The 72,089-nt window shown below is 38.6% G+C and overlaps 2 protein-coding genes across 3 annotated transcripts; one reads left to right on the top strand and one right to left on the bottom strand.

The window, feature by feature from the left end:
• The first annotated feature begins 36,462 nt into the window (after positions 1-36,462).
• Positions 36,463-37,961, top strand: LOC110608003. Of its 2 annotated transcripts, XM_021747198.2 has the most exons (2): positions 36,464-36,980; positions 37,162-37,961. In XM_021747198.2, exon 2 carries the CDS (start codon positions 37,219-37,221, stop codon positions 37,801-37,803), a length of 585 nt encoding a protein of 194 aa, XP_021602890.1. In that variant the 5' UTR covers positions 36,464-36,980; positions 37,162-37,218; the 3' UTR covers positions 37,804-37,961. The 2 variants fall into 2 exon arrangements, with proteins under 2 accessions (XP_021602889.1, XP_021602890.1); XM_021747197.2 differs by having other exon boundaries at positions 36,463-37,961.
• Positions 37,962-67,436: 29,475 nt separating this feature from the next.
• On the bottom strand, positions 67,437-70,518 carry LOC110608095 (protein CLMP1). The gene has a single exon (XM_021747304.2). It carries the CDS (start codon positions 70,120-70,122, stop codon positions 67,795-67,797), a length of 2,328 nt encoding a protein of 775 aa, XP_021602996.1. The 5' UTR covers positions 70,123-70,518; the 3' UTR covers positions 67,437-67,794.
• Between the last annotated feature and the right edge of the window lie 1,571 nt (positions 70,519-72,089).

Here is a 72,089-nt window from a genome sequence, read left to right as displayed (position 1 = left end):
TGGAGTTCTACTAGGAACTAAGCTTTTATTCTCTACTACTTGTCATCCACAAACAGATGGGCAAACTGAAGTTGTGAATCGTACTCTTGGTACGTTATTGCGATCTATAGTGGGTAAGAATTTGGCTACTTGGGAAGATTGTTTACCTTTTATTGAATTTGCTTATAATCGTTCTATTCATTCTTCTACAGGTTATTCGCCATTTGAGCTAGTTTATGGCTTTAATCCACTAACTGTTCTTGATCTTTTGCCATTACCTTCTAATGAACTTGTAAGTTTAGATGGAGAGAAGAAAGCTGACTTGGTGAAAGCTTTGCATGAGAAAGCACGAGCTAACATGGAGAAAAAGACCAAGACGTATGCTGATATTGCGAATAGGGGTCGCAAGAAGATGGTGTTTGCTCCTGGAGAGTGGGTTTGGGTGCATTTTCGCAAGGAGAGGTTTCCAAATCAAAGGAAGAATAAGCTGGATGCGCGTGGTGATGGTCCATTTCAAGTTTTGGAGAAGATCAATGACAATGCTTATAAGATTGACTTGCCTGGTGAGTATGGTGTTAGTGCCACTTTTAATGTTTCTGATTTGTCTCCTTATGACGATGCAGATTTGAGGACAAATCTTTTTAAAGAAGGGGAGAATGATGTGAACCAGCATGGGAAGCAAGACAAGGATCCCTTGGAGCTACAACAAGGACCATTGACAAGGAATAAAGCAAGGAAGTACGGCGTTACTCTTGGATTGCATATTCAAGAATTTATTACAAGAGAGATGACTGAAATTGCTAGGGATAAGTGCGAGAAGGAACTTGAAGGTCATTCGAAGCTGATTACGTTGCTGGGTGTATGCATGGATGAAGCAGAAGCAAATTGAAGATTTGTAGCGCTCGCTACCATTATCAAAGTCGCGCTCGCGACATTCAGTTAGCCGAAGATACTTTTGTGTTTTGTGGAAGTTAATTTTGGAGCACATCATGGAGGAAGATAGTGGAGAATCAGCCCGAACCATAAGCAGGTTGTGGTTTCGTCCCTGAGGTTGTGGTTTCTGCTGGAACTATTGAGGCATACGAGAATGTGGTTGGTTTTTAAAGACTTGGCAGTTATTTTTGTTATTTTAGCTTGTTTCCCTGTTGGGATAGGAATTCTGACTTAGTATTTGTTTTCCTTTTCCAACTAGGTTTAGGTTTTTGCCTTACACTATAAATAAGGCCTTAAATTCTTATAGCAGGGACTTTTTTTTGTTTTTGACAAATTTAATTCAGATTTGCTTTATGCAAATTTCGGCCTTCTTTGAGAGAGTGAGAGTTTGCTTCTTTCATTGATTGCATCACGAATCAGACCAACTTATCAATTTCGATTGTGGCGTTCTTCTGATCCGTTCTACAAAATCCTTCCGTTATTAGTGTTCTAGCTTCGCTAAGCTTAGGGTGCTATAGAGGGTGGTTTATCCACGTTCTTGGAATCTATATCAGAGGTGCGACGGGGTTTGAGGACTAAGTGCCATAGGGTTCCGCGTCAAACAAGGTGTATGCTGACAGGGCAAATAGGAGACGGAAGAAAGTGGTGTTTGTTCCTGGTGATTGGGTTTGGGTGCACTTCCGAAAGGAACGATTTCCAAATCAGAGGAAGAATAAGCTGGATGCTCGTGGTGATGGTCCATTTCAAGTCTTAGAGCGAATCAATGACAACGCTTATAAAATAGACTTGCCAGGTGAGTATGGGGTTAGTGCTACCTTTAATGTGTCTGACTTGTCTCCTTTTGACCATGTTCCAGATTTGAGGACAAATCTTTTCCAGGAAGGAGGGAATGATACGAACCAGCAAGCACAATCACATGAGAATCAAGGAAGCAAGGATCCATTGGTGCTCCCTAGCGGACCAGTGACAAGGAGCAAAGCTAAGAAGCTTAAAGCAGCTATGAACTTACACATTCAAGAACAAGTAACACAAGAATTGACTGAGCTTGCCTTTGGCAAATGTCTCGTGAAGCTTGAAGACACACCTAAGCTACTCACCTTGCTTAAGGTGTGTAATGGAAATAGCGCTGTCTAATTTATTCAGCATTGATAGGATGGGCTTGCTACATTTTTATTATTTAGCACTTGTTTTATTTTAACTTTGTTTGGGCTTGTATTCTGGCCATATTTTAACGTTTAAGTTTTAGAGTGTTGGACCATGTTTTTGGGCTTATGTTTTAATACTAATGTGTTATTTTAGTGTGTGATTAGGTTTAGGCCTTATGTGTTTAAGTCAGGCCCAAGAAGAGTATCTTAGGGTTTTAATTGTTTTTCTCCTTACTATATAAGGATAAGAAACAATTGTAAGAGACAGCTTTGAATCAAATTATCAGAATTATTTTCATGCCTTTGGCGTGTATTGCTTTGAGTGAGAGTGAGGATTTGCTTTCATCAATTGCACCAGGAATCTCGATTAACTTATCAACTATTTGTTGTGGCGTTTGTCAGATTCTCATCTAAATCCTTCGATCATTGGTGTTTCAGCTTCTCTAAGTGTGGGGTGCCATAGGAGGTGGGTTTATCAGAGCTTTGGATTCCATATCTACTTGTGCGTGTGGGTTTGAGGCTTGTGCCATAGGATTCCGCGTCACGTTAGCCATATTCGATTCACTTCCATCAGTACGATCCACCACATTCTTGTATTTACTCATCCTACCATTCTTTTGCTGATTCTTCAATTGCACTTCAGAAACTAAGGTCAACCAACTAACCACAAGGTGTGTTTAATGAAACAAAGAAGAAATCCTAAAGAAAGAAGGAAACGCGTAAAAACTAGAAAGAAGACACTGACAATTTGGAAAGTAACACATGAACTAGGTTTTGTGCTACTTGAAAAATATCACCTAGAGTATAGACACAAGCAAACAATACTCCAGCAATGTAAAGGAAGCAAAAGCAAGCTTAAACCAAAAAAGAAACTTAGAAATCAAATAAAAACGAACCTGGACAAAAATATTGCATTTAATTCACTTCAACGCAAATTAAATATGGATCTACTTAAATCTACCCAAAAAGGAAAGTATCAAAACCCCACAAATAGAATCATTAAAGAAAAATGTAAATTTCTCTCAGATCAGAAACATGGACGAAAATTCTGGTGTTAAAAGAAGGATTTGACATCAAATCAATTTTGATGCAATTGCCTTAAATGTGCACTTTAGGAAATAGGGAGAATTTCTTTTATCTCCTAATCACAATTTCCCATAAATTACTGCAATTAATTGAGATAGGTAAGGCAATATAGATGAAAAAGGAATCATATCACAATTTCGGCCAGATCAAGGTAAATAAGGCAAAGGCGATTTTTTTTTTTTTTGAATTTCGAATTTGTTTTTTTTTTTTATGATTAATAATCAAGAAGGTGCAGCCATGGACACACAAGCTTTCACCGAAAACAACAAGAAAGAAAATGAAAACTCAAAAACCCTAGATCCTAAGATAAATAAGAATTTACCTCACTTTGGCTCTGATACCAACTGACGCGGAACCCTATGGCACAAGCCTCAAACCCACACGCACAAGTAGATATGGAATCCAAAGATTTGATAAACCCACCTCCTATGGCACCCCAAACTTAGAGAAGCTGAAACACCAATGATCGAAGGATTTAGATGAGAATCTGACAAACGCCACAACGAATAGTTGATAAGTAAGCTAAGATTCCTGGTGCAATTGATGAAAGCAAATCCTCACTCTCACTCAAAGCAATACACGCCAAAGGCATGAGAAGAATTCTGAAATTTTGATTAAAAGCTACCTCTTACAATTGTTTCTTATCCTTATATAGTAAGGAGAAAAACAAATAAAACCCTAAGACACTCTTCTTGGGCCTGACTTAAACACATAAGGCCCAAGCCCAATCACACACTAAAATAACACATAAGTATTAAAACATAAGCCCAAAACATGGCCCAACACTCTAAAACTTAAAAGATAAAATATGGCCAGAATACAAGCCCAAACAAAGCTAAAATAAAATAAGTGTTCAAATAATAAAACATAGCAAGCCCATCATAACAAAGCTGAATCTTCACAAAAACCTTACTTGATCTTCACTTTAGGCTTCCCTTTGTGTAGTTTTAGCCCATAGGTTTGATTAGGCTCTCTAAGCCTATGATTGCAAGTGTTGCACCAAATCTGTCCCATATGACTTGAAGCACGCCCCAAATATATGTGGATCATATCAATATGATTTTGAACTCCTTTTAGATCCATTTGAATGACATAAGTTTGCTCCACACCATTGTTAGAAATTTGCCCTATTGGATCCGTATCAGGAAGGCCAACCCATAGCATATTTCAGTGAGAAACTAGGTGGCGCACATTTGAACTAGTCCACCTATGACAAAGAGTTCTATGCACTGATTAGGGCTCTTGAAGTTTGGGAGCACTACTTGCTGCCTAATGAGTTTGTGATTCATACCGACCATCAATCTCTCAAACACTTGAAGGGTCAAGGTAAGTTGAACAAGCGGCATGGTAAGTGGGTTGAGTATCTCGAAATCTTTCCTTATGTGATTAAATAGAAGCAAGGTAAAGAGAATGTGGTATCTTATGCATTATCTAGACGTTATGCATTGACTTCCATGCTTAGTTCTAATTTGTTAGGGTTTGAGCATTTGAAAGATATGTATGAGAATGATACTGATTTTTCTGATGTATTTAAGGCATGTGAACGTGGGGTGTTTAACAAGTTTTATTTGCATGATGGGTTTCTTTTTAGAGGGAAACAAATATGCATACCCAATTATTCAGTGCATGAGTTGCTTGTTAGAGAATCGCATTCAGGAGGGTTAATGGGACATTTTTGTGTGCAAAAGACTTTAGACATGTTGAATGAACACTTTTATTGGCTTAACATGCGAAAATATGTAGAGAAAATTTGTGCTCAATGCTTTGCATGTAAACAAGCTAAATCTAAGTCCTTGCCACATGGGTTGTATACTCCTTTGCCTGTACCTACTGAACCTTGGACTGATATTTCTATGGATTTTGTGATAAGTTTACCTAGGACAAAACGAGGTAGATATTCAGTATTTGTTGTTGTAGATCGCTTTAGTAAGATGGCACATTTTATTCCATGCCATAAAACTGATGATGCAACAAACATAGCTGATTTGTTTTTCAGGGAAGTAGTCCGTTTGCATGGTATACCTAGGACTATTGTTTCTGATAGAGATTCTAAGTTCCTTAGTCATTTCTGACGTGTTTTGTGGGGGAAATTGGGTACTAAGATTTTATTTTCTACTACTTGTCATCCACAGACAGATGGCCAAACTAAAGTTGTTAATAGGACTTTAGGAACTATGGTTCGTGCTATTGTGGGAAAAAACTTAAAAACTTGGGAATAATGTTTGCCATATGTTGAATTTGCTTATAATCGCGCTATCCATTCTTCTACTGGTTATTCACCTTTTGAGATTGTGTATGGTTTTAATCCATTAATTGTATTAGATTTAATGCCTTTACCTTTGAACGAGTTGTCTAATTTAGATGGAAAAGCGAAGGCTGAAATGGTTAAATCAATACACATGAAAGCGCGTGAGCATATTGAGAAGCGTAACAAAATGTATGAGAAACAGGCCAATAAGGGTCGCAAGAAAGTTGTATTTAGACCAGGTGATTGGGTTTGGATCCATATGCGAAAGGAGAGGTTTCCTAATCTAAGGAAATCAAAAATGGATGCACAAGGGGATGGACCATATCAAGTGCTGAAACGGATCAATGACAACGCATATGTAATTGATCTGCCAGGTGAGTTTGGTGTAAGTGCTACCTTTAATGTTTTTGATTTGTCTCCTTTTGATTTTGGTACATATTCGAAGACGAATCCTTTTCAAGAGGGAGGGGATGATGTAAGCACAACCAACAACACTGATGAGCTAGCATTGCCTCAATGAACAATTACAAGGTTGAGATCCAAGAGGTTGAAGGAAGTACTTCAAGGATTTATAAAGGAATATGTTGAAGCTTTGCAAGTTCATTTTGAAGTTGAAGAACAATCTGGCCATTCCAAGTCAATTAGGCCGAATGTGTTCTTATTGACAATTCAAACTTTGTATTTATAGTGGGTAGTTATTTAATAGTGGGTAGTTATTTAGTAGTGGATAGTTATTTAGCAGTTGGTAATTAACCAGTAGTGGGTAGTTAACCAGTAGTGGGTAGTTATCCAGTAGTGGATAGTTAACCAGTAGTGGGTAGTTATCCAGTAGTGGATAGTGGCATAGATCATGGGTCCATGCATAGTAGTGGGAAGTGGCAAAGATCATGGGTCTTTATTTAGGTTATATAAAGCATCTCTTTTTCCATATTGTGGACAGATTATCAATTATTCAATACAATTGCTTTATGCGATTCTTCTTTGAGAGCTTAAGAGAGATCTTGGTTTTTGACACTGCATCACGAATAAGGTTCGATACTAACTTGTATGTTTCTTATTCTTGCTGTTTTTAAAATCAATCAGTTATAAGTGTTCTTAATTGCATGTTAATTAAGGGTGCTTTAGATTGGGGAATTATTTTCTGAACTAAGTTCTTTTTACTAGGGTTTGTGTAGTTTCAGTCTCTAATAGGCTGGGGTTCCGCGTCACGTTCCTCACACTCCAGCTGAACCCTATCTTCAGCTAGCTTAGCGTCCTCAAGCAGGGCTGAGCACCTCTTCTTTAGAGCTTCGACCTCTTGGCTGAGATATTGATTTTGGAGTTTTGTTGTGATGTGAACCAGCATGGGAAGCAATGACGCGGAACCCTATGGCACTTAGTCCTCAAACCCCGTCGCACCTCTGATATAGATTCCAAGAACGTGGATAAACCACCCTCTATAGCACCCTAAGCTTAGCGAAGCTAGAACACTAATAACGGAAGGATTTTGTAGAACGGATCAGAAGAACGCCACAATCGAAATTGATAAGTTGGTCTGATTCGTGATGCAATCAATGAAAGAAGCAAACTCTCACTCTCTCAAAGAAGGCCGAAATTTGCATAAAGCAAATCTGAATTAAATTTGTCAAAAACAAAAAAAAGTCCCTGCTATAAGAATTTAAGGCCTTATTTATAGTGTAAGGCAAAAACCTAAACCTAGTTGGAAAAGGAAAACAAATACTAAGTCAGAATTCCTATCCCAACAGGGAAACAAGCTAAAATAACAAAAATAACTGCCAAGTCTTTAAAAACCAACCACATTCTCGTATGCCTCAATAGTTCCAGCAGAAACCACAACCTCAGGGACGAAACCACAACCTGCTTATGGTTCGGGCTGATTCTCCACTATCTTCCTCCATGATGTGCTCCAAAATTAACTTCCACAAAACACAAAAGTATCTTCGGCTAACTGACTGTCGCGAGCGCGACTTTGATAATGGTAGCGAGCGCTACAAATCTTCAATTTGCTTCTGCTTCATCCATGCATACACCCAGCAACGTAATCAGCTTCGAATGACCTTCAAGTTCCTTCTCGCACTTATCCCTAGCAATTTCAGTCATCTCTCTTGTAATAAATTCTTGAATATGCAATCCAAGAGTAACGCCGTACTTCCTTGCTTTATTCCTTGTCAATGGTCCTTGTTGTAGCTCCAAGGGATCCTTGCCTTGCTTCCCATGCTGGTTCACATCATTCTCCCCTTCTTTAAAAAGATTTGTCCTCAAATCTGCATCGTCATAAGGAGACAAATCAGAAACATTAAAAGTGGCACTAACACCATACTCACCAGGCAAGTCAATCTTATAAGCATTGTCATTGATCTTCTCCAAGACTTGAAATGGACCATCACCACGCGCATCCAGCTTATTCTTCCTTTGATGTGGGAACCTCTCCTTGCGAAAATGCACCCAAACCCACTCTCCAGGAGCAAACACCATCTTCTTGCGACCCCTATTCGCAATATCAGCATACGTCTTGTTTTTTTTCTCCATGTTAGCTCGTGCTTTCTCATGCAAAGCTTTCACCAAGTCAGCTTTCTTCTCTCCATCTAAACTTACAAGTTCATTAGAAGGTAATGGCAAAAGATCAAGAACAGTTAGTGGATTAAAGCCATAAACTAGCTCAAATGGCGAATAACCTGTAGAAGAATGAATAGAACGATTATAAGCAAATTCAATAAAAGGTAAACAATCTTCCCAAGTAGCCAAATTCTTACCCACTATAGATCGCAATAACGTACCAAGAGTACGATTCACAACTTCAGTTTGCCCATCTGTTTGTGGATGACAAGTAGTAGAGAATAAAAGCTTAGTTCCTAGTCTACTCCACAAAACACGCCAAAAATGGGACAAGAACTTTGTATCCCTATCAGAAACAATAGTCCGAGGCACTCCATGTAAGCGCACAACATTGCGAAAGAACAAATCAGCAACAACTTTCGCATCATCAGCTTTATGACATGCAATGAAATGTGCCATCTTACTAAACCTATCAACCACCACAAAAATACTATCTCTACCTCTCTTAGTTCTAGGCAAACCAAGCACAAAATCCATGCTAATATCAATCCAAGGAGAACTAGGTACAGGCAATGGCATATAAAGACCATGAGGCATAGACTTAGATTTCGCCTGTCTACATGCAATACAAGCAGAACATAACTTCCCAACATCCTTACGCATAGATGGCCAATAAAAATGCTCAAACAGAATATCATAAGTCTTAGACACACCAAAATGCCCCATTAAACCACCACAATGAGATTCCAAAACAAGCAATTCACGCATGGAACATCTGGGCACACATAATTTATTTCCCTTAAATAAATATCCCTCATGCCTATAAAATGAATTAAAAGCTCCTTGTTCACATGCGACATAAACATTGCCAAAATCAACATCACCAACATACAAGTTCTTAATATACTCAAATCCAAGCAACTTAGAACTCAAAACAGAAAGTAATGTATATCTCCTAGACAACGCATCAGCAACAACGTTATCTTTACCTTGCTTGTACTTAATCACATATGGAAATCTCTCAATTCGTTCGATCCACTTACCATGCCGTTTGTTCAACTTACCTTGGCCCTTCAAATGCTTGAGGGATTCATGGTCAGTATAAATCACGAACTCCTTTGGCAGCAAGTAATGCTCCCACACGTCCAACGCCCTCACCAAAGCATGTAACTCCTTGTCATATGTAGAATAACTCAGTTGTGCACCATTGAGTTTTTCACTAAAATATGCTATTGGCTTCTTCTCTTGCATCAGCACAGCCCCAATACCTACACCAGAAGCATCACATTCAATCTCAAAAATTGAATCAAAATTAGGCAAAGCTAAGACAGGTGCAGATGTCAACTTCCCTTTCAAATTCTCAAACGCCTTTTGCTGCTCTTCTCCCCACTGAAATCCAACCTCCTTTTTGATAATGCTAGTGAGTGGTGCTGCAATGGTAGAAAAATCCTTCACGAATCTTCTATAGAAACTTGCTAGCCCATGGAAGCTCCTCACTTCAGTCACATTCTTAGGAACAGGCCATTCCTGTATAGCTTTCACTTTCTCTTCATCAACTTCTAATCCCTGTGCACTCACAACAAAGCCAAGAAAAACAAGCCTATCCATGCAAAATGTGCATTTCTTAAGCTTGGCATATAAGTTTTCTGTTCTCAAAGCTTCCAACACTATCCTAACATGCTCTAAATGCTCATCTAATGTCTTACTATAGATCAGAATGTCATCAAAATAAACAACAACAAATCTGCCCAAATAAGCTCTCAAAACATGGTTCATTAATCTCATAAATGTACTCGGTGCATTAGACAACCCAAAAGGCATTACTAACCACTCATATAGGCCATATTTTGTTTTAAAAGCTGTTTTCCACTCATCCCCAGGTTTCATACGAATTTGATGATATCCACTCATAAGATCAATTTTAGTAAAATACCTTGCACCATGTAACTCGTCCAACATGTCGTCAAGTCGTGGAATGGGATGTCGATACTTCACCGTGATCTTATTTACAGCCCTACAATCGACACACATCCTCCACGTGCCATCTTTCTTAGGTACCAGCAAAACAGGAACGGCACAAGGGCTTAAGCTCTCTCTAATCAAGCCTTTCTCCAACAGCTCCTCCACTTGTCGTTGCATCTCCTTGGTCTCCATTGGGTTACTTCGATATGCTGGTCTATTTGGAATCGTCGAACCAGGTATGAAGTCGATTTGGTGTTCAACTCCCCTAATGGCGGTAAACCACTAGGCAGCTCCTCTGGAAACACATCTTGAAAATCCTGCAACATAGACACAAAACTAGAAGGCAAATGGTCAAGTGAAACATCAACATTAGTAAACAAAGTTTCTTTATATCTAATGAGCAATAACGGCTGCTCGTTAGATATTGCAAATTTAAGCTCTCTTGGTTTCGCATAAAAAGTTTGTTTCACCTTTCCTTGGTTTTCTCTCACCAATGGGCCATTTATTTGATTATTTTCTTTTCTGGCCTCCTTTCCCAATTTCTTCTCACATTCACTCTCCTTATCATGTTCTCTCGCACTTCCCTTAATTTTTAAAGTAGCACCCCTTTTGGTCGAATCTTGCTTTGCTTTTTCATGCATCTTCCGATGATCTTCATACACCTCCAACGGTGATAATGGTACAAGAGTAACCAGCTTTCCTTCATAGGTAAATGTGTACCTATTTGAATACCCATCATGCTGCGCCTTCCTATCAAATTGCCATGGTCTTCCTAACAACATATGGCCAGCTTGCATAGGAACTACATCACACAACACTCCATCTTTATACCAGCCTATAGAGAATGGTATCTTCACTTGTTTAGTAACCTTCACCTCTCCACTATCATTAAACCATTGTAGTCTATATGGATGTGGATGTTTTAAACAAGTCAATTTCAGCTTCTCCACCATTGTCTCACTTGCAGCATTGGTGCAACTACCACTGTCAATGATGAGCATACAAACTTTACCCTCAACTAAACATCTAGTATAAAATATGTTATCTCGTTGCTCTAGACCTTCTTCTTTCACTTGCATATTCAAAGCACGCCTAGCAACTAACATATCACCACGTTCAGCAACCAACGCATTCTCAACTTCTTCTTCACACTCATCAACATCATCAAGCATATCATTCATATCATTATTATCACCATCACTATGGTCAGAATCAGAAACTAAACCCCCATCATCAGTAGCAATCATAACTCTCCTATTTGGACATTGAGATGCAATATGCCCATTTCCTAAACATTTGAAACACTTAATATTTCTACTAGGAGTAGTATTAGGAATACCTGACTGCTGCTTATTTGAACCTCCATTCATCCCTTTTCCACTTGTAGGTGGAGGATTGCTCCTTCGGAAGGAATTCTTGAAATCTCCACCTTTTGAGGGCAAATCATTTGAAGACCCCTTAAAGGTTGAACTACTTCCTCCCACATTCTGGAACTTCCCATATTTGGTGGAGCTCTTGTTCTTGATTTTCCTTTCAATCTTCATGGCCTTCTCAACTAACTCTTCCATGGAATTGTAATCATACATTTCCAGCTCACTTGCAATGTTGGGATTTAGACCTCCCAGAAATCTGGACATTAGCCTGTGTTCATCCTCCTCAATGTCAGCCCTGGCCATGGTCATCTCCATCTCCTTGTGGTATTCTTCAACACTCTTACCACCTTGGACCAGTCTTGCCAACCTATTATACAAATCCCTATAGTAATGAGAAGGAACAAACCTTATTCTCATTAAGTCTTTCAAGGCCTCCCACTCCGGCACGGGTCGCAATCCTTTTCCTCTTCTACTAGACTTGAGTTGATCCCACCAGAATGTAGCATATCCCCTAAATTCCACGGCTGCGATATGGGACTTCTTTTCTTCTGAGTAATTATGACACTCAAAGATTTGTTCCACCTTTCGCTCCCATTCAATGTATTCTTCCGCATTGTTATTCCCTTTAAATTCGGGTACCTTCATCTTGATGGAACTAAGGTCATTGTCAGTCACAATTTGGTAGTTTTCAGCCACCTCTTCCTGATCACCTCGACCTCCTCTTGCTGCTCTCCTAATGACCTCCTCTTCGCCTCCCCTTGGTAAGATTCGTTGTGGTAATCTCACTGGAGGTGCGGGCTGTTGTACCCTCTCCCTCATCATTAGATTCATGTTCTCTTGTAGGGTGGCCATCATTCTTGCCATCTCTTCCATCTTCTCATTACTTTGCTGCATATATGTCTCAAAATTGCTAGAAATTGAAGCAACATCTTTACCATTCCCACTAGTCATGACCACAACAGAGAAACTCACAAGAAACAATTAGTAACTGAAAGAAAGAATTCACAAGTGTTTCGCTCTTACCTCACTATTGCTGATTCTTCGATTGCACTTCAGAACCAAGGTTCACTCACCAATCTGCCAAGTACGTTCAAAAAGGTAGGATCCTAATCCCTAGACACCTAGAAGACAACTTGACAAGTATCCGGAGGCAGCACAAGAACGTTTGCACTACACGATTGAAAACTAAGTATCGAAACAAACAAATGATACTCAGCAATGTAATGGAATTTCAACGCTAGCTCAAAAACAAAATAGAAACAAGAGGGCAATAAAATAGACAATTCTAGTCAGAATGTATCAAAACCAACTCGCTCTTGGTAAGCTGACGAGCAGCCGTTATTGCTCATTAGATATAAAGAAACTTTGTTTACTAATGTTGATGTTTCACTTGACCATTTGCCTTCTAGTTTTGTGTCTATGTTGCAAGATTTTCAAGATGTGTTTCCAGAGGAGCTGCCTAGTGGTTTACCGCCATTAAGGGGAGTTGAACACCAAATCGACTTCATACCTGGTTCGACGATTCCAAATAGACCAGCATATCGAAGTAACCCAATGGAGACCAAGGAGATGCAACGACAAATGGAGGAGCTGTTGGAGAAAGGCTTGATTAGAGAGAGCTTAAGCCCTTGTGCCGTTCCTGTTTTGCTGGTACCAAAGAAAGATGGCACGTGGAGGATGTGTGTCGATTGTAGGGCTGTAAATAAGATCACGGTGAAGTATCGACATCCCATTCCACGACTTGACGACATGTTGGACGAGTTACATGGTGCAAGGTATTTTACTAAAATTGATCTTATGAGTGGATATCATCAAATTCGTATGAAACCTGGGGATGAGTGGAAAACAGCTTTTAAAACAAAATATGGCCTATATGAGTGGTTAGTAATGCCTTTTGGGTTGTCTAATGCACCGAGTACATTTATGAGATTAATGAACCATGTTTTGAGAGCTTATTTGGGCAGATTTGTTGTTGTTTATTTTGATGACATTCTGATCTATAGTAAGACATTAGATGAGCATTTAGAGCATGTTAGGATAGTGTTGGAAGCTTTGAGAACAGAAAACTTATATGCCAAGCTTAAGAAATGCACATTTTGCATGGATAGGCTTGTTTTTCTTGGCTTTGTTGTGAGTGCACAGGGATTAGAAGTTGATGAAGAGAAAGTGAAAGCTATAAAGGAATGGCCTGTTCCTAAGAACGTGACTGAAGTGAGGAGCTTCCATGGGCTAGCAAGTTTCTATAGAAGATTCGTGAAGGATTTTTCTACCATTGCAGCACCACTCACTAGCATTATCAAAAAGGAGGTTGGATTTCAGTGGGGAGAAGAGCAGCAAAAGGCGTTTGAGAATTTGAAAGGGAAGTTGACATCTGCACCTGTCTTAGCTTTGCCTAATTTTGATTCAATTTTTGAGATTGAATGTGATGCTTCTGGTGTAGGTATTGGGGCTGTGCTGATGCAAGAGAAGAAGCCAATAGCATATTTTAGTGAAAAACTCAATCGTGCACAACTGAGTTATTCTACATATGACAAGGAGTTACATGCTTTGGTGAGGGCGTTGGACGTGTGGGAGCATTACTTGCTGCCAAAGGAGTTCGTGATTTATACTGACCATGAATCCCTCAAGCATTTGAAGGGCCAAGGTAAGTTGAACAAACGGCATGGTAAGTGGATCGAACGAATTGAGAGATTTCCATATGTGATTAAGTACAAGCAAGGTAAAGATAACGTTGTTGCTGATGCGTTGTCTAGGAGATATACATTACTTTCTGTTTTGAGTTCTAAGTTGCTTGGATTTGAGTATATTAAGAACTTGTATGTTGGTGATGTTGATTTTGGCAATGTTTATGTTGCATGTGAACAAGGAGCTTTTAATTCATTTTATAGGCATGAGGGATATTTATTTAAGGGAAATAAATTATGTGTGCCCAGATGTTCCATGCGTGAATTGCTTGTTTTGGAATCTCATTGTGGTGGTTTAATGGGGCATTTTGGTGTGTCTAAGACTTATGATATTCTGCTTGAGCATTTTTATTGGCCATCTATGCGTAAGGATGTTGGGAAGTTATGTTCTGCTTGTATTGCATGTAGACAGGCGAAATCTAAGTCTATGCCTCATGGTCTTTATATGCCATTGCCTGTACCTAGTTCTCCTTGGATTGATATTAGCATGGATTTTGTGCTTGGTTTGCCTAGAACTAAGAGAGGTAGAGATAGTATTTTTGTGGTGGTTGATAGGTTTAGTAAGATGGCACATTTCATTGCATGTCATAAAGCTGATGATGCGAAAGTTGTTGCTGATTTGTTCTTTCGCAATGTTGTGCGCTTACATGGAGTGCCTCGGACTATTGTTTCTGATAGGGATACAAAGTTCTTGTCCCATTTTTGGCGTGTTTTGTGGAGTAGACTAGGAACTAAGCTTTTATTCTCTACTACTTGTCATCCACAAACAGATGGGCAAACTGAAGTTGTGAATCGTACTCTTGGTACGTTATTGCGATCTATAGTGGGTAAGAATTTGGCTACTTGGGAAGATTGTTTACCTTTTATTGAATTTGCTTATAATCGTTCTATTCATTCTTCTACAGGTTATTCGCCATTTGAGCTAGTTTATGGCTTTAATCCACTAACTGTTCTTGATCTTTTGCCATTACCTTCTAATGAACTTGTAAGTTTAGATGGAGAGAAGAAAGCTGACTTGGTGAAAGCTTTGCATGAGAAAGCACGAGCTAACATGGAGAAAAAGACCAAGACGTATGCTGATATTGCGAATAGGGGTCGCAAGAAGATGGTGTTTGCTCCTGGAGAGTGGGTTTGGGTGCATTTTTCGCAAGGAGAGGTTTCCAAATCAAAGGAAGAATAAGCTGGATGCGCGTGGTGATGGTCCATTTCAAGTCTTGGAGAAGATCAATGACAATGCTTATAAGATTGACTTGCCTGGTGAGTATGGTGTTAGTGCCACTTTTAATGTTTCTGATTTGTCTCCTTATGACGATGCAGATTTGAGGACAAATCTTTTTAAAGAAGGGGAGAATGATGTGAACCAGCATGGGAAGCAAGGCAAGGATCCCTTGGAGCTACAACAAGGACCATTGACAAGGAATAAAGCAAGGAAGTACGGCGTTACTCTTGGATTGCATATTCAAGAATTTATTACAAGAGAGATGACTGAAATTGCTAGGGATAAGTGCGAGAAGGAACTTGAAGGTCATTCGAAGCTGATTACGTTGCTGGGTGTATGCATGGATGAAGCAGAAGCAAATTGAAGATTTGTAGCGCTCGCTACCATTATCAAAGTCGCGCTCGCGACATTCAGTTAGCCGAAGATACTTTTGTGTTTTGTGGAAGTTAATTTTGGAGCACATCATGGAGGAAGATAGTGGAGAATCAGCCCGAACCATAAGCAGGTTGTGGTTTCGTCCCTGAGGTTGTGGTTTCTGCTGGAACTATTGAGGCATACGAGAATGTGGTTGGTTTTTAAAGACTTGGCAGTTATTTTTGTTATTTTAGCTTGTTTCCCTGTTGGGATAGGAATTCTGACTTAGTATTTGTTTTCCTTTTCCAACTAGGTTTAGGTTTTTGCCTTACACTATAAATAAGGCCTTAAATTCTTATAGCAGGGACTTTTTTTGTTTTTGACAAATTTAATTCAGATTTGCTTTATGCAAATTTCGGCCTTCTTTGAGAGAGTGAGAGTTTGCTTCTTTCATTGATTGCATCACGAATCAGACCAACTTATCAATTTCGATTGTGGCGTTCTTCTGATCCGTTCTACAAAATCCTTCCGTTATTAGTGTTCTAGCTTCGCTAAGCTTAGGGTGCTATAGAGGGTGGTTTATCCACGTTCTTGGAATCTATATCAGAGGTGCGACGGGGTTTGAGGACTAAGTGCCATAGGGTTCCGCGTCAAGCTGTCTTCTCTGGAAGAGGTCCAGAGGGAAAGGGATGAGGCCCGGAGCCAAAGGGAGGAGGTCCAGCTTCAGTGTGAAGCCTTGAAGGCCGATTCTGAGGCAGTCCAGTCTCAACATAAGGCCGTGATGGCTCAGAAAGAGGAAGCCCTGGCTCGGATAGCGGTCCTCGAGCAGGAGTTGGCCAAGCAGGCTGGAAATTTCAAAGTCTGTCCTTGGAGGCTGAGACAACATGACGCGGAACCCTATGGCACAAGCCTCAAACCCACACGCACAAGTAGATATGGAATCCAAAGATTTGATAAACTCACCTCCTATGGCACCCCAAACTTAGAGACGCTGAAACACCAATGATAGAAGGATTTAGATGAGAATCCGACAAACGCCACAACGGATAGTTGATAAGTTAGCCAAGATTCTTGGTGCAATTGATGAAAGCAAATCCTCACTCTCACTCAAAGCAATACACGCTAAAGGCATGAAAGAAATTCTGACAAGTTTGATTAAAAGCTGCCTCTTACAATTGTTTCTTATCCTTATATAGTAAGGAGAAAAACAGATAAAACCCTAAGACACTCTTCTTGGGCCTGACTTAAACACATAAGGCCCAAGCCCAATCACACACTAAAATAAAAACGTAAGTATTAAAACATAAGCCCAAAACATGGCCCAACACTCTAAAACTTAAAAGATAAAATATGGCCAGAATACAAGCCCAAAGAAAGCTAAAATAAAATAAGTGTTCAAATAATAAAACATAGCAAGTCCATCATAACAAAGTTGAATCTTCACAAAAGCCTTGCTTGATCTTCACTTTAGGCTTTCCTTTATGTAGTTTTAGCCCATAGGTTTGATTAGACTCCCTCAGCCTATGATTGCAAGTGTTGCACCACATCTGTCCCATATGAGTTAAAGCACGCCCCAAATATATATGGATTATATGAATATGATTTTGAACTACTTCTGGATCCATTGGAATGATATAAGTTTGCTCCACACCATTGTTAGAAATTTGTCCTATTGGATCCGTATCATTCCCTCTTTCTTTAGAAAAGATTCGTCCTCGAATCTTGCTGATATTTATGTCAAGAAGGAAAGCTTTAGGCACCCATGTATCTTCAAAGACCTCCTTTTGAATAGGTGGAAATAGTATAAAACTTTCATCCTGGATGTTTTCATCAACAACCTGCACATCAAGAACAAATGAACTAGACATAAAAATATTAGTCATAGAAAGATCCTGTGGATGTGACCCATTCTCCTCTACAACTTCCAAAACAGTCTCATTCGCCTCCTCCACCTCATCAATCACGTGCTCCCCATGTCCCTCATCATTCACAATCTCTTCTATAAGTTCATTGATGGAATTTTCAATTTCAATCTCTATGGAAGTTGACATTGGAACTTTAGCCTCTTCTTTCTCCTTTTCTTTCTCCATCTTCCCTCCTTGAAGTAGTCTTGATTCTTTTCCAGCCTCGTTACCCTCAAACTCACTCTTTTCTCTCATTTTTCCCACAGAACTCAAGCTCTCACTCTCCTTTGTAGCCAAGGCCGAAGCCTCCCTCTCCCTCTCCAGCATTTTTATGTGATCGGCATATACCTCTTGAGGTGATAAAGGAGCGAGTATAAGCTTCTGTCCTTCATGAGTGAAGGAGTACTTGTTATTGAGCCCATCATGTTGCACCTTTCTATCATATTGCCACGGCCTACCCAACAATATATGGCTTGCCTGCATAGGTACCACATCGCACAAGATCTCATCCTTATACCTACCAATAGAAAATGGTATAACCACCTGGTGTGTAACTCTGACCTCACCACAATCGTTCAACCATTGCAATCTGTATGGCTTAGGGTGTTTAATAGAAGCCAAGCCCAATTTCTCCACCATATACACACTAGCCACATTTGCACAACTACCTCCATCAATAATGACAGTACACACTTTTCCATTAACCAAACACCTAGTGTGAAATATGTTTTCCCGTTGTTCCAGGCTTTCTTCCTTAACCTGCATATTCAGAGCACGCCTAGCAACAAGCATCTCACAATGTGCAGCAAGCAACACATTATTAACAAACACATCCGAATCATCACAGTCATTATTGCAATTATGAGTTCTTTCAAGTATTATTGTAGAAGTGGACGCTGGTGAGACATTCTGATCTTTATTCATCCTACCTTAAATCAACAAAGAACAAAGAGAACTAGCAAATATTGTGTTAGAAAAGAAAGAACTCAAGTGTTTGCACACTTACCACTCTTTTGCTGATTCTTCAATTGCACTTCAGAAACTAAGGTCAACCAACCAACCACAAGGTGCGTTTAATGAAACAAAAAAAAAACCTAAAGAAAGAACGAAGCGCGCAAAAACTAGAAAGAAGACACTGACAATTTGGAAAGTAACACATGAACTAGGTTTTGTGCTACTTGAAAAATATTACCTAGAGTATAGACATAAGCAAACAATACTCCAGCAATGTCAAGGAAGTAAAAGCAAGCTTAAACCAAAAAGAAACTTTGAATTGAAATAAAGACGAATCTGGACAAAAGTTTGAATTTAATTCACTTCAACGCAAATTAAATATGGATCTGCTTAAATCTACCCAAAAAGGCAAGTATCAAAACACCACAAATAAAATCAGAAAAAAAAATATAAATTTCTCTCAGATCAGAAACATGGACGAAAATTCTGGTGTTAAAAGAAGGATTTGACATCAAATCAATTTAGATGCAATTTCCTTAAATGTACACTTTAGGAAATAGGCAGAAATTCTTTTATCTCCTAATCTGGATTCAACCAAATTCAAAATTCAAAATTGATTCCCATAAACTACAGCAATCAATTGAGATAGGCAAGGAAATATGGATGAAAAAGGAAGCATATTACAATTTCGGCCAGATCAAGATAAATATGGCAAAGGCGAATTTTTTTTTTCGTTTTTTTTTTTTTTTTTTTGGATTTCGAATTTTTTTTTTCAAAAGAGATTATGTGATAATTTATCAAGAAGGTGCAGTCATGGATACAGAAGCTTTCAATGAAATCAACAAGAAAGACAATGAAAACTCAAAAAAGAACTCTAGATCCTGAGATAAATAAGAATTTACCTCACTTTGGCTCTGATACCAACTGACGCGGAACCCTATGGCACAAGCCTCAAACCCACACGCACAAGTAGATATGAAATCCAAAGATTTGATAAACTCACCTCCTATGGCACCCCAAACTTAGAGACGCTGAAACACCAATGATAGAAGGATTTAGATGAGAATCCGACAAACGCCACAACGGATAGTTGATAAGTTAGCCAAGATTCTTGGTGCAATTGATGAAAGCAAATCCTCACTCTCACTCAAAGCAATACACGCCAAAGGCATGAAAGAAATTCTGACAAGTTTGATTAAAAGCTGCCTCTTACAATTGTTTCTTATCCTTATATAGTAAGGAGAAAAACAGATAAAACCCTAAGACACTCTTCTTGGGCCTGACTTAAACACATAAGGCCCAAGCCCAATCACACACTAAAATAAAAACGTAAGTATTAAAACATAAGCCCAAAACATGGCCCAACACTCTAAAACTTAAAAGATAAAATATGGCCAGAATACAAGCCCAAAGAAAGCTAAAATAAAATAAGTGTTCAAATAATAAAACATAGCAAGTCCATCATAACAAAGTTGAATCTTCACAAAAGCCTTGCTTGATCTTCACTTTAGGCTTTCCTTTATGTAGTTTTAGCCCATAGGTTTGATTAGACTCCCTCAGCCTATGATTGCAAGTGTTGCACCACATCTGTCCCATATGAGTTAAAGCACGCCCCAAATATATATGGATTATATGAATATGATTTTGAACTACTTCTGGATCCATTGGAATGATATAAGTTTGCTCCACACCATTGTTAGAAATTTGTCCTATTGGATCCGTATCACAGCTGCTTCAGGGCTTCTTTACAACGGGTATCTGCTTTAGATGCCTTCTCGTCCACTCTTTTGAGAGCATTCAGGGCATATGTCAGCTCTGCTTGTAAGGACTTCGAATGCTCCTGAGCAGCGGCAAGATTGCTTCGAGCGTCACTGGTGGCAAACAGGTTTTCCTCTAAACGTGCCTCCTCGACCCAACGATCCACTGACTCCTGGAGAGCATGATCGCGAGCATCCACCTCCATGAAGAGACCCGTCACCTAGCAAAAAGAGAAAACTTTCATAACAAAGAAACAAAGAAAACCAAAATATGAGTAGGATTCGGAAGAGACAACTTACCATGAGGAGCATCTCCCTGATGATGTTCCCCAACTCTCCCTGAGGACGAGATGTAAACGCTGCCTGCTCCCGAGTAGAGCTGGCCAAAAGGCCAGAGAGAGCAAGCAAGCGGGGGTCTAAAGCTTCTGTGACCCCGCCGAACATCCTCTCCTGCAGTATCTCCTCAACCACGCTCGCCGGAGATTGGTGAGTGATGTCCTCTGCATTCAAAATGTCATTGTCCGGGGCAGATAGCAGAGGCACCATGGGAGTCTGTTTCTTTTTCGCGAGGGGAGGCAGGGCTGGAGCTGGCCTCTTTGAAGCACGAGACCTCTTAGGAACGGGGGCAAACGCTTCAGAAGGAGGAGGACGTTTACTCCTGACCTCCTCCGCTATGGCCTCGTCATCAACCGGATTGGGCCCTACTCCCTCAATCGCAGGGGCAACTTCAGTAACGGCCCCCTGAATATCTCCCCCTGCCGGGCTGGTCTCCTTCTCGTCCCCGGGGGCGCTGACATCGGCAGGGTGTGTCCTAGGCACCTCCTTAGAAATACCTCCAGAAGGCACAACCAAATCCTTCCTCACCGGCTTGACGTCCTCAGCCGACCCGACGGCGATCTGGGGAGTCCCCTCCGTCCTCGGAACCGCAACTTGCCGAGATTCTGGAGCCTGTGAAGATTGAATGGCCGAGCTCGATCTGCTACGGTCGGATGGCCTGGAAGATCTGGTACTTCGGGAGCTCGGCTTAGGAGCTCGGGAAGAAGCTGGGGCAGGAGGTCGGCTAACCGTCCTGGAAGAAATAACCCAAGCCACCTCTTCAGTAGCCTCTGAGACACGTCTCCCAGCTCGGAGGGCGTCCAGCGCAGCGTTCATGCTCTCCCTAGACAGAACTAAGTTCTTCGGAGGCTTAATTTGGTCCATCTTGGAGTCAGAAGCTGCAAAAAATACAAAATTAGAACAAGTTACCATAATCCCCAGTAGAAATCACAAAGAAAAGGCAAAACGGCTGGACAAGGCACAATACCCGCATCTTGGATATCCCTAAGATTACAGTCAAACATACACTTCTCGACGTCGTACTTCTTGTCAACAGAAGTCAGTCGAAGGAACCCGATTTGTTCGGTAAGTGACGCGGAACCCTATGGCACAAGCCTCAAACTCACACGCACAAGTAGATACGGAATCCAAAGATCTGATAAACCCACCTCCTATGGCACCCCAAACTTAGAGAAGCTGAAACACCAATGATCGAAGGATTTAGATGAGAATCCGACAAACGCCACAACGAATAGTTGATAAGTTAGCCAAGATTCCTGGTGCAATTGATGAAAGCAAATCCTCACTCTCACTCAAAGCAATACACGCCAAAGGCATGAAAGAAATTCTGAAAAGTTTGTTTAAAAGCTGCCTCTTACAATTGTTTCTTATCCTTATATAGTAAGGAGAAAAACAAATAAAACCCTAAACACTCTTCTTGGGTCTGACTTAAACACCTAAGGCCCAAGCCCAATCACACACTAAAATAACGCATAAGTATTAAAACATAAGCCCAAAACATGGCCCAACACTCTAAAACTTAAAAGATAAAATATGGCCAGAATACAAGCCCAAACAAAGCTAAAATAAAACAAGTGTTAAATCATAAAAATATAGCAAGCACATCATATCAATGCTGAATAAATTAGACAGCGCTATCTCCATTACACACCTTAAGCAAGGTGAGTAGCTTAGGTGTGTCTTCAAGCTTCACGAGACATTTGCCAAAGGCAAACTCAGTCAATTCTTGTGTTACTTGTTCTTGAATGTGTAAGTTCATAGCTGCTTCAAGCTTCTTAGCTTTGCTCCTTATCACTGGTCCACTAGGGAGCACCAATGGATCCTTGCTTCCTTGATTCTCATGTGATTGGGTTTGCTGGTTCGTATCATTCCCTCCTTCCTCGAAAAGATTTGTCCTCAAATCTGGAACATAGTCAAAAGGAGACAAGTCAGACACATTAAAGGTAGCACTAACCCCATACTCACCTGGCAAGTCTATTTTATAAGCATTGTCATTGATTCGCTCTAAGACTTGAAATGGACCATCACCACGAGCATCCAGCTTATTCTTCCTCTGATTTGGAAATCGTTCCTTTCGGAAGTGCACCCAAACCCATTCACCAGGAACAAACACCACTTTCTTCCGTCTCCTATTTGCCCTGTCAGCATACACCTTGTTCCTCTTTTCTATGTTAGACCTAGCCTTCTCATGTAAGGACTTCACCAATTCTGCCTTTTTAGCACCATCTAAACTAGCAAGCTCATGTAAAGGTAAAGGAACAAGATCAAGTACAGTTAGTGGGTTAAAACCATAAACAAGCTCAAATGGAGAAAACCCCGTAGAAGAATGTATGCTACGGTTATATGCAAACTCAATGAAAGGCAAGCAATCTTCCCAAGTGTTCAAATTCTTACCCACTATAGCTCTGAGTAAGGTACCAAGAGTTCTATTCACCACCTCTGTTTGGCCATCTGTCTGTGGATGACAAGTAGTAGAATATAAGAGTTTAGTACCCAACTTACCCCACAATACTTTCCAAAAATGCGAAAGGTACTTTGTATCTCTATCTGACACAATTGTCCTTGGCACTCCATGAAGTCGAACCACATCCCGGAAGAACAAGTCAGCGACATTGATGGCGTCATCAGTTTTATGGCAAGGAATGAAGTGAGCCATCTTGCTAAACCTGTCGACAACAACAAATATGCTATCTCTACCACGCCTAGTCCTAGGTAAGCCAAGCACAAAGTCCATAGAAATATCCATCCAAGGTGAACTAGGAACAGGTAAAGGCATACAAAGACCATGAGGCATAGACTTACACTTTGCCTGTCTACATGCAATACAAGAAGCACACACTTTCTCAACGTCTTTGCGCATTGAAGGCCAATAAAAATGCTCAAATAAGGTGTCATAAGTCTTATGTACTCCAAAATGCCCCATCAAACCACCGCAATGCGATTCAAGCACAAGCAAATCACGCATAGAGCATCTAGGTACACACAATTTCTTACCCTTAAACAAGTAACCATCATGCCTATAAAAAGAGTTAAAAGCTCCATGCTCACAAGCCACAAACACATTGCCGAAATCAACATCATTAATGTACAAGTCTTTAACATGCGCAAAACCAAGCAATTTAGAACTCACAGCATTAATTAAAGCATACCTCCTAGACAAAGCATCTGCAACCACATTGTCTTTCCCATGCTTATACTTAATCACATATGGGAATTGTTCAATAAACTCAACCCACTTACCATGCCTCTTATTCAACTTGCCTTGTCCCTTCAAGTGTTTTAAGGACTCATGATCCGTATGTATCACGAACTCCTTGGGCAGGAGATAGTGTTGCCACACGTCCAGTGCTCTCACCAAGGCATACAACTCCTTTTCATAGGTTGAATAATTGAGATGTGCTCCGTTCAACTTCTGGCTGAAATAGGCTATTGGTTTCTTCTCTTGCATCAACACAGCCCCAATACCTACACCAGAAGCATCACACTCAATTTCAAAAGTTTTATCAAAGTTAGGTAAAGATAATATTGGAGCAGATATTAACTTCCCTTTTAAGCAGTCAAAAGCTTTCTGTTGCTCCTCTCCCCATTTGAACCCAACTTCCTTCTTAATAATTCCTGTGAGTGGTGCTGCAATCGTAGAGAAATCGCGCACAAACCTCATGTAAAAGCTTGCAAGGCCATGAAAGCTCCTCACATCTGAAATAGATTTAGGAATAGGCCACTCCTTTATAGCTTTCACCTTCTCTTCATCTACCTCAATGCCCTGTGCACTCACAACAAAACCAAGGAAAACAAGTCTATCTATACAAAATGTGCACTTCTTAAGTTTAGCATACAAGCTCTCTTGCCTCAAAACCTGCAGAACCAACCTAACATGCTCAATATGTTCGTCGAGAGACCTGTTATAGATCAAGATGTCATCAAAGTAAACAACTACAAATTTTCCTAAGTATGCACGCAACACATGATTCATTAGCCTCATAAACGTACTAGGTGCATTTGACAAACCAAAAGGCATAACTACCCATTCATACAAACCATACTTTGTCTTAAATGCAGTTTTCCATTCATCACCAGGTTTCATCCTAATCTGATGATATCCACTCATAAGATCAATTTTTGTAAAGTACCTGGCACCGTGAAGCTCATCCAACATGTCATCTAGCCGAGGTATAGGATGCCTATACTTCACTGTGATCTTGTTAACTGCTCTACAATCAACACACATTCGCCAAGTGCCATCCTTCTTTGGAACAAGCAGCACAGGAACAGCACATGGACTTAAACTTTCTCTCACCAATCCCTTCTCCATAAGCTCGTCAATTTGCCTTTGCATTTCCTTTGTTTCCATTGGATTGCTTCGGTAAGCTGGTCTATTTGGAATGCTAGAACCAGGTATGAAATCTATTTGATGCTCAATCCCCCTCAACGGTGGCAATCCACTAGGTAGCTCATCCGAAAAGACATCAGTGAATTCCTGCATCATAGACTTAAAACTAGAAGGCAAAGAAGAAAGGTTAATATCAGTGTCAGCAAATAAAATCTCCTTATATCTTATAAGCAACATGGGCTGCCCTAAAGATATAGCATTCTTAGCCTCTCTCGCTCTCACATAAAATGTTTGTTTTGCCTTCCCCTCTTGCATCTTTTCTCTCACCAATGGGTCATTTATTGGTCTTGATTCTTTTCCAGCCTCTTTACCCTCAGACTCACACTTTTCTCTCATTTTTACCGCAGAACTCAAGCTCTCACTCCCCTTTGTAGCCAAGGCCGAAGCCTCCCTCTCCCTCTCTAGCATCTTTATTTGATCAGCATATACCTCTTGAGGTGATAAAGGAGCGAGTATAACCTTCTGTCCTTCATAAGTAAAGGAGTACTTGTTATTGAACCCATCATGTTGCACTTTTCTATCATATTGCCACGGCCTACCCAACAACATATGGCTTGCCTGCATAGGTACCACATCACACAAGATCTCATCCTTGTACCTACCAATAGAAAATGGTATAAGCACTTGGCGTGTAACCCTAACCTCACCACAGTCATTCAACCATTGCAATCTGTATGGCTTAGGGTGTTTAATAGAAGCCAAACCCAATTTCTCCACCATATACACACTAGCCACATTTGTGCAACTACCCCCATCAATAATGAGAGTACACACTTTTCCATTAACCAAACACCTAGTGTGAAATATGTTTTCCCGTTGTTCTAGGGTTTCTTCCTTAACCTGGATATTCAAAGCACGCCTAGCAACAAGCATCTCACCACGTTCAGCAAGCAACACATTATCAACAAACACATCCAAATCATCACAGTCATTATGAGCATCAATCAATTCAGTCATATTAGCATATATCTCATCATCACTATGGTCAGAATCAGACACTACACCCCCATCAGCAGTTGCTATCATAACTCTTTTATTAGGACATTGAGATGCAATATGTCCTTTTCCCAAATATTTAAAACATTTTATCTCTCTATTAGGGTTAGAAGAGTTAGAAGTACCTGACTGTTCCTTGTTATTCCCTTGAGAAGGTCCTTTGTTAGTGGGGACCGAATCTTTGCCCCCTTGGATTGGGCTTTTGTAATCTTTCTTTTCTCCACTTCTATAGCCTGGAAATCCACCACCACTATTTGAGGACTTGTATGTGAGTTTAAGACTATTTCTGCCCTTGTGTCGCCTTTCTATTTTCATTGCTTTATCTACCATATCCTCCATGGTATTGTATTGGTACATGTCAAGTTCTTCAGCAATGTAGTGGTTAAGACCACCTAGAAATCTGGACATCAACATTTGCTCATCCTCCTCAATATGAGCCCTAGCCATCATCATCTCCATCTCCTTGTGGTATTCTTCCACACTCTTTCCTCCTTGCACCAGTCTTGCCAACCTGTTGTACAAATCCCTATAATAGTGCGAAGGAATAAATATTTGGCGCATCAACTCTTTCAAGTAGTCCCATGGTGGAACTGCCCTTAAGCCCTTATTCCTCCTAGTGGATTTCAATTGATCCCACCAGAAAGAGGCATAACCCGTGAACTCAACAGCGGCAATATGAGACTTCTTCTCCTCGGTATAGTTATGACACTCAAATATTTGCTCAGTTTTTCTCTCCCATTCAATGTATTCTTCAGCATTGTTATTCCCTTTAAATTCAGGAACTTTCATCTTTATGGAGCTCAAGTCACCATCAATTGTGTTGGTTTGGTATGTCTCGGTGTCATCATCATTTCTGCCAAGTCTAGCATCTCCACCTCTATTCCACCCTACGCCAGCTCTAGTACCTCCATGAACTTCTCCTCTCCCCCTTCCTTGTCCGACATTATCTTCTGTATCATCAACTTCACCTCGAACTTGAGGTTCTCGGACTTGTGGTCTATCGGGGTCAATAATTCGATGGGCCATTCTTGTAGAAGTGGAAGCCTGTGAGACTTTCAAACTCTCCATACTTACGGTCATCCTCTCAAGAGCCCTGCTGAGCCTTTGTAACTCACCACTGACTGATTTCTTAAAGATCTCATAATCGTTACCCATGTCCGATTCACTTTCACCAGTACTATCCACCACATTCTTGTCTTTACTCATCCTACCTTAAATCAACAAAGAACAAAGAGAACTAGCAAATATTGTGTTAGAAAGGAAAGCACTCAAGTGTCTGCACACTTACCACTCTTTTGCTGATTCTTCAATTGCACTTCAGAAAATAAGGTCAACCAACTAACCACAAGGTGCGTTTAGTGAAACAAAGAAGAAAACCTAAAGAAAGAAGGAAGCGCACAAAAACTAGAAAGAAGACACTGACAATTTGGAAAGTAACACACAAACTAGGTGTTGTGCTACTTGAAAAATATCACCTAGAGTATAGACACAAGCAAACAATACTCCAGCAATGTCAAGGAAGTAAAAGCAAGCTTAAACCAAAACGAAACTTTGAATTCAAATAAAAACGAATCTGGACAAAAGTTTGAATTTAATTCGCTTCAACGCAAATTAAATACGGATCTATTTAAATCTACCCAAAAAGGCAAGTATCAAAACCCCACAAATAGGCTAAAAAAAAATATCTCACTCAGTGCAGCATCATGGACGAAAATGGGCATTAAAAAATGGATTTGATACCAAATCGATTTAGATGATGTTGCCTTAAATGTGCACCTTAAGAAATAGGTAGGTTTATTTTGTCTCTTAATCCGGATTCAACGCAATTCAAAATTCAAAATTCAAAGTTGATTTCCATAAACTACAGCAATCAATTGAGATAGGCAAGGAAATATGGATGAAAAAGGAAGCATATCACAATTTCGGCCAGATCAAGATAAATATGGCAAAGGCGAATTTTTTTTTTCTTTTTTTTTTTTGGATTTTGATACGGATCCAATAGGACAAATTTCTAACAATGGTGTGGAGCAAACTTATATCATTCCAATGGATCCAAGAGTAGTTCAAAATCATATTCATATAATCCATATATATTTGGGGCGTACTTTAACTCATATGGGACAGATTTGGTGCAACACTTGCAATCATTGGTTGAGGGAGCCTAATCAAACCTATGGGCTAAAACTACATAAAGGAAAGCCTAAAGTGAAGATCAAGTAAGGCTTTTGTGAAGATTCAACTTTGTTATGATGGGTTTGCTAGTTTTATTATTTAAACACTTGTTTTATTTTAGTTTCGTTTGGGCTTGTATTCTGGCCATATTTTATCTTTTAAGTTTTAGAGTGTTGGGCCATGTTGTGGGCTTATATTTTAATACTTATGTGTTATTTTAGTGTGTGATTGGGCTTGGGCCTTAGGTGTTTAAGTCAGACCCAAGAAGAGTGTTTAGGGTTTTATTTGTTTTTCTCCTTACTATATAAGGATAAGAAACGATTGTAAGAGCAGCTTTTAATCAAACTTTTCAGAATTTCTTTCATGCCTTTGGCGTGTATTGCTTTGAGTGAGAGTGAGGATTTGCTTTCATCAATTGCACCAGGAATCTTGGCTAACTTATCAACTATTCGTTGTGGCGTTTGTCGGATTCTCATCTAAATCCTTCGATCATTGGTGTTTCAGCTTCTCTAAGTTTGGGGTGCCATAGGAGGTGGGTTTATCAGATCTTTGGATTCCGTTATCTACTTGTGCGTGTGGGTTTGAGGCTTGTGCCATAGGGTTCCGCGTCAGATTTCGAATTTTTTTTTTTCCAAAAGAGATTATGGATACATAAGCTTTCAATGAAATCAACAAGAAAGACAAGGAAAACTCAAAAAAAAAAAAAAAAAAACTCTAGATCCTGAGATAAATAAGAATTTACCTCACTTTGGCTCTGATACCAACTGACGCGGAACCCTATGGCACAAGCCTCAAACTCACACGCACAAGTAGATACGGAATCCAAAGATCTGATAAACCCACCTCCTATGGCACCCCAAACTTAGAGAAGCTGAAACACCAATGATCGAAGGATTTAGATGAGAATCCGACAAACGCCACAACGAATAGTTGATAAGTTAGCCAAGATTCCTGGTGCAATTGATGAAAGCAAATCCTCACTCTCACTCAAAGCAATACACGCCAAAGGCATGAAAGAAATTCTGAAAAGTTTGTTTAAAAGCTGCCTCTTACAATTGTTTCTTATCCTTATATAGTAAGGAGAAAAAGAAATAAAACCCTAAACACTCTTCTTGGGTCTGACTTAAACACCTAAGGCCCAAGCCCAATCACACACTAAAATAACGCATAAGTATTAAAACATAAGCCCAAAACATGGCCCAACACTCTAAAACTTAAAAGATAAAATATGGCCAGAATACAAGCCCAAACAAAGCTAAAATAAAACAAGTGTTAAATCATAAAAATATAGCAAGCACATCATATCAATGCTGAATAAATTAGACAGCGCTATCTCTATTACACACCTTAAGCAAGGTGAGTAGCTTAGGTGTGTCTTCAAGCTTCACGAGACATTTGCCAAAGGCAAACTCAGTCAATTCTTGTGTTACTTGTTCTTGAATGTGTAAGTTCATAGCTGCTTCAAGCTTCTTAGCTTTGCTCCTTGTCACTGGTCCACTGGGGAGCACCAATGGATCCTTGCTTCCTTGATTCTCATGTGATTGGGTTTGCTGGTTCGTATCAGTAAGGCTCAGCTGGGGCAGGTCGTTTCAACCCAGAGAGACATTCTCCCAGTCGAGCTCCACCCCCCACGACCGACCGAAGTCTTTCTTCAGCTCCGCAACCACAAAACCCTCTACCCAGCCCTTTATGGAATCCTTATAGCCCGTGAAGATGGACAACCCTCCACGGGGGGCAAAGTAATAAAAACAGTTACTTGCCCTGACAAGACGGAAAAAGGTCACGAATAGACACGCCGTGGGTGTAAACCCCCAGCTCAAGCAGACGGATTCAAAACAACACATAAACAAGATAGAATTGGGGGATAGCATCCGAGGAGTTATCCTGAAATACTGGAAAACCTTGATGAAGAATGGAGTAAACGGAAAAGTTAGACCGAAGTCCCGTTGTTTGACAAAAAAGACTATGCTACGATCCTTCTGAGGATCTATCAAACCAGAAGGAGGAGGGTCTGGAAGAACAATCCTCTCGTTTTGGAGAGGGGCTCGGATGAGGTAAAGGGGAGTGTCCAAATACCTCCGAGAAAAGAAATTAGTTATGGTAGAGGGAGTGATACAAGACTCAAGATTAAAAACTTCAGGAAGTTTAGGGCCTTCCATGGAGGTGATACAGATCCAATAGGGCAAATTTCTAACAATGGTGTGGAGCAAACTTATGTCATTCAAATGGATCTAAAAGGAGTTCAAAATCATATTCATATGATCCATATATATTTGGGGCGTGCTTCAACTCATATGGGACAGATTTGGTGCAACACTTGCAATCATAGGCTTAGGGAGTCTAATCAAACCTATGGGCTAAAACTACACAAAGGGAAGCCTAAAGTGAAGATTAAGTAAGGTTTTTGTGAAGATTCAGCTTTGTTATAATGGGCTTGCTATATTTTATTATTTGAACACTTATTTTATTTTAGCTTTGTTTGGGCTTGTATTCTGGCCATATTTTATCTTTTAAGTTTTAGAGTGTTGGGCCATGTTTTGGGCTTATGTTTTAATACTTATATGTTATTTTAGTGTGTGATTGGGCTTGGGCCTTAGGTGTTTAAGTCAGACCCAAGAAGAGTGTCTTAGGGTTTTATTTGTTTTTCTCCTTACTATATAAGGATAAGAAACAATTGTAAAAGGCAGCTTTTAATCAAAATTTCAGAATTCTTTTCATGCCTTTGGCGTGTATTGCTTTGAGTGAGAGTGAGGATTTGCTTTCATCAATTGCATCAGGAATCTTGGCTAACTTATCAACTATTCGTTGTGGCGTTTGTCAGATTCTCATCTAAATCCTTCGATCATTGGTGTTTCAGCTTCTCTAAGTGTGGGGTGCCATAGGAGGTGGGTTTATCAAATCTTTGGATTCCATATCTACTTGTGCGTGTGGGTTTGAGGCTTGTGCCATAGGGTTCCACGTCAGGAGGAATGAGAGGCATACCTGAAAAGCAGTTGGGGCGGACGAGCAAAGGAGAACGAAGAGAGCAAGAGAACAGAGGAGAGCAAAAGTTTCTAGAAAAGTTGGAGAATTTGAAATTTGAAACAGGAATGAGACAGAGAGGCATTTTGAGGAAATTGTCCTTGGACGGCGCGGTCATGATGACTCTCGGTATTTACCCCCTCATCAGTTGGGCAATAACTGACGAGAAGGTAAAAGGGCAATTGATGACCGCTGGATTTCTTCACCCCGGTCTAAGGCCAGGTCCATGAATAAAGCTGAAGGCTTCTAAGTCTCACCCGAGAGTTAGGCCCGGCCCACTCAGCTGAAGGACCGGAATTCACCAAGATTTCTCTATCCGGTCGGCCCAACCTTCCGGCCCAATAACCAGGCCCTAGTAGGCTCAGCCTTAACCCCATCTTCCAGCTCGGTCCGAAAAGAGGGAAAGAGGCCAGCCCGTCCGACTGGTGGGTCCACCCGTAGGCGTACCAGTGGAGAATTAAATGGCCGTTACACATGTAGCAGGAATCTGATCTTTTGTACGTCCATATCCGTATGGCAGAAACACGTGGCCCAATGACGGAAATTTCATTATACGTCACTAGCAGACAAAAGGAAAGGGATAAAAGGAGAAGCACTCTCCTCGTAAAGGGGTTCTTTCTAAGTTTACAAAATCCCTGTAAAACCCTATTTTTCTGGATTTCAAATTATCGGGTGGTATAAATCTCATTTGTTTTAAAATAGTCTATTTTAAAAAAATTAATTTTTTGAAAAATATACTTTTAAAAAAATTATTTCTTAGGAAATATGAGTTATACGTATTTCTTACTCTTCATAATTAAATATTCTATATCTATCAATAGTGTGCATAAATTATTTCTTACTCTTCATAATTCGAGTTACTAATATAAGGTTAAAGTTTAAAAGCAAAAACTATCCTAGTTTATATAGAAATTGAAAGAGTTATTGGAAAAAAATTCAAACGTTTTTTACTTCTCATATTTATATTCTAATTTTAAAATTTTAAATGATAAAATTAATTTTTTACATTTGCATTAATTTTAGCCATATTCTTTAATTAATTTTGATAAAAAAAAACTGTTTAGTTTATATGTCATATCACTTAGAATTATTCTTTAAAAGGCCTATTAAATAAAAAAATCAAAACGTTTACGTGTTCATATATATATTTGAAATTTTAAATTTTGGATAATAAAATTAAATTTTTTTTATTTTATCTCAAATATAATAAAAAAATGAGTTGAATATGAAAAAATATTAAAAAATTATAATATAATCTCTAAAATTTTATTTAATTAATAAAATTATCCTTAAAATATATATTTTTATTTCAATAATATCCTTTTTTATTAATCCCATTATTTTTATATATATATTATAATTTAACAAAAATTTAAAATGTAAAAAATTATATTATAAAATATATAATATTTCATTTTATTTAATATTATTAATGTGAAATACAGTTTTTTATCAGATTAATTAATAAATTAATATACATCACAAATATAATTGTTATATAAATGAATAAAATAAAAATATTGAATATCTTAAATAACTTATTAAAGAGGTAATTAACATATTTAAACTTTTATAAAAATTATTAAAATATGACTATACATATATACTTAATCTTATTAATATAAAATATAATTTTTATATATTAAATATATATATATATATATATATATATATATATAATAGTAAATATAAACTTTTAATAAAATATTTTAATATATAATATTTATATGTGATATTTTATGCAGTAAAAACTTATTTGTAATAAATATTTATTTAATATTATATATGATAAATATAAAGTAAATTTACTTTTAATATAAAATTTAAATTAAAAAGTTATATATTTATTAATAAAATTTTTTTAGAGATTATATTATAATTTGTGATTAATTTTTTCAAATTTAATTTAATTTTTTTAATTATAATTATGACAAATTGTGAAAAATTTAATTTTGTTGTATAAAATTTAAAGTTTTGAATATGAATATAAATTATTATAAACATTTAAATTTTTTTAAAAAAAATAATTTTATGTGGTATAATACATCTACTATAAATTTTTTTATTAAAATTGATTAAGATAAATAAATAAAATCAAAGTAAATTTTAAAAATTTAGTTTTATTATACCAAATTTTAAGGTTATTATATAAATATAAAAATTGATAAAAATTTAAATTTTTTATTTAATAAGCCCAAATTAAAATTGATTTTTATGATTAATTATTTATCGTTATATAATTAATTTTTCATTTAAACACATACATATCTAGACGGAAACAGCCATACGCTAGCAAACATAAATGTGTTTACTTTCTAGCAATTTATCATTTTTTAATTGTTTAAAAATTACAACAGCCATACGCTATGGATTGGAATCACTATGAGCACGCTGCCAACTTTGGAGAGCCCATTAAAGAAAAAAACTGATACTGATTTCTTTCCTATAACAGAAGTCCATCATTTGTTTTTTTTAATCAAGAAAAACTTTATTTATCTTGTAGAATAATAATCCAAGAGACAATAAGAAATGTCAATCTAAATCTTGAATCTACCATGATAAATAGACTCTCTAACTAATAAATGGACGGCTTTATTTTCTGAACGCCGTACCCAACGAATATGAATGTTATCATGAGACCGCATAGCATCCTTGCAATCAGAAACAACTAATCCAAATTCCGAAAAGTCATCCAGAGGAGAGCGAATAGCCAAGGCTAAGGATTGGTTATCCGTAAAAATACAACCAGTCTGAAGAAAACAATCTCTAGCATAAGATAAACATTAACGTAAGGCCAAAGTTTCAGCAATAACAGGTTGCCCACCCCCTCATAGAAACTCGAAATTGCAATGGAAAAAAAGCATTCCAAGTCCTCAAATACTGCTGCAAAGCTGAACAAATCAGCACTAGCAAAGACTGCACAATCAATCAAAGCAATCCAATCAACTTCAAGAGTGGTAGCCTCAACTAATGGGAACACATGAGGAATAGACCGAGCCACAAGTGAAGCCACATAATCATTAAAATAGGAACTAGCAGCATGATGAACCTCACTAGGTGACAAAATTTTATTGACCCACAATCTTTCATTCCTGGCATGCCATAACTTCCATGCATGTATAGCCATATGTGCTGTCCTTTCTCTGCCAAAAGTATTATAAATATGAATAAAGAAATCCATGAATATAGGAAAATCAACAGCAGTAAAAAAACCAGCAAGTCTCAATAACTCAACAGCCATTGAACAATGCAAAAAAACATGTGAAATAGATTCATCATGATCACAAAAAAGACATGCAGCAGGTACATGTATCCCACGCCTCAAAAGAATATCCCGAATAGGAAGCACTCTACGACAAGGACGCTAAAGAAAATCACGAACTTTGAGAAGAACATTAAGAGATCAAAGACGGTTCCACCCATCATTATAACCCAGCACACTAGTCCTACCCGACAATTCTAAGGCACAAAAGTCCATCATTTTATCAAACAGCTGTTGTTGAACAGTATTACACCCAATTCGATTGTATCATAATAAAAAACAAGTCCATAATTTATCCACTCAAAAGGAAAAAAAAAAAAAAAACACACCTATTCCAAGGAATCTTAACATCTTAAACTCTTCTTTCAAGTTATTTGATACAAACGATGTGATTAACGGCAGCGATTATAACCTGACTGTTCACCAATGACTATATTCATCTCCCAAGTTTTCCACAAAATTAGGGATAACTTTCATCCACAGTTGCGTAATTTTGATCGCATTTTCAATTTGGTAATTTAATTTAATTTAATTTTTTTTTGAAATGGAATTTAATTTAATATAATTAAAGTTAAAATTAATAATATTTGTAAATATACATTATTTCAATTTAGTTAATTATATATATATATATATATATATATATATTTATTTAATATTTAATTTTATAAAAAAAGAAAATGGATGATAAAATTATAAAATTCTAATTATATTTAAAATAATCAAAGAGTTTATATTTAATATTAAAAATAATAAAATAGAATTTTATATGAAGTAGTTAGTCTAAATATATTATTGTTAGTTTAAATATATAAAATTTATTAAAATTTTAATTAAAAATATGAAATTATATAAAAGGTAAGCAGATAAAATAATATTTTAATTGAATTAATTTGAAAACCTGCAATATTATATTCTAATGATGCATAAACAAAAATCAAACCAATTTCAAGAAAAATATTGAATTTGAATAATAAATTAAAATAGAGTTAATGCTTGTATTTTTAATTTTATTATAATTATAAATTATTTTTTTAATTAAAATATAATATTTTGAAGATGTTTCAATTCTAATTCTTTTATTATTTATTTTATTAAAAATTAATAAAATTATCACGATATTTACTATGTTAATATCCATATCAATAAATTTTAAAATAAAATTAATAATAATTTAAAAATTTAGGATAGAATTATAATAAAATTAAAAGTATAAAATTTTTTTGATAATTATTTATTTTATTAATTTTTTTAAAATTCACTCTAAATATTAGTATAATTTAAAAAAATAAAAAATTAGTAATATACTTAAAAATTAAAAAAACTAATTAAAAAGAATTTTAAAAATTATTTTATTATTTTTAATATTTTCAAATTGAATTATATTAAATATTATTTTAAATTATTTTTTAATACTTTATAATTATTGTATTTAATAAAAATATTTTTTTAAGAACAGTTTTAAAAGTAATGCTTTAAGTATATTAAATAAATTAAAAAAATTAATTGATAATAATTTTAATTAAAATAAAATAAGATATATTTTTCTTATTATAAAATTATTAATAAAAATTTTTAAAAAATTGAATAATAATAATAATAATAATAATAATAATAATTTTTAAATATATTTAATAATAAAAAGATAATTTAATAATTTTATAAATATTCAATCATTTAAATAATGGTAGGGTATTTGATAAATATTAAAAAAAATAGAGTTTAATAGATAAAAAAATATAAATTAAAATTATAATAAAAATATGTATAAATTTTTTAACGATTAATTTTAAATTTTATTTATATGATATGATCATATAATATTGATGTTTTATTAGTTTTTTAATAATATAAATAATAATAAAATATAATTGAATTAATTTTAAAAATTTTATTTTAATTAATAAAAAATATAAAATATAATTATAATAAAATTAAAAGTATAAATATTTACACTTGAAAATATGATAAAATTGATGGATAACGAATGAAAAATACCCTAAAAATTAAAACACTATACTTACGAAATAAATTAAATATAATGAATTATGCGTGGAAGACTAGGATGATAATGGGTTGAGCACGTTCAACTACTTGATAATTGAATCCTAATACATGGGTTTGGGTGTTATTTTTTTAATAAAGTTTGTTCACAATAAGAAAAGAGATAAACCAATTTTTCAAAAGAAAAAGAAAAAAAGAGAAAAACCAATGGCAGCACCGCAGTTCAGGCGCCGGCTTCAATGGCTTCGGACTTTCATTTTGGCCGGCGAAACCTCACCTTAATCGCTATTTATCATGACGACGATCAACCCGTTCACGGCCATAATACCCATCTATTCACAAAATTATATACCAAGCAACAGAACGACAGTGTTTCCATTACTCCAATTCCAAAACCCCTAATTCCTCCTCTTTCTATTTTGTCCTTGTTTGCTGCTTCAAAAATTTCTTTATTCCCTCTTTTCGATGACGGAGCTGTGAAGGAATTCCCAACCCCACTATTTACTAACTTCTCTTTCATCTAATGTTGCTTTCTTTACTCTCCTGTCTTCACTCCTCTCCTTTGTGTCCACTTATTTCTCATGAACTGGAAGCAAGAAGAGCGGTGTGCAATTAAAATCTCTCATTCTTGAAGAAATTCACGAGGTTTCCATGCACAAACGCAAACACTTGATTCTCCGTTTGATCCAAACCACCTATACATGCCTCTTAAATTCTTCTTGGTTTTCATTTTGTTTATTGATATTTTTGCTATTCCTCTCCCTCATTTTTGGGTTCTGGGCGACCAGTGAAAATGAGTCAACTCACTCTCTATGTGATATTGCAGGAAGCTGCCCGGAGAGAAAGAGAAGTGACAACGATTTTTGGGTTGCTGAGGCAGCAAATGGACGGTGTAGATGCGAGGAGACGAACGAGGATGAGTCTAAAGGAACGCCTAGGATTGAGAGGCTTGGGTTGTTGCGGGGCCACATGGGGATTCAGGCCTACCACCATTAGCGTCAGAGACGATGAGGAAGAGGCAGTAGAACAAGAACGAGAAGAAATAGATGTCATAAATAGGGGATCAAATCCCACAGAGGGAATATCGGATCCGGGATGTCCGGCTACACCTTCGATTCCGGCATCCTCAAGTGTGAACTTAGCAGCGGCATTAGCTGCGGAGCGACAACTAAGGGAGGCAAGTATTACAGATCCGAGAACAAACAACGTGGAAGCGATAGCAGCGCCGCTGAGGGTGTCTTTGATGAGACTGCTAGAGGAAACGGACGGCGGAGATGAGGAAGTGGGCGGTAAAGTAGCAGTGGGAAGCGATGCTGTGTGCTGCGTGTGCATGGTGAGGAAAAAAGGCGCAGCGTTTATCCCATGTGGGCATACGTATTGCAGGGTGTGTTCAAGGGAGCTTTGGCTGAATCGAGGGTCTTGTCCCCTTTGTAATCGATCAATTCTCGAGATTCTCGACATTTTCTAATGGGGAATGATGATGATGAAGAAGGAAGATACTGAATTGGGCCTTGGTTGAACTTAAAGCAATGCCAATGGGCTTCTAGAGTAGTGTACAAAATTGGCTTTGCTGAAGGGTTCTCATGATAGGATATTTTTTAATCTATGATTTTGTTTGCTTTTCTTTTCTCGATTCATTTGTTTTCCTTTCCGATTAAACCCTGGAAAAACATAATCTCTAATAAGGTAGCTTATGAAATACAAAGTAAAGGAATAATAGTAGGGAGAATGAAATTGCCTTCAAAGGTATGCATGCATCTTTCCATGAGAAAGCTTCTTTAAGAGCTGTTCAGTGGTACATTAAATCCCACCTTTTTATTTATATAATACTCTTCCCATTTTTTAGCGGCTCGAATATTGTCTTGTATGTGTTCTGTAACATCTGGAGTATACATGTATATACTTGCCTCTTTCCTTTGCTGTGATTTTAAGTACATCCCATAACCAAAACACTAAAAGGTTCCAAGAATTGGTGAACCAAGTAAAGCTTTGTTGGTAAACCAAGTAAAATTCCCTTCTTTCAAACTTCGGAAATATATCAAAGTAATTTCAGGAATAAGTTGAGGCGTTTATATTGTTAATTAGGAAATTTTGAAAACTTGTTTCAAGTTTTGGAACACATTTCCCTTACAATTAAAAACATACGGAGTTTCATAAATAAATGTCTCATTTTTAGTTTCAACACTTTTTTTTTTCCTAGTAATTCTATTATTTTGTTAGAATTAATAAGGAAGACTGATGTTTTGTTATCAAAAAATGGGTCTGAGATTAGGTGTGTGTTTATATTCTTAGTCTCTGTTTTTCTCTTTCTTCCTTTTTATTTCCATCCCTTTTGTCTTTTCGGGCATGCTTTTATCGTTCTATACCCGTCTGTCATCTTTATACAGGTAGCCTACTTGTGAGTACCATGTCCTGATTCTTGTCAGATGGCTATTTAATTTCTACCGGCACCCTTTGAACATGATTCTTATTATTACGGGTTTTGTTTTTATACGGAGGTTGATAGTTGGTTAGGCCTAATTACTCCGAGCTCATTCAATTCTTATCCAGCCTCTGGAATCAGGCTTGAGCTGATCTGAATTTTGTCTATTCAATGCGCTATGGGTCTATATTAGATCGGCCTAGGCCTATTTGGTTTGGGCTGTTGTAGGCTTGGTAGTCCGGAGTCTAATAGTCATCAAGTGTTCCTTTACTCCTTTATTAATTATTTCATGATTGATGATGAAGTAAATTTCGATATTCTAATTACTTTTGCTCGACTCAAAAAAGGGTTCTGATAGACGTTGTTTCTTTTGTCTTCTCCAATTTTGAATTTTGTTTTGACTCGTTGCTCTCCTTCTCGCATCACTTCTTCTATTCCACATTCCTTCCCTCTATTATCTCAATTCTTCGGATAAAAGTACGTTATTACTATTCTCATGGCTTCTATTGAATTGTCTGCAATGGAAATTTGGTCTCTTCTGTCATCTCGTCTTTCTTACTTCAACATCTTCTCCACGACCTAATAGATACTGAAATATTTAAGATTAGGGCGTCCCTGAGTAATGAGCGAATAGTCCTTTCTAACCCATCTCTTAGACGCTCAACAGGAGCACAATTTGGTGTTGTACCTCAAGCAACATAAGTTTGAATTAACTTTCCCTTTTACCCCATTTTTCATTGAGGTTTTCCAGCACTTCAGGGTAACTTCCCGATGCTAACCCTAACTCCATTCTATTCATGTGTTGTTTCAAATCTATTTGTTTATGCTGGGGTTTTGCTCCTTCCGTTGATTTATTTTCTACCTTCTTTCATCTGGTTAGATTTACCATAGGTTTTATGATTTTAGTCATTGAGCTTGGTTATCTATTTTTACTAGCTGCAAAGATTCGATTAAGGGTTGGGTAAAGCGTTTTGTTGTCATCGAGCTAAAAGAGAGCTTAGGGGTCGAGTGGAATGTTGACCTATCTTGGGGGGATATGCCTCAGGGCTGCAACGAGTTCCTTAGGTTGAACCTTATAGACCAGATATTCCTTCTCCAATTGATCTTTGTAGGAAAAAACTATGATATTGAGAAGTACATGTTTATGTCCTCCCTATAGGATTGTCACCAAGCTGGTACTTTTGAGTTTTTCTCTTATATTTTTTCTTTTGCCATACTAAGTTCTAACCGAATCTTCATTTCCTTTTTAGCTTCTACTGTACCAATGGACAAGATAAAGTTTTCTAAGAATTTTACCTTATCTCGAGAGAATCTTAAGGATACTTTAGTTGCCTTCCGGGCTAACAAGTCTGTTGCCGATGTCGCCCAAGAGGTCTTCCATGCTGCGACCCTAACATCATCTGTTTGAGCTTCTACTTGCACCCTCGTGCCTTCACTAGCTTTGGTGTTGATTTCAGGAGGCTCTCATTCCGTTGCCTCTAGGACGTCAGTTCTCTCCAAGACGCCAACCTCTTCCAAGACTCCTGCTGCCCTTAAGATGGTCCCTAAGGATCCCATTATTGTCAGTGAATCGAAGGAAGATAGCTTAGAGGAGGGCATTAGGTCTCCAGCTCAGAGTGCCTCTCCTCCCTAGGCTTTTTGTCATGGCCCTGTAAACAACACAGGATCGACCTGGAAATTGGATATGAACTGTGCAACACTCAACCTTCCCAAGACCAAGTCAGCCTACCGTAGCTCCTAAATACATAACTACAAGGAGAGTTTACCAGCAGAAACTAAGAGTAGAGAAGAGTTAGAGTTAAACACAAATGGAAGGAAGAAAATACTTTGTATTGCTTATAAATGATTTACAAGTGTGGGAGTTCGACTAGCTCTCTCTTTCTCTAATAGTATCACTATTCGTCTGTACAAAATGATGCGGAATCCCAGCCTATTAGAGACTAAAACGACACATACCCTAGTAAAAAAAACTTAGTTCAGAAAACAATTCCTCAATTTAAAGCACCATTAGTTAACATGCAATTAAGAACACTTATAACTGATTGATTTTAAGAGCAGCAAGAATAAGAAACATACAGGTTAGTATCAAACCTTATTCGTGATGCAATGTCAAGAACCAAGATCTCTCTTAAACTCTCAAAGAAGAATCGCATAAAGCAATTGTATTGAATAATTGATAATCTGTATACCATACGGAAAAAAAATAGACGCTCCCTTAATTAACATGCAATTAAGAACACTTATAACTGATTGATTTTAAGAGCAGCAAGAATAAGAAACATACAAGTTAGTATCAAACCTTATTCGTGATGCAATATCAAGAACCAAGATCTCTCTTAAGCTCTCAAAGAAGAATCGCATAAAGCAATTGTATTGAATAATTTATAATCTATATACTATATGGAAAAAAATAGATGCTTTATATACCCTAAGGCAGCCTAGCCTAATTAAAAATAATAATAATAATAAGTAAAAAGCTAAATAAAGACCCATGATCTTTGCCATTTTTCACTACTATGCATGGACCCATGATCTATGCCACTACCCACTACTATGCATGGATCCATGATCTATGCCACTTGATGCGGAAACCCAGGACCAACTTGTGATCAAAAACCCCGTCACACAACTTGATAAAGAACAAGACAAAGATATCTTCCAGAAGGTTGCTCTACCACACCCCTAACCAACGAATGTGATTAGAAACATGGATAATCAAGCGAAGGTTGCTCTACCACACCCCTAACCAACCATGTGATTAGAAACATAGATAATCAAGCGATTCCAGCTTCGAGAACGCCACAAGAAATTCTTGATAAGTTAACTAAGCATAGAGGAAATCCATATCAGAACGCCACAAGGTTAAACCTTGATAAGTTACCAAATAATGGAGACGAACCAAATATTGTTCATAAAATCATTTTTATTCACTGCCTTTTTGTGGCTGCCACCGTAAGGGTGTTTTTATAGCCTTCAAACCCTAATTCTATTGTAGGAAGGTGTAATTACAATATAGGAAGGGTATCCAGTCAAATGGTCAAATCTGGATTACATTAAAGATCATTTTCCTAAATTATCTTGGAGAAATCTCCTTCCTAAATGGGCTGCACGAATTTGGCTTCTAATATAGGCCAAATTAATTTAAAACAAATCCCACAAAATACTAAAATACCAAAATAATAAAACTGGCCTAAATGCAATTTGGCTGTACATGCATTACGCGATCTGAAATTGTGTTGTGCGTCCACATGTGTTGAAGAGAGTCTGATTTGTTTCCTTATGCTCCCATGCTTCCCAAATATAGTTCTCATCTCGTAAGCCTTGAATTAAGCGATGGTAACTTGATTTGTCATGATTTGGAGTTTCCCTTTTTAAATCTTTGAAGCATCGTATTATTTCCTTATCCATATCACCACTATCCACTACTGGATAACTACCCACTACTGGTTAACTACCCACTACTGAATTAGTGATAGGAAATCTGTTAATGCAAATACAAAATTTGAATCGTCAATAAAGACACATTCGGCTTAATTGACTTGGAATGGTCAGATTGTTCTTCAACTTCAAAATAAACTTGCAAAGCTTCAATATATCCCTTAATGAATCCTTGAAGTGCTTCCTTCAACCTCTTGGATCTCAACCTTGTAATTGGTCCTTGAGGCAGTGCTAACTCATCATTTTTTGTGTTGTTGGTTGTGATTACATCATCCCCTCCCTCTTGAAAAGGATTCATCCTCGAATCTGTACCAAAATCAAAAGGAGACAAATCAAAAACATTAAAGGTAGCACTTACACCAAACTCACCTGGTAGATCAATTATGTATGCGTTGTCATTGATCCGTTCCAGCACTTGATATGGTCCATCCCCTCATGCATCGAGTTTTGATTTCCTTTGATTCAGAAACCTTTCCTTTCGCATATGGATCCAAACCCAATCACCTGGTCTGAATACAAGTTTCTTGCGACCCTTATTGGCATGTTTCTCATACATCCTGTTACGCTTCTCAATATGCTTACGCACTTTCATGTGTATTGATTTAACCATTTCAGTCTTCGCTTTTCCATCTAAATTAGACAACTCGTTCAAAAGTAAAGGCATTAAATCTAATACGGTTAATGGATTAAAACCATACACAATCTCAAAAGGTGAATAACTAGTAGAAGAATGGACAGGGCGATTATAAGCAAATTCAACATATGGCAAACATTCTTCCCAAAATTTTCAAGTTCCTACCCACAATAGCATGAAGCATAGTTCCTAAAGTCCTATTAATAACTTCAGTTTGCCCATCTGTTTGTGGATGACAAGTAGTAGAAAATAAAAGTTTACTACTCAATTTCCCCCACAAAACACGCCAGAAATGACTAAGGAACTTAGAATCTCTATCAGAAACAATAATCCTAGGTATACCATGCAAACGGACTACTTCCCTGAAAAACAAATCAGTTATGTTCGTTGCATCCTCAGTTTTATGACATGGAATAAAATGTGCTATCTTACTAAAGCGATCTACAACAACAAACACTGAATCTCTACCTCTTTTTATCCTAGGTAAACCTATCAGAAAATCTATAGATATATCAGTCCAAGGTTCAGTAGGTACATGCAAAGGAGTATACAACCCATGTGGCAAGGACTTAGATTTAGCCTGTTTACATGCAAAGCATTTAGCATAAATTTTCTCTACATATTTTCGCATATTAGGCCAATAAAAGTGTTCATTCAACATGTCTAAAGTCTTTTGCATACCAAAATGTCCCATTAACCCTCCTGAATGCGATTCTCTAACAAGTAACTCACGCACTGAACAATTGGGTATGCATATTTGTTTCCCCCTAAAAAAAAACCCAACATGCAAACAACACTTGTTAAACGCCCCATGTTCACATGCCTTAAATACATCAGAAAAATCAGTATCATTCTCATACATATCTTTCAAATGCTCAAACCCTAACAACTTAGAACTAAGCATGGAAGTCAATGCATAACGTCTAGGTAATGCATCAGCAACCACATTCTCTTTTCCTTGCTTGTATTTAATCACATAAAGAAAGATTTCGAGATACTCAACCCACTTACCATGCCTGATACGGATCCAATAGGGCAAATTTCTAACAATGGTGTGGAGCAAACTTATGTCATTCAAATGGATCGGAAACGAGTTCAAAATAATATTCATATGATCCATATATATTTGGGGCGTGCTTCAACTCATATGGGACAGATTTGGTGCAACACTTGCAATCATAGGCGTAGGGAGCCTAATCAAACCTATGGGCTAAAACTACACAAAGGGAAGCCTAAAGTGAAGATCAAGTAAGACTTTTGTGAAGATTCAGCTTTGTTATGATAGGCTTGCTATATTTTTATTATTTAACACTTGTTTTATTTTAGCTTTGTTTGCGCTTGTATTCTAGCCATACTTTATCTTTTAAGTTTTGTTACGGATCCAATAGGGCAAATTTCTAACAATGATGTAGAGCAAACTTATGTCATTCAAATGGATCTAAAAGGAGTTCAAAATCATAATCATATGATCCATATATATTTGGGGTGTGCTTCAACTCATATGGGACAGATTTGGTGCAACACTTGCAATCATAGGCTTAGTGATACGGATCCAATAGGGCAAACTTCTAACAATAGTGTGGAGCAAACTTATTTCATTCAAATGGATCTAAAAGGAGTTCAAAATCATATTCATATGATCCATATATATTTGGGGCATGCTTCAACTCATATGGGGCAGATTTGGTGCAACACTTGCAATCATAGGCTTAGGGAGCCTAATCAAACCTATGGGCTAAAACTACACAAAGGAAAGCCTAAAGTGAAGATCAAGAAGGGCTTTTGTGAAGATTCAGCTTTGTCATGGTGGGCTTGCTATATTGTTATTATTGAAACACTTGTTTTATTTTAGCTTTGTTTGGACTTGTATTCTGGCCATGTTTTATCTTTTAAGTTTTAGAGTGTTGGGCCATGTTTTGGGCTTATGTTTTAAAACTTATGTGTTATTTTGTGTGTGATTGGGCTTGGGCCTTATGTGTTTAAGTCAGGCTCAAGAAGAGTGTCTTAGGGTTTTATTTGTTTTTCTCCTTACTATATAAGGATAAGAAACAATTGTAAGAGGGAGCTTTTAATCAAAATTTCAGAATTCTTTTCATGCCTTTGGCGTGTATTGCTTTGAGTGAGAGTGAGGATTTGCTTTCATCAATTGCACCAAGAATCTTGGCTAACTTATCAACTATTCGTTGTGGCATTTGTCATATTCTCATCTAAATCCTTCGATCATTGGTGTTTCAGCTTCTCTAAGTTTGGGGTGCCATAGGAGGTGGGTTTATCAAATCTTTATATTCCATATCTACTTGTGCGTGTAGTTTGAGGCTTGTGCCATAGGGTTCCGCGTCAGTTGGTATCAGAGCCAAAGTGAGGTAAATTCTGATTTATCTTAGGATCTAGGGTTTTTGAGTTTTCATTTTCTTCCTTGTTGTTTTCGGTGAAAGCTTGTGTGTCCATGGCTGCACCTTCTTGATTATTAATCATCAAAAAAAAAATCGAAATAAAAAAAAAATCGCCTTTGCCTTATTTACGTTGATCTGGCCGAAATTGTGATATGCTTCATTTTTCATCTATATTGCCTTACCCATCTCAATTAATTGCAGTAATTTATGGGAATCAGTTTGAATTTTGAATTTTGAATTTTGAATTGGGCCGAATCCAGATTAGGAGATAAAAGAAATTCTGCCTATTTCCTAAAGTGCACATTTAGGGCAATTGCATCTAAATTGATTTGATGTCAAATCCTTCTTTTCACACCAGAATTTTCATCCATGTTTCTGATCTGAGTGAAATTTACATTTTTCTCTTCTGATTCTATTTGTGGGGTTTTGATACTTTCCTTTTTGGGTAGATTTAAGTAGATCCATATTTAATTTGCGTTGAAGTGAATTAAATGCAATATTTTTGTCCAGGTTCGTTTTTATTTGATTTCTAAGTTTCTTTTTTGGTTTAAGCTTGCTTTTGCTTCCTTTACATTGCTGGAGTATTGTTTGCTTGTGATAGACTCTAGGTGATATTTTTCAAGTAGCACAAAACCTAGTTCATGTGTTACTTTCCAAATTGTCAGTGTCTTCTTTCTAGTTTTTGCGCGCTTCCTTCTTTCTTTATGTTTTCTTCGTTGTTTCATTAAACGCACCTTGTGGTTGGTTGGTTGACCTTATTTTCTGAAGTGCAATTGAAGAATCAGCAAAAGAATGGTAAGAGTGCAAACACTTGAGTACTTTTTTAACACAATATTTGCTAGTTCTTTTTGTGCTTTGTTGATTTAAGGTAGGATGAGTAAAGACAAGAATGTGGTGGATCGTACTGATGGAAGTGAATCGAATATGGGTAACGATTATAAGCTCTTTAAGAAGTCAGTCAGTGGTGAGTTACAAAGGCTCAATAAGATTCTTGAGAGGTTGACTGAAACAATGGAGAGTTTGAATGTCTCACAAGCTTCCACTTCTACAAGAATATCTCAAAAAACTCCTAATTGCAATAATGACTGTAATGATTCAGATGTATTGGTTAATAATGTGTTGCTTGCTGCACATTGTGAGATGATTATTGCTAGGTGTGCTCCGAATATGCAGGTTAAGGAAGAAAGCCTAGAACAACGGGAACACAAATTTAACACTAGGTGTTTGGTTAATGGAAAAGTGTGTACTGTCATTATTGATGGAGGTAGTTGCACAAATGTGGCTAGTGTGTATATGGTGGAGAAATGGGCTTGGTTTCTATTGAACACCCTAAGCTATACAGATTGCAATGGTTGAATGATTGTGGTGAGGTTAGGGTTACACGCCAGGTGGTTATACCATTTTCTATTGGTAGGTACAAGGATGAGATATTGTGTGATGTGATACCTATGCAGGCAAGCCATATGTTGTTGGGTAGGCCGTGGCAACATGATAGAAAGGTGCAATATGATGGGTTCAATAACAAGTACTCCTTCACTCATGAAGGACAGAAGGTTATACTCGCTCCTTTATCACCTCAAGAGGTATATGTTGATCAAATAAAGATGCTGGAGAGGGAGAGGGAGGCTTCGGCCTTGGCCACAAAGGGGAGTGAGAGCTTGAATTCTGCAGAAAAGATGAGAGAAAAGAGTGAGTTTGAGGGTAAAGAGGCTGGAAAAGAATCAAGACTAGTTCAAGGAGGGAAGGTGGAGAAAGAAAAGGAGAAAGAAGAGGCTAAAGTTCGAATCTCAACTTCCATAGAGATTGAAATTGAAAAGAAAGTTGTAATGCTTGAATCTAATGTAGTTGTTGTTGAGAATTCCATCAATGAACTTATAGAAGAGGTTGTGAATGATGAAGGACATGGGGAGCACGTGATTGATGAGGTGGAGGAGGCGAATGAGACTGTTTTGGAAGTTGTAGGGGAGAATGGGTGACATCAACAGGATCTTTCTATGACTAAAATTTTTATGCCTAGTTCATTTGTTCTTGATGTGCAGGTTGTTTATGAAAACATTCATAACGAAAGTTTTATCCTATTTCCACCTATTCAAAAGGAGGTCTTTGAAGATACATGGGTTCCTAAAGCTTCTCTTTTTGACATAAATATCAGCAAGATTCGAGGACGAATCTTTTCTAAAGAAGGAGAGAATGATACGGATCCAATAGGGCAAATTTCTAACAATGATACTTGCTAACTTATGTCATTCAAATGGATCTAAAAGGAGTTCAAAATCATATTCATATGATCCATATATATTTGGGGCGTGCTTCAACTCATATGGGACAGATTTGGTGCAACACTTGCAATCATAGGCTTAGGGAGCCTAATCAAACCTATAGGCTAAAACTACACAAAGGGAAGCCTAAAGTGAAGATCAAGTAAGACATTTGTGAATGTTCAGCATTGATATGATGGGCTTGCTATATTTTTATGATTTAACACTTGTTTTATTTTAGTTTTGTTTGGGCTTGTATTCTGGCCATATTTTATCTTTTAAGTTTTAGAGTGTTGCGCCATGTTTTGGGCTTATGTTTTAATACTTATGCGTTATTTTAGTGTGTGATTGGGCTTGGGCCTTAGGTGTTTAAGTCAGACCCAAGAAGAGTGTCTTAGGGTTTTATTTGTTTTTCTCCTTACTATATAAGGATAAGAAACAATTGTAAGAGGCAGCTTTTAATCAAACTTTTCAAAATTTCTTTCATGCCTTTGGCGTATATTGCTTTGAGTGAGAGTGAGGATTTGCTTTCATCAATTGCACCAGGAATCTTGGCTTACTTATCAACTATTCGTTGTGGCGTTTGTCAGATTCTCATCTAAGTCCTTCGATTATTGGTGTTTCAGCTTCTCTAAGTGTGGGGTGCCATGGGAGGTGGGTTTATCAAATCTTTGGATTCCATATCTACTTGTGCGTGTGGGTTTGAGGCTTGTGCCATAGGGTTCCGCGTCAGTTGGTATCAGAGCCAAAGTGAGGTAAATTCTTATTTATCTCAGGATCTAGAGTTTTTTTTCTGAGTTTTCGTTCTCTTCGTTATTGATTTCTGTGAAAGCTTTTGTGTCCATAGCTACACCTTCTTGATCATTAATCATCAAAAAAAAAAAGAAAAATTTGAAATCCAAAAAAAAAAAAAGAAACGAAGAAAAAAAATCGCCATTGCCATATTTATCTTGATCTGGCCGAAATTGTGATATGCTTCCTTTTTCATCCATATTTCCTTACCTATCTCAATTGATTGCTGTAGTTTATGGAAATCAATTTTGAATTTTGAATTGGGTTGAATGCAGATTAGGAGACAAAAGAAATCTGCCTATTTCTTAAGGTGCACATTTAAGGCAACTGCATCTAAATCGATTTGGTGTCAAATCCATCTTTTAATGCCCATTTTCGTCCATGATGCTGCACTGAGTGAGATTTTTTTTTTAGTCTATTTGTAGGGTTTTGATACTTGCCTTTTTGGGTAGATTTAAATAGATCCGTATTTAATTTGCGTTGAAGCGAATTACATTCAAACTTTTGTCCAGATTCGTTTTTATTTGAATTCAAAGTTTCGTTTTTGGTTTAAGCTTGCTTTACTTCCTTGACATTGCTGGAGTATTGTTTACTTGTGTCTATACTCTAGGTGATATTTTTCAAGTAGCACAAAACCTAGTTTGTGTGTTACTTTCCAAATTGTCAGTGTCTTCTTTCTAGTTTTTGCGCGCTTCCTTCTTTCTTTAGGTTTCTTCTTTGTTTCATTAAACGCACCTTGTGGTTGGTTGGTTGACCTTAGTTTCTGAAGTGAAATTGAAGAATCAGCAAAAGAGTGGTAAGTGTGCAGACACTTGAGTGCTTTCCTTTCTAACACAATATTTGCTAGTTCTCTTTGTTCTTTGTTGATTTAAGGTAGGATGAGTAAAGACAAGAATGTGGTGGATAGTACTGGTGAAAGTGAATCGGACATGGGTAACGATTATAAGATCTTTAAGAAATCAGTCAGTGGTGAATTACAAAGGCTCAGTAGGGCTCTTGAGAGGATGACCGTAAGTATGGAGAGTTTGAAAGTCTCACAGGCTTCCACTTCTACAAGAATGACCCATCGAATTTTTAACCCCGATAGACCACAAGTCCGAGAACCTCAAGTTCGAGGTGAAGTTGATGATAGAGAAGATATTGTTGGACAAGGAAGGGGGAGAGGAGAAGTTGATGGAGGTAATAGAACTGGCGTAGGGTGGAATAGAGGTGGAGATGCTAGACTTGGCAGAAATGATGATGACACCGAGACATACCAAACCAACACAATTGATGGTGACTTGAGCTCCATAAAGATGAAAGTTCCTGAATTTAAAGGGAATAACAATGCTGAAGAATACATTGAATGGGAGAGAAAAACTGAGCAAATATTTGAGTGTCATAACTGTACTGAGGAGAAGAAGTCTCATATCGCTGCCGTTGAGTTCACGGGTTATGCCTCTTTCTGGTGGGATGAATTGAAATCCACTAGGAGGAATAAGGGCTTAAGGGCAGTTCCACCATGGGACTACTTGAAAGAGTTGATGCGCTAAGGATTTATTCCTTCGCACTATTATAGGGATTTGAACAACAGGTTGGCAAGACTGGTGCAAGGAGGAAAGAGTGTGGAAGAATACCACAAGGAGATGGAGATGATGATGGCTAGGGCTCATATTGAGGAGGATGAGCAAATGTTGATGTCCATGGGGGCAAAGATTCAGCTCCCACTAACAAAGGACCTTCTCAAGGGAATAACAAGGAACAGTCCGGTACTTCCAACTCTTCTAATCCTAATAGAGAGATAAAATGTTTTAAATGTTTGGGCTTATGTTTTAATACTTATGCGTTATTTTAGTGTGTGATTGGGCTTGGGCCTTAGGTGTTTAAGTCAGACCCAAGAAAAGTATCTTAGGATTTTATTTGTTTTTCTCCTTACTATATAAGGATAAGAAACAATTGTAAGAGGCAGCTTTTAATTAAACTTTTCAGAATTTCTTTCATGCCTTTGGCGTGTATTGCTTTGAGTGAGAGTGAGGATTTGCTTTTGTAATACCCGGCTAAAATCCGGCACCGGAATTCCTATTGTCTGGTGGAATCCGGGGTGCTGGGATTCGAGAAAAGGGTAGAAGATATACCATGAGACTTCATCCTAGGTATTCTTCTTTGATCCTTCCAGCTGAGAAGGAGAGTTTTCACTCGATAGTGGACGCAGCCAGGAAAATGGAAGCTAGTGCCAATATGCAGAAACAGGCAAAGGCACAGGCTTCGGGTTCGAAAGCCCCCACTCCAAGTAGTAAAAGATGGGATAGAGCAAAAGGAAATAAACACAATGACAAAGTGATCCAGAAACTCACTGAATACCCTGTTCATGAGATCCATAAATGCTGCAGGGGCGTTAGTCAACCCGAACGGCATCACTAAGAACTCATAATGTCCATATCTGGTCCGGAAAGCTGTCTTAGGCACATCTGCCTCTCTGACTCTCAACTGATGATACCCAGATCTCAGATCTATTTTCGAGAAACAACCTGCTCCAACTAGCTGGTCAAATAGATCATCAATCCTAGGTAAAGGATACCTATTCTTGATAGTGACCTTGTTCAACTGTCTGTAGTCGATACAAAGTCTGAGGGATCCATCCTTCTTTCTGACAAAGAGCACTGGAGCACCCCAAGGTGAGGTACTAGGGCGGATGAAACCCTTATCTACCAAGCTCTGCCTGTCAGTAATGAGGATTTCACAGTGTTCTGTGATGCATCTCGAGTGGGATTGGGTTGTGTATTGATGCAGAGTGAGAGAGTAATAGCTTATGCTTCTAGACAGTTGAAGAAGCACGAGTTGAATTACCCTACCCATGACCTCGAGATGGCATCAGTTATCTTTGCACTTAAGATGTGGCGGCATTACCTCTACGGGGTTAAATGCGAGATCTTCACTGATCACAAGAGTTTACAGTACATCTTAAGTCAGAGAGAGCTGAATTTGAGGCAGAGAAGGTGGGTCGAATTGCTCAGTGATTATGATTGTAAGATCCAGTATCATCCGGGTAAGGCGAATGTTGTCGCAGACGCCCTAAGCCGGAAGTCACTAGGCAGTTTATCCCATATAGCAGCAGAGCGGAGACCAGTTGTGTTTTAAGGTTGATAAGTTATATAGTTTTGAGTTTTGAAGAAAAAATAGTTCATGGAGACTTCAGCCAAGTTCGGCCGCCGAAGGTAAGTTCGGCCGCCGAAAGTGCCCAATGTTCGGCTTCTGAAATTCAAGTTCGGCCCCCGAATGTTGCATGGTTTCGCATGCGATTGGGGCAGCCGAAGCCTTTGACTACGCCCTGGCAATGGTAAGTACAGAGGTGTTATATACACATATACATATATGACAGGAAGACCAGGTGCTCGATTCTACGCCCTGGCACAGAGTTACTGGGACTATGTGGTGACAGGTTTACTCTTGATGTGGCTTGTTTGTGATATGGTGCATTCCATGAGATCATATTTTACTGAGATGTTTTACTGTTCTACTCACTGGGCTATAGAGCTCATCCCACTCCCTTAACCCCAGTTTTGCAGGTTCAGTGTACAGTGTACAGGGACAGTCCAGCAGAGTACAGGAAAAGTAAAGAGATCTGTAATAGCTTAGAGTGGACATGTAATATTAAAGAGATGTAATAGTTGTTGCTTGACCTAGTGATGTATGTTTTGTACATGATCTGTATATATATATATGTTTTCCTGTATGTGAAAACCAGGCTTAACAGGTATGAGTAAACCCATCTAGAGCAAGCTCTAGTCAGGGATACAGAGTACAGAGTACATGAGTACAGAGTACAGAGATAGTGCATGCACAGGTTAAGCCTTGGTTCAGAAAAGAGTTTTATTTTCACAGAAAATGTATGATCATGTATGAGGTTTACAGGTACACAGAGAGTATAGCAGGCTTGCTACGGGTTCTGGCGGCCTTAAGCCGACCTGAATCCTAGCGCCGGTGACGGTCCATTTTGGGGTCGTTACAGCTTTCATCAATTGCACCAGGAATCTTGGCTTACTTATCAACTATTCGTTGTGGCGTTTGTCAGATTCTCATCTAAATACTTCGATTATTGGTGTTTCAGCTTCTCTAAGTGTGGGGTGCCATAGGAGGTGGGTTTATCAAATCTTTGGATTCCATATCTACTTGTGCGTGTGGGTTTGAGGCTTGTGCCATACGATTCTGCGTCAGTTGGTATCAGAGCCAAAGTGAGGTAAATTCTTATTTATCTCAGGATCTAGAGTTTTTATTTTTTCTGAGTTTTCCTTCTCTTCGTTATTGATTTCTGTGAAAGCTTTTGTGTCCATGGCTGCACCTTCTTGATCATTAATCATCAAAAAAAAAAAAAAGAAAAATTTGAAATCCAAAAAAAAAAAAAACAAAGAAACGAAGAAAAAAAAAATCGCCTTTGCCATATTTATCTTGATCTGGCCGAAATTGTGATATGCTTCCTTTTTCATCCATATTTCCTTACCTATCTCAATTGATTGCTGTAGTTTATGGAAATCAATTTTGAATTTTGAATTTGGTTGAATCCAGATTATGAGATAAAAGAAATCTGCCTATTTCTTAAGGTGCACATTTAAGGCAACTGCATCTAAATCGATTTGGTGTCAAATCCATCTTTTAATGCCCATTTTCGTCCATGATGCTGCACTGAGTGAGATTTTTTTTTAGTCTATTTGTGGGGTTTTGATACTTGCCTTTTTGGGTAGATTTAAATAGATCCGTATTTAATTTGCGCCACCTAGCTTCTCACTGAAATATGCTATGGGTCGGTCTTCCTACATAAGAACAGCACCAATACCAATCCCAGAAGCATCACATTCGATTCCAAAGGTTTTTGAAAAATCAGATAACCTTAAAACAGAAGCAGTAGTAAGTTTTTCTTTTAATGTGTTAAATGCAAGTTCCTGTTTTTTACCCCATTTAAACCCAATAGCCTTTTTAATGATCTCATTTAGAGGTGCAGCAATAGTGCTGAAATCTCTAACAAACCTCCTATAGAAGCTTGCTAATCCATGAAAAGATCTCACCTCATAAGCATTCTTAGGTGTAGGCCATTCTTGGATAGCCTTAACCTTTTCAGTATCTACCTCAACTCCACGTGAACTAACAACAAATCCTAGGAATATGATACTATTAGTGCAAAATGTGCATTTCTTAAGATTAGCATACAATTCATGTTCACGCAACTTCTGTAGAACAAGTTCAACATGCCTAATATGATCATCCAAGTTTCGGCTATAAATTAATATATCATCAAAATACACCACCACAAACTTACCTCGGTAATCACGCAAAACATGGTTCATTAATCTCATAAATGTGCTAGGTGCATTAGTTAAGCCAAAAAAACATTACTAACCATTCATATAAACCATATTTAGTCTTAAAGGCAGTTTTCCACTCATCACCTAGCTTCATCCTAATTTGATGATAACCGCTTTTCAAATCAATTTTGGTAAAGAAAACAGCACCACATAATTCTTCAAGCATATCATCTAATCTAGGAATAGGATGGCGATACTTTACAGTGATTTTGTTGATCGCCCGACAATCAACACACATGCGCATTGTTCCATCTTTCTTTGGAACCAATAAAACTGGTACTGTGCATGGACTGAGGCTCTCCCTGATATGTCCCTTAGCTAGCAACTCATCAACTTCCTTTTGCAATTCCTTCGTCTCCTCAGGATTACTCCGGTAAGCTGGATGGTTTGGAATCTGAGCTCCAGGGTCAAAATCGATTTGTTGTTCTATTCCCCTAATGGGCGGCAACCCACATGGCACCTCCTCAGGAAATACATCTGCAAAATCCTGCTACAACTTAGAAAAAGAACTAGGCAATTCATCAGTAGGGTTAGTCTCAATCATAAAATTGGAACTAAAACGCAACATAATCAAAGCTCTCTTCCTAAGTATGCTTTCTTCAACTCTCTCTCTTTACAATAAAAGGAAGACTTGCTGAATTCTTCACTCTTCTCACTCAGCTCTCCTTTTACCTCCACACTCACTAACGCTTTCTCTCTCGTATGTCTCCCATTTTTATCCTTTCCTGTGCAGTCACTCTCCTTTGGGCCATTCGAAACCTTCTTTTTACTACTGGCCTCTTTTCCCTCATGCTTTTTACTTGTCTCACCTCCCTTACCCAATTTAGCAGATTGTTGTAATTTCACTTGATCTGCATATACATCTTTAGGAGATAATGGTACAAGTATATGTTTCACACCAAGGAATGTAAAAGAAAACCTATTACTATACCCATCATGCATGACAAGCCTATCAAATTGCCATGGTCTACCTAGCAAAATATGTCCAGCCTGCATGGGTACAATATCACAAGTAACCTCATCTACATACTTGCCAATAGAAAATGACACTTTACATTGCTTGGTTACCTTTGCCTCGCCACTATCATTCAACCACTGAAGTCTGTAAGGATTAGGGTGTTTAATAGTTTCTAGTCCTAATTTATCAAATAAAATAGTACTTGTAACGACCCGGAAATCGGACCGCTACCGGCTAGGATTCAGATCGAATTAAGGTCGCCGGAACCCGTAGCAAGCCTACTATGCATCCTGTATACCTGATAAAACCCCATACATGATCATACTTTTTCATAAAAACTTTAAACTTTTCATACACCAAGCTCGACCTGTGCATTCATCATGAATTGTAAACCTAGAACCCACACTAGAGCCCTCATCAAATGCCCTAGTGTGGTCAACATCACATATATCAAGCTTGGTTCACATAACTCATCATTTAACTTTTACATAATAATCATGTTCAAAGGGATTTTACAAAAACATAAACTAGGGCAAAGCACAAATCTATCGATTACATATTACATGTCCACTACCATCTATTACATAACTATACCATCAACCTTGGTGTCTTCCCCGCTCTATCTTGATCTTGCAAACCTGGGGGTTAGGGGAAAGGGGTAAGCTACAAGAGCCTAGTGAGCAGAACATAAAAATAGTTTAATAAACATAAGCTCTCATGAAACACATCACAACACAAATAATACACATCAAGGATGGACTTGTCACCAGTAACCCTCTACATATCCAATGTGCCCGGCCCTCGACGGAGCTCCTCAGGTCTTTCGCTTAAACATAACATAACATATCCAACTGTGCCAGGGGCGTAGAATGAGCCTCGACCTGGACTTTCTCTTACATCGTGCCAGGGGCATAGAATGGGCCTCGACCTGGACTTCTGTATCATTTCATATCATATCATATCGAGGGCTAGTGGGTTATCCAATATCCATCCACACCAACAATAAAAAATTTTTACAATTAAAAAAAATATATATTTATAATTAATTGTAAATTCCGATCACTATAATTTAATAGTTGACACTTTTGCAAGCATTATTTTAGTCACTTTTCTTCAAAGTAATAAGCTTGATGCTGAATTTATTTGAACCTAATAATTTTCACAATTCAAATATATTATTATTATTATTTACATATATAAAGAATAAAAAATATTAGGCATAATAAAAGTAATTGATATATATATATATATATATATATATATATATATATATATATATATATAATACTTACAAAATAGTTGTTCTACAATGTTTATTCAAAAACAAAGTATTTTTCGATCAATATAATTAGCCCAATACAAAATTACAAAATACTAATCCCGTATAATTAGCATCATACAAAATCACAAAATGCTAATCCATATATAAAGTGTAATACCCGGCTAGACTCCGGTATCGGAATCCCTACCGTCCGGTGGGACCTCGGATGTCGGAAACCTCTAGAAGGGTAAAACTATGATTTTATGAAATGTTTTCATGTATTTCATGTTTTTAAGTAAGAAATTTAAATGAGTTTTTACATGAAAAGTCTTTGGAGGGAAACCCAGGTTCGGCCGCCGAAAGTCAAGTTCGGCCGCCGAACATGCATGCGTTTTGGAGGCACGTTAGGCCCCCGAAAGCATGAGTGAGGGAAGTCCAGGTTCGGCCGCCGAAAGTCAAGTTCGGCCGCCGAACCTTGCATGCATGCGGAGGCACTTTCGGCCCCCGAACGTGGCCTGGCCAGCCACTATAAAAGGGACCCTTAGCCGAAATGGGCGAGGTTTTCTCCCATTTTCGGCCACAGCAAGCTTCCGACCTTCCCTTAGCAAATCTTGAGTTCTTCCTCCAAATCTCTTCCATTTTTCTTGAGTTTTAAACTCACCTTGCAAGTTTTGAACATTTAAACCAAGTTTTGGAGCTTTGGAAACTCAGGAGCTCATTTTCGTGGATCTCCAAGTTTGGGTCGTCTCCCTCTCGATCTTCAAGAGGTAAGAGCCGATCTTAAGCTCCTTATGTGTTTTAACTAAGTTTTATGCAAGATCCATGGGTAGAAATGCATGTTAGGGTATATGTTGAGTTTATGGGTTTTGATGCTTTGATGAACAATGTAGCTTGTTTATGTGTTGTTGGAAGTGTTGTAGATAGGGTATTTGATAGTTTGAGACCCCTAGGTGTGATGTATGTGAAGTATGCATGTTGTAGATCAAGTTTATGCATGATTTATGGTTTTGGGAGGCAGGAGGTTCATTTGAACCAAGTTTCTGCCCGTTTGGCAGAAACCAGGTTTGGCAGCCGAAGGAAGTTTCGGCCGCCGAACTCCTCTTGTGGAGGCAGCATTCGGCTGCCGAAGGTGCCCACGAAAAGAGACTTTCGTCTCTGTCTGGCACTTTCGGCCGCCGAAGGTGCCGCCGAACCTACCTGACTTTCGTCTCTGGAGGGACTTTCGACCGCCGAACCTGCCGCCGAAAGTGCCCTGTTCAGCCATTTCTTGCATGTTTTCATGTGATGTTTTCAGGATGTTTTAGGCGGACTCGAGGAACCGAGACCCCCAGCAGTGAGCCAGCTGCTTCAGAGTCTCTTCAGAGCTAGCCAGAGGTGAGTGGAATAAACTTTAAGTTTAAAGCAAATTAATGAAATATTTTAGCATGATTCACGCATCATGAATGCCATGAGATATATTAGGTTGTTTGCATTAGAATTCACGAATATGTTGCATTGCATACTTTGTTGTTGATGTGGATGAATGTTGAATGATCCATTAGCCCTTGTATGTCATGATAGCCTATGTGAGTCCAGGTGTGCCTGCTACGGCTCTACGCCCCTGGCACTATGACAGATTATGGAAGTCCGGGTGTGCCTGCTACGGCTCTACGCCCCCGGCATGTTTAAGTAAGAAAGATAGGGGCTAAATGGTGACAAGTTCATCCTTGTTGTGAAATGTTTGTGTTATGGCGCATACATGAAAGCATGATTTAAATTGACGTTTTATTATTCTGCTCACTGGGCTCTAGTAGCTCACCCCACTCCCTTTATCCCCAGAGTTGCAGGTACAGGATAGATCGGGAAGTCGGCTAGAGTGAAGTTAAGTCATGTATGTTGTAATAGATAGTAGTGGACATGAATATGATGTAATGAGTAATTATGACCATGTAATGTAATGTATGATTTAATGATGTATTGAGGATTATAGTAGTGCCTGACCTAGAGGTGTGTGAATCCCCATTATGTACAGAGTGTTTAATGAGTAATGATGTTAATGACCATGATTATCCAAGCTGATATGTATGATGATGATACCCCATTGGAGCATTTGATGAGGACTCCAGTGTGGGGTTTATGTATGATTTTGTGCATGCACAGGTTTTGCTTGGATCAGAGAAAAGAAAAATTTTTACAGATCATGTATATGTTGTTATGTATGGGATTCCACAGGTTTACAGGAAGTATGTTGGCTTGCTACGGGTCCCGGCGGCCTTAAGCCGATCTGGATCCTAGCGCCGGTAACGGGTCGGATTTCCGGGTCGTTACAGAGTGGTATCAGAGCCCTAGGTTCATATGGTCGGACCTAGAGTGTCGGGCTCATAGATGTTCTAGAAGGTCAAGCACACTAGGAAAATCATGTCCACTAGGATAGGATGTAGAGTCCTGTCTATATGATGATATGATATGCCATGATGATATGCATGTGCATAAATGCTATGATGTGATGCTATGTATGTGATGAGGGTTCATGTGTTTCCACATGAACCATATGATGCTAATGATTGCTTATGCTACGTGTTGTTTTTCAGAAGATAGAATGAGAGAAACTCGTCGATCTGCACGATTGACTGGAGTGCCACCTCAGGACGAGGGCGCTGATGCCCGTCCTTCAGCTTTGCCTAGGGCAATGTCCAGTAGGTCCAACAGAGACAGAGTAGCTAGAGACCCTAGAAGGTCTTTGGATCTGGGTAGAAGCAGATCAGTAAGGGGAACAGTGCAGGGAGGAATGTCTGAGGATATGGAAGTAGATCAGAGGAGGGATGGCAGTCTCGGTGTGAGCATGCCGGAAGAGGGCATGGGAGAATCAGAAGGAGGCACTCAGGCCTTGAGTTATGTCCAGCCACATCACTACCCACCCTATTCACACCATCCTGGGTATTCGATGGGAGGTACATCGGATTACCCCAGTTTTAGCCCTCATCCTCCACATATGCCATACCCACCTTACTACCCACCATACTCTCAGTACCCCACGTACCCACCTCCACCTCCCTATACCAGTACAGCAAACCCTACCCCAGGGGATGTTGCACCTCCACCACCACCAGTACCTACTGTCCCGGAAACACAAGTACCCAAACCTACCTCATCTGGAGGGAGCAAGGTCAAGATGACCGATTACATGAAGTTGGGTGCTCCTCAGTACAGAGCAGGTGATGACCCATTTGAGTATCTGAACAGGGTCAAGACTATTACAGATGAGATAGGGGCTGATGACAGTAGAGCCATTCAGATGGCTGGGTTCACACTGGAGTGCAAGAAGGCACGAGATTGGTTTAAGAACTATGTGAACCCGAGAGCGGACAGTATGTCCTGGGAGGAGTTCGCAAATGAGTTTGCAGGATGGGCTTTCCCTGAGAGCTCTAGAGAGCAGAAGATAATAGACTTCGAACAATTGAGGCAGACTGAACAGATGAGTGTGGAGGAGTACACAGACAGGTTCCTGGAGTTGTTGCCATATGCTGGGCAGAATTTGGACACAGATCAAAAGAAGTCAAGTAGATATATTATGAGGCTACACTCCAGGTATTCCTCTTTGATACAATCAGCAGAGAGGGAGAGTTTCCATGCCATAGTGGATATGGCTAGGAGAATGGAGGCTTGTGCCATCGTTGAGGGGAAGGTAAAACAGTCAGTGGCACAGTATTCTGGTTCCAGGACCCCAGGTGGGGAAAGGTTAGACTCTTCTTCTCTGAGTGCAGCAGTTGCAGGCAGTAAGAAGTGGGACAGAGGCCACAGAAAATCTAAGAAGAATAAGTTCTGGAACAAGATCAAGTCAGGACTGGGTTTAGGCAGTGGCTCAAGCTCTGGCGCAGAGGTTACAGCATGTATGAGATGTGGGAGACCACACAAGGGAGTATGTCTGGCAGGGACAAACACATGTTTCAGATGCGGACAGGTGGGTCATTTGGCTCGAGATTGTCCTAGAGCAGCCTTTGCCGCACCGTCTCAGCAGACAGCCTCCGGCAGTGTGGTGCAGCCAGTAGCTCCAGCCGCAACACAGGCCAGTGGCAGAGGCAGAGGGAGAGGGTCAGCCTCTTCATCAGCAGGATGCAGAGGTGAAGGTCCATCAGCTCCGGCACGGATCTTCACTATGACTCAGCAGGAGGCCAACACATCCAACACCGTGGTGGCAGGTAATCTCATCATTGGTTGTTCTGATGTGTATGCCTTAATGGACCCGGGTGCATCTCATTCTTTTGTTGCTCCGAGAGTCGTGGAGAGGGTAGGATTGATGGTCTCTGGGTTAGAGTGTCCCCTATGGGTCAGTGGACCCAAGTGTGACCCGTCAGTGGCAGAGGCAGTCTGCCAATGTAGTCCAGTTTTCATAGAGGGAAGATGCCTTTCCGCCGACCTCGTGGTTCTAGATTTGACAGATTTTGACGTCATTCTAGGGATGGATTGGTTATCGACCCATGGTGCTACCTTGGACTGTAGAGACAAGGTAGTCAGATTCAGAGATCAGGATGGGTCAAAGGTCGTCTTCAGAGGAGACAAGAGGGGTACACCTAGAGGTCTGATCTCAGCTCTTCAGGCTCGTAGGTTGCTTAGGAGGGGATGTCAGGGGTTTCTAGCTCATGTGAGGGAGTTAGATAGTCATGTCAGAGAGCCCGCCTCAGTGCCTGTGGTGAGTGAGTTCTTAGATGTTTTCCCAGACGAGCTGCCAGGGTTACCACCTGCTAGGGAGATAGAGTTCGAGATTGAGTTAATGCCTGGTACCAGACCGATCTCTATCCCTCCCTACAGGATGGCACCAGCTGAATTGAAAGAACTGAAGGAACAGTTGCAAGAGCTGGTAGATAAGGGTTTCATCCGACCGAGTACTTCACCTTGGGGTGCTCCGGTTTTGTTTGTGAGGAAGAAGGATGGATCCCTCAGACTTTGTATCGACTACAGACAGTTGAACAAGGTCACTACCAAGAACAAGTACCCTTTGCCGAGGATCGACGATCTATTCGACCAGTTAGCAGGAGCAGGTTGTTTCTCCAAAATAGATCTGAGATCAGGGTACCATCAGTTGAGGATAAGGAATGAAGATGTACCAAAGACAGCTTTCAGGACCAGGTATGGGCACTATGAGTTCCTTGTGATGCCGTTTGGGTTGACCAACGCCCCTGCAGCATTCATGGACCTCATGAACAGAGTATTCAGTCAGTATCTGGATCACTTCGTTATTGTCTTCATAGATGATATCTTAGTGTATTCCAGAAATGTAGAGGAGCATGCCCATCACCTGAGGACAGTTTTGCAGACCTTGAGAGAGCATGGCTTGTATGCCAAGTTCTCCAAGTGTGAGTTTTGGCTTAGGAGCATTTCATTCTTGGGGCACATTGTGTCAGAGCAGGGTATTGAAGTAGACCCCAAGAAGGTAGAGGCTGTAGCTAACTGGCCTAGACCCACCACAGTGACCGAGATCAAGAGTTTTCTGGGTTTAGCAGGTTACTACAGAAGGTTCGTTCAGGACTTCTCAAAGATTGCTGCTCCTATGACCAAATTGACAAAGAAGAATCAGAAGTTCGTATGGACCGATCAGTGTGAGGAAAGCTTTGAGGAGCTTAAGAGGAGGTTGACTTCGGCACCGGTGTTAGCTCTGCCAAAGAGTGATGATGACTTCTCAGTTTTTTGTGATGCGTCCCGTGTGGGACTGGGTTGTGTGCTAATGCAAAATGAGAGGGTGATCGCTTATGCTTCCAGGCAGCTAAAGAAGCATGAGCTGAATTACCCCACACATGACCTAGAGATGGCAGCAGTGATCTTTGCACTCAAGATGTGGAGGCATTACCTTTATGGGGTAAAGTGTGAGATCTTCACAGATCATAAGAGCCTGCAGTACATCCTGAGTCAAAGAGAACTGAACATGAGGCAGAGGAGATGGGTAGAGCTGTTGAGTGACTATGATTGCAAGATTCAGTACCATCCGGGTAAGGCGAATGTTGTGGCAGACGCCCTAAGCCGGAAATCACTCGGCAGTCTATCCCACATTTCAGCAGAGAGGAGGCCGGTGGTGAAGGAGTTCCACAGACTTATGAATGAGGGATTACAGTTGGAGTTGTCTGGCACAGGTGCCTTAGTGGCTCAGATGAGAGTGACACCCGTGTTTCTGGAGCAGGTAGCTCAGAAACAGCATGAGGACCCAGAGTTGGTCAGGATAGCCAGAACGGTTCAGTCAGGGCAGAGTAATGAGTTCAAGTTTGATGATAAGGGGATCCTCCGCTACGGGAACAGATTATGTGTGCCAGATGACATTGGTCTGAAGGGAGATATTATGGGGGAAGCCCATAATACCAGGTATAGCGTTCACCCTGGAGCCACCAAGATGTATCAGGATCTGAAGAGAGTGTATTGGTGGCCAGCTATGAAGAAGGACGTGGCACTGTTCGTGTCAGCCTGCGATGTGTGTCAGAGGGTGAAACTAGAGCATCAGAAGCCGGCTGGAATGTTGAATCCACTACCGATTCCAGAGTGGAAATGGGAGAATATAGCTATGGACTTCGTAGTGGGGTTACCGGCGACGTCCAACAGATTGGACTCCATATGGGTGATTGTGGACAGACTCACCAAATCTGCTCACTTCATCCCTGTCAGGAGTGGTTACTCGGTGGACAAGTTGGCGCAGGTGTACGTAGATGAGATTGTCAGACTGCATGGGGTCCCGGTATCTATAGTGTCAGATAGAGGGCCCCAGTTCACCTCCAGGTTTTGGCGGAGTCTGCAGAACGCTATGGGTACCAGATTAGACTTCAGTACTGCCTTCCACCCACAGACAGACGGACAGTCAGAGAGGACCATCCAGACAATAGAGGATATGCTCAGAATGTGTGTGCTAGATTTTGGCGGTTCTTGGAGGCAGCATCTACCTTTGGTGGAGTTTGCCTACAATAACAGCTATCATGCTAGCATAGGGATGGCTCCATATGAAGCTTTATATGGGAGGAAGTGCAGATCACCTATCTGCTGGGAGGAAGTAGGAGAGAGGACTCTTGCGGGTCCGGAGTTAGTAGAGCTTACCAGCAGGGTGGTACCCATAATCAGAGAGAGGATCAAGACTGCTGCTAGTCGGCAGAAGAGTTATGCAGATGTCCGCAGAAGACAGCTAGAGTTTCAGGAGGGGGATTTGGTTTTGCTCAAGGTGTCTCCTATGAAAGGAGTGGTTCGGTTCGGGAAGAAGGGTAAGTTAGCTCCACGGTACATCGGTCCTTTCGAGGTGCTTCAGAGGGTCGGTAATGTGTCGTACAAGCTAGACTTGCCTGCTTCGATGGAGAGAATCCATCCGGTTTTCCATGTTTCTCTGTTACGGAAGTACGTGTCAGATCCGAGCAAGGTTCTCAGTGAGCCTGATGTAGAGATCGAAGAGGATCTCACCTATGTAGAACAGCCAGTGCGGATCCTAGACACTCAGATCAGAAAGCTGAGGAACAAGGAAATCCCGATGGTGAAAGTCCTTTGGAACCACCACAATATGGAAGAATGCACCTGGGAGACACGGGAGTCCATGCTCCAGCAATACCCCCATCTGTTTTGAGGTGAGTGTTAGTTATTCTATGTGTTGCATGTATGATATATTGTATGCTATGTTGTATGTTATGATTGATGACATGCTTTGTATGTTAGTTGAGGAACATTCGGGGACAAATGTTCTTAAGGGGGGGAGAATGTAATACCCGGCTAGACTCCAGTATCGGAATCCCTACCGTCCGGTGGGACCTCGGATGTCGGAAACCTCTAGAAGGGTAAAACTATGATTTTATGAAATGTTTTCATGTATTTCATGTTTTTAAGTAAGAAATTTAAATGAGTTTTTACATGAAAAGTCTTTGGAGGGAAACCCAGGTTCGGCCGCCGAAAGTCAAGTTCGGCCGCCGAACATGCATGCGTTTTGGAGGCACGTTAGGCCCCCGAAAGCATGAGTGAGGGAAGTCCAGGTTCGGCCGCCGAAAGTCAAGTTCGGCCGCCGAACCTTGCATGCATGCGGAGGCACTTTCGGCCCCCGAACGTGGCCTGGCCAGCCACTATAAAAGGGACCCTTAGCCGAAATGGGCGAGGTTTTCTCCCATTTTCGGCCACAGCAAGCTTCCGACCTTCCCTTAGCAAATCTTGAGTTCTTCCTCCAAATCTCTTCCATTTTTCTTGAGTTTTAAACTCACCTTGCAAGTTTTGAACATTTAAACCAAGTTTTGGAGCTTTGGAAACTCAGGAGCTCATTTTCGTGGATCTCCAAGTTTGGGTCGTCTCCCTCTCGATCTTCAAGAGGTAAGAGCCGATCTTAAGCTCCTTATGTGTTTTAACTAAGTTTTATGCAAGATCCATGGGTAGAAATGCATGTTAGGGTATATGTTGAGTTTATGGGTTTTGATGCTTTGATGAACAATGTAGCTTGTTTATGTGTTGTTGGAAGTGTTGTAGATGGGGTATTTGATAGTTTGAGACCCCTAGGTGTGATGTATGTGAAGTATGCATGTTGTAGATCAAGTTTATGCATGATTTATGGTTTTGGGAGGCAGGAGGTTCATTTGAACCAAGTTTCTGCCCGTTTGGCAGAAACCAGGTTCGGCAGCCGAAGGAAGTTTCGGCCGCCGAACCCCTCTTGTGGAGGCAGCATTCGGCTGCCGAAGGTGCCCCCCGAAAAGAGACTTTCGTCTCTGTCTGGCACTTTCGGCCGCCGAAGGTGCCGCCGAACCTGCCTGACTTTCGTCTCTGGAGGGACTTTCGGCCGCCGAACCTGCCGCCGAAAGTGCCCTGTTCAGCCATTTCTTGCATGTTTTCATGTGATGTTTTCAGGATGTTTTAGGGGGGTTTTTGGGGAGTATTTTAGAGTCATGTTCATGTATGTTTGGTCCCTCATTTGAGTCCACCTGTGTAGGTTCGGACCCGAGGAACCGAGACCCCCAGCAGTGAGCCAGCTGCTTCAGAGTCTCTTCAGAGCTAGCCAGAGGTGAGTGGAATAAACTTTAAGTTTAAAGCAAATTAATGAAATGTTTTAGCATGATTCACGCATCATGAATGCCATGAGATATATTAGGTTGTTTGCATTAGAATTCACGAATATGTTGCATTGCATACTTTGTTGTTGATGTGGATGAATGTTGAATGATCCATTAGCCCTTGTATGTCATGATAGCCTATGTGAGTCCAGGTGTGCCTGCTACGGCTCTACGCCCCTGGCACTATGACAGATTATGGAAGTCCGGGTGTGCCTGCTACGGCTCTACGCCCCCGGCATGTTTAAGTAAGAAAGATAGGGGCTAAATGGTGACAAGTTCATCCTTGTTGTGAAATGTTTGTGTTATGGCGCATACATGAAAGCATGATTTAAATTGACGTTTTATTATTCTGCTCACTGGGCTCTAGTAGCTCACCCCACTCCCTTTATCCCCAGAGTTGCAGGTACAGGATAGATCGGGAAGTCGGCTAGAGTGAAGTTAAGTCATGTATGTTGTAATAGATAGTAGTGGACATGAATATGATGTAATGAGTAATTATGACCATGTAATGTAATGTATGATTTAATGATGTATTGAGGATTATAGTAGTGCCTGACCTAGAGGTGTGTGAATCCCCATTATGTACAGAGTGTTTAATGAGTAATGATGTTAATGACCATGATTATCCAAGCTGATATGTATGATGATGATACCCCATTGGAGCATTTGATGAGGACTCCAGTGTGGGGTTTATGTATGATTTTGTGCATGCACAGGTTTTGCTTGGATCAGAGAAAAGAAAAATTTTTACAGATCATGTATATGTTGTTATGTATGGGATTCCACAGGTTTACAGGAAGTATGTTGGCTTGCTACGGGTCCCGGCGGCCTTAAGCCGATCTGGATCCTAGCGCCGGTAACGGGTCGGATTTCCGGGTCGTTACATAAAGTAGAAATCTAATATATGCAAAAAGAATTTAGATAAATTTCATTCCTCAAGATTCTAATTAAACTATGTCCAAAATGAATGGTTAGCCTTTATTACTTGACTTCATTTTTACACCAACAAAAAAACATAACACATAAAAATTAAAATATTTTAGAAAGAGAACAAATTTATTTAAACTTAAAAAATTTCTAAATATTAATCAGCATGAAATTAAATATTTACCTTTAAAAAAATCATAAAAGTCACTATTGTTAATTATCTATACTTTAAAAGGTCAGACTTAATCGAAGAAGAGGACTTAGCAAGATTATAGTTATCTTCATTTTAATAATATTCTTTCCACACAACGGTTAATAGTAGAAGTGTACTTTTCTACTTAAAAAAGGCAAAGATAAATAATTTTACAATATTTAATATTTTAGAAATGTAGTAAATGACCTTTTCAATAAGTTTTAATCAAGCCGATGGTGATCCAGTTGGAGGTGAGAAAGTTGAGGTTGGAGTATTGTTTTGATATAAAATTATCTCTTTAAGCAATTGAATTTTACTTTCTAATGAATTTAACAGACTTTTCATCTCCTTATTTTCTTCTTGACTTTCATGGAGTTGAGCCTCAAGTTGAGCTTTCTTGTATGCTTGATTCCATCACCATAACTAACTATATGATTGTGATGTTGAGATCCGAAACACTTTTCAACAACTTTAACGGTAGAAAAATTCATTCCACTTTTATTGCTTCTTGTATTTCATCCTACCATATAAGATAATCAAATAAGTAGATGAATTTATTAATTGGTAAACTATTACATCAATTAATTAGTGACTTACATATTTTTAAATGGCCTCAGATTCAATAAATTTATCATTCTTCTTCCTACTCTCAAAAAATATAGTTGCTAAATCTAGCGGATTGCCATCTTTGCTTCCTATATATATATATATATATTGTCAATTCATAAATATATTGTTTATCTCAGGAGACTCATCAATAATATTTTCTTTTGGTGCCTTACCAATTCGTAAATGAGCTCTCTAATAGGCTTACTGTCAATACATGGAGGTGAGATTATACACAATATACAGCCCCAGAAACATTGAATGGCAAGATTTACTGAATCTATCATAGTTTAGGAGTAGCATAAAAACACAGCTTAGGAGTACCCTTTTTTTAATTTTGCTATCCCGGTGCATGTGTGGACCCATTGCACTTATGTGGAATCTTTTCTCAAATCCCCTTTTTAGTGATATTTTCAACAAACACATTTTGTTTATTCACCCAAACTTTCACAATCCTATATCAAGAACCAAGCACTCACAACAGGGTATTTTTCAATTTTCAGATATCCAATTACATCATCCCCCTGTGAGTTCCAATTTAAAACATTTTATTAGAAACATCTAATAGCCATACAGACATACACATAGCCATCCAATTATATACCAAGGACCAACACAACAGATGCATTGAGGGGAGTGTTTACAAATATCTTGTTTAATGTGGTCAAATAACTGAATGGAGAATCCCTCAATAGAATTTGAAAAGAAATTCCCTTAATTGCAAAGAGAAGAGTTTGGTCCACCTTTGTTTTCTCACAACTTCACTAACTTGTCCTGCATTCTACTACCAAAAGTTCAATACATCAAAGTTATAAATGAGTAAAGAATCTATGCGAAACCTGCAGATAGCTTCAAATAATGAGATAAGCTAAATAAAAAATTGCATTATTAGACCACAGTAAGAATCACTATGTCAAATTCTGATCATAATAAAATTGTTTATCAGAAACTCATTAGTATGGGAAGCAAAAAAAATCACCGTGAAGCAAACATGGATGCCTTAAAAAGCAATATGAGCATATCGCCCAAATACACCATCGTTCATTGTTCATTGTTGGACCAAAATTCTCAATTCCAAAAAGAAAAGGTCCACAGCTCAACCCTTTCAGCAGAGAAAAAGGCACTTCCTTATGCCATTTCATACCTGTTATTAAGAGACTACATGAATGTACTTCACTGCTGCCATGCACACAAAAAAATCAGTACTTATTACTTCCCTCATACTTTATCATCTTGCTTGCTCTCTTCTGGTTCACCAACAGCATTAGCATTAGCATTCTTATCCTTTTTCTCGTCTCCTTCCCCTGCACCTCCATTGGAGCAGTGGTTTTTCAAAACCATTGAAATGTCAGCCTCGGAAGCTCCAGCAAGCCTAAATCGTTCTACTGCAGTATCAAGGTTTTTCTTCCAACCATCCATCCCCAATTTGCATTCAACTTGGGACCGCTCAAAAAGCATATTACCCCAGAAGAGATGTATCTGTGATCGCATCACTGCTGCTTGTTCAGCTGCGTCTTCTGGTGAAATCTCACCATGGACACCACTGCCAGAGGAATCACCTTCAACACTTCCTTGTTTCTTCCTTCTTCTCAACAATTCTTCCTTCTTGCTTGCATGTGGATCTTTTAGCTCATCTGCTCGAAGTTCCTCCAGCTTCTCCCACATCTCAGTTGCTGCTTTCATCTTCTCCTCGGCACTGTCAAAAAGTTTAAGAGTTTCTGTAGAGTCCCAGCTAGAGAGATCTATTTTCTTAGTAAGTGCAAATGACCAATGAAGTTTGGCCATTTCAAATTGCTGCTGCCCCAGAGCTAGCAACCCCTCATAAAAATCTGGTTTGATCAAAAGTGCCTCCTCATACTTCTCTCTGGCCAAAGAATATTTATCCTTCACCCAGTCATAAGCCACTTGAAGTTGTGCTGACACTACCTCCTTTCCAGCAGACTCATCTAAGGGAATCCTTTTCCTTGCTGCACACATGTGAATGTTTCCCCAGTTGAAGAAAGCCAGAGCAGCCACCTCCTGGAACTTTAAGGCAGCCTTGTCAAAGAGGTTTTGAGCTTCCTCACTTGTCACAGTCTCCTCAAGCGCCTCAGAACACAGCTCCATCCCAAGCTCATGTAAGTCAATATGAGCATCCGGGTCAATACCAACGTGGGTCCTGAAAAGCTGAGCAAATTCAAACAACCAATCATCCATCTCTGCTTCTCTACTCTCTGGATTTTCTGAAGCTTCTGTTTTCTCTTTTGGAGCTTCTTTATCTGCCTTGTCAATCTCACCATCAGTTTTTTCCATCACAGATTCACCAAGTGATGAATGAGACACACTTTCATCTCCCTTACTCCCTTCAGTCTCAAGAGGCTTCTCTTCCTCTTCTTCCAACAGAGGAGGCTCCTGCTCTGGACTCACCTCAACAATATGTAATCTTAACATGCCAATTATTTCAGTTTTATTCATATCAGGCGCCTTATGCAAGGAGTTGTCAGCGGAGGACTCTGCCAATCTGAGTTCAGATGTACATGTGATAGTCACTAAATCATCATCATTATCTTTATATTTGATCAAAACTGACTTTGAAGATGGAAAACGTTTGCTCACAATCTCCCTTAGCACTTTAAAAGTACAATTCACTGGCATCTGTCCCAGTCTTATGTCATGATCATAAACAAGTTTCAATGGTCTCCATTGAACTGCCACTCCTGGAACATGACTAGAAAATGACACTGATGAAGATAAACATTCTTCTCCTTGGCTATCCTTGGCCAGATATGCAGCAGGTTTTGAAGGCTTCAACCCGAGTTTTGGCAACTGGACTTTGGTCTCAGGACCATTTTCACTGACCACATTCACTTGAGGCTTTTCCAGCTTATTACTGGTTGCCAATCCCCCAGGATGAGTTGCTGCCTTCTTGGACACTGGCCGGGCAGGTAAACAAGGCCCAAGACCGCCAATTGGTGCACCACGAACTGCAGATGCCCCTAGAGCAGCAGGTGAAGGGCGGCTTTGGAGGTCCTGCTGACCCTCTTGTCTAGGACCCAATGCAGTCCTCAATCTCCGGGCAATCTCCAAAGCATCTTGGTGGTTTGGTTCAGCCCCCAACAATACCTGAACATCCTGCATCGCCATGTCATACTTACCAGTCGCCTCAAAGGCACGAGCCCTCCTAAGGAGAGCCCTCACAAATCGAGGCTGGACCTGAAGGGCCATAGTACACTCAGAAATAACAGTCTCATAGTCAGTAGGTTTGATTTGCATCAAGCACGCAGCTCTATTGCTGTGGAAGACAGCTCGGTCAGGATGGGTTCTGGGAGTTAATCGAAGAGCATTGTCATACTGTTCAAGAGCACCCGCGTAATCCTTGTTTTGGAACCTCCTGTTCCCTTCTTCTTTGAGCTCATGTGCTCTTTTCAAAAATATTGAGGAGTCGAAATCGACAACGCCATTAGCATTTGGAAGCGTGGTTGAAATTGAAATACTACCACTATCACCACTAGATGCTTGATTTGAACCACCACTGCCCTTTTTTCTTCTACCTCCTGACTTCCCCATAAAATTAGCTCACTCTTATCTCTCGCACGCTCACAAAGACCCCACCAGATAAATATCAAAGCTTGTAATCAATATAAAATAAAACTGAAGCAGCGATCTTTGAGGTGTTCCAGAGAAGAATTTCAGTTCTAATAACAAAAAAAGAGACAGAGAAAGCAAGAGAACTTACAAAACCATCAGTGACAGAGTCAAACTGAAAAATGAAGCCTTTCTAGCTTGTAAACTATCCCCGGCCACCTGATTGTTGAAAGCAGTTATTTGTTATTAAGCTCTTCCGGTAGATCAGCGATGGTTCTTTTGGTGTGGGATTGGACGGCGCTGGGATTCTTTAACATCCGCATGGTAGCCCTAGTGAGCAATCTCTGCGATGGGATTGGGCTTTCTATTTGGGCCTGCTATAACGGGATTTACTACATAGCTGAATAAGGTTTTAACTTGTGATTTGCCCTACTGATTTTTGTGCAATGACGTTTGAATTTAAAAAAAAAAAAAAAATTATTACTAGATCCTTTCAAAATTATTAGTTAATTTTTTATTTTAAAAAATATATAAAAATATTTCTAATATTTTAAAAAATTTACTAATTAATTTTTTTAAATATTTTTTAAAATATTTTATTAATTACTCCTTATCATTGTAAAAAATTTATTAGTTAATTTTTTAAAATTTTAAAAAGTTTATTAATTAATCTGTCAGTATCAAAAATATTTTAGACTTTTTTACAATATTTAACGGCTAAACTAATGGAGAAACGAATTAATAGATGTTTTAAAATATTAAGGATGATAGTGAGTTTCACAGTATTATAGAGAATAAATAATAATTTTTTTTAATATATATATATGTGAAATAGAAAGAAAAAATATTGAAAAAAAAACATAAATCAATTGATTGATAACAAATTATGAATCTTAAAATTTAAATATTATTTTATTGCTCAAATAAAAATAATAATATAAGAATTTTCGTTTTGTTACTAAAAAGAAGAAAATAAAAATTCAATTTAATTTTTGATAGTTATCGATTCAAAAATAATGTACTTCATACAGCATCCTCTAAAGTTTCCAATTTTTTTTTAAAGAAAATCAAATTGAAATTAGAAAATTAAACTGCTGAAACTAAAATAGTCTTGTATAGCCATCTAAATTTTTGTTAAGCCCTTAAATTTTTGGTTTATATAAAACTGTTGATATTTGTGGATGAACAAATACTTATTAAAAGTATTTTACTGTCTAATTGAATTGACGCGACTAGAATTAGTCACAATTTAAAGAATTCCATATTAGTAATTGGTTGTATTTAATATGATTAGAATAAATATACTTTATAAAAATTGTTATTTAGTTGCAGTTGTAATTAGATTTCGAGTAAAAATAAAATTTATAAAATTTTTTATTATATAAAGGAAATTATAACATGTTTATAATTATAAAATTTTAATTGCATTTAAATAATATCTCCAAATATTTATAGTCGATAATTTTATCATGATTAGACGATGATTAGAACTATTGAAACTGATATATATTATGATATTTTCTTTTAAAAAAAATAACTAATTTTATAGGTTGAAATATGTAAAATATTTAAAATTAATATGTAATACTTATTTTATAAATAAGTGCACTGAACTAATCCATCTCAAAAATTTATATGGTATAAGTGATATTTTGATTTGAAATCAATAAATCATAGACTTTTATATTTTAATTCATGTTACGCGTTACTTGTGTTATAAGTAACAAATGGGGATGAATTGAATATATTAGAAACTGAATGAAATTATTCATGTGTGGAGAAATGATTTATCACTCTAATTTAAATTAGCAAATGTCTCATTTGTTCTCTACTAACATTTATCATGAAATCCTTATATAAGGTAGAGTAAAATTACCAAATGGTATTTCGAATTTCATTCAATAAGTCAATGACTAATAAATGATAACTAATATGATATAACATTGTTT

Source organism: Manihot esculenta, chromosome 17 (assembly GCF_001659605.2).
Source record: "Manihot esculenta cultivar AM560-2 chromosome 17, M.esculenta_v8, whole genome shotgun sequence".
NCBI classification, from domain to species: domain Eukaryota; kingdom Viridiplantae; phylum Streptophyta; class Magnoliopsida; order Malpighiales; family Euphorbiaceae; genus Manihot; species Manihot esculenta.
Note: the sequence above shows the minus strand (reverse complement) of the source record. Positions and strands in the feature narration are given on the sequence as shown.

What these genes read in the sequence shown, in the direction of transcription:
- LOC110608003 (XM_021747197.2), top strand. Translation starts at nt 37,129, where the DNA reads ATGAGTCAACTCACTCTCTATGTGATATTGCAGGAAGCTGCCCGGAGA.
- LOC110608095 (XM_021747304.2), bottom strand. Translation starts at nt 70,122, where the DNA reads ATGGGGAAGTCAGGAGGTAGAAGAAAAAAGGGCAGTGGTGGTTCAAAT.